This window comes from Ammospiza nelsoni, chromosome Z, assembly GCF_027579445.1.
Source record: "Ammospiza nelsoni isolate bAmmNel1 chromosome Z, bAmmNel1.pri, whole genome shotgun sequence".
Classification (NCBI taxonomy): Eukaryota; Metazoa; Chordata; class Aves; order Passeriformes; family Passerellidae; genus Ammospiza; species Ammospiza nelsoni.
The window spans coordinates 8,677,976-8,749,697 of NC_080669.1; the positions used below are offsets into that span (position 1 = coordinate 8,677,976).

General features: G+C 47.7%; 1 protein-coding gene across 1 annotated transcript; it reads right to left on the reverse strand.

Annotated features, from left to right (window-relative positions):
• Positions 1 to 20,410: 20,410 nt before the first annotated feature.
• Positions 20,411 to 28,787, reverse strand: LOC132087017 (serine/threonine-protein kinase PAK 1-like; the record flags this gene model as incomplete). The annotated part of the gene is made up of 6 exons (XM_059493042.1): positions 20,411 to 20,467; positions 22,207 to 22,260; positions 26,483 to 26,679; positions 27,080 to 27,179; positions 27,879 to 27,996; positions 28,681 to 28,787. Coding segments are annotated over 6 exons (633 nt in total), but the record flags the coding sequence as incomplete, so codon positions are not given.
• Positions 28,788 to 71,722: the final 42,935 nt, after the last annotated feature.

Genomic DNA, 71,722 nt, shown 5'->3' on the forward strand with positions numbered 1-71,722 from the left:
GCCAGCGGCTCACATCTGTGGCAGCAGGCAAAGAACTTAATGGCACAGCTTACTTGAAAAATTTTTTGACCAATCACACAAAGCAGAAGCATACTGACAGTAGTTCTATCCAACCACTATAAGCACACGTACCTTTTGTTAAAACAGTGCTTGCTTCTTTTGAATACAATACCTGCTTGTAAGCCTTAAAACACAATGCACTGAGCTCCATTATTAAGCTGAGAAGTTCCTAATATCTTGCTAGAGATACTTTTTTGAAGGCTAACGAGTTATTCTAGCCAAGCACTAACACACAGGCCATTTTGCTATTTCTCCTTACTTTTCTACTTCTATAACACTTGTGCTGACAAATCCTATGGCTGCTGCTTAGCTCCAACCGCTTTCTCTTAGCTCTGCCTTTTGTAGCTTTCCTAAAACCCCCTGATTTGAAGGATTCCCACAATTCCCCCTCTCAGTACAACTAAAAAGAAACCTTTGTATCCATGTCGTTTATTAACTACCTTGCATTTCATAGCTTTACTGCAGCATACCTGCTTATTACTTGCTTAAAGCATCCTTTTTGCTCGCATTAAGCATTGCTACACTCCAACACAGCAATTTTAATGCTGTGAAAGTCCAGTCAGTTCAAAGGGCAAAAGTCATGTCTGACAGCAATTACAAGTCATTGTTCCAAAAAAGGCTCGCCTGTTCCAAGGTCTTAATTCAAAACCTCCCTCCATGTCCATACCTTCATCCACCATCTGTGTGAGATTTCAAGAACTCTCTGTGAAACCATTCCCTACCTCTCTCTCTTGTGTGACAAAAACTTCTTTGATCATTTTGTCCATCATTTGTCACACACACCAATGTATGCAAGGTATTACTACTAGTACCACTACCAAAACACCCAATCCATAGAGACCTATTCTACAAAGTTCCCCTTAGCCAAGGTGCAAAGCTCCATCCTGGGAACAAATCATCTAACCATGACCCACCGTCTTCCTTTTTTGGAGCTGTCAAATCTTTCAGCTTTTGTATGCTTTTCTGCATGGATTCGGAGTGATCAGACAGGTTCATGCAACACAATCCTTCAAATTCCTCACAACCATGTCCATGTGCCAGTAAAAGAAAATCAATTGCTGCTCTGTTCTGTAAGGTTCTGTAATGTCTGACAACACTAACATCAGTCATCACGTCACTAATTGCAACGCAAGTAGCACTGTCTTCTTTCTCCAGCCAACACCCCAATCTCTATAATGGTCTCAATGCCTCACCTGAGGCAAGTGGATGCAGAAATAAATTTGATGTAACTCATTTAGCAGGGCCCTAGGTCTGAAATTGCTATTACACTTTTCTTTATAATGATGGGCAAATCTTTATTCTCTGTTTTCTCTTGATGGCTTTTTTAACGATAGGTGCTATCCCAGTGAGTTGTCTGATGCTAGATGGGCCACCTTTAATTTTTGAGGAATTCCTTGTCAGGCTTCATCTCCACAAATGAGCCAATATTCTGTTACTAATTGTCGTGGGGATTCATCTAGGTCATCTGCTTGTCAGCAGTTTCACCCTTAGGGGACACTGGGGTAGTACAATTGCACCACAAACTTGAGTATCTGTCCACAGGATGATGGGGAGTAACATTTAACTGTGGATCTCCCTGGTACTGAAAGGCAGCACAAATTTCCATTAGAAATGAACCAAGAATTCCAATTCTTGAGGTTGAGAAGGTGCTCTAAGCAGATCAGGGGCCCAATGATGCCAGCTGGTTATGGGATTGGTCTCGTTGGCAGCCTCACACCAATATTTGTCACGATTGGCTATTGGCCATTCCTTGGCTGGCACTGGCACACCGACCAAACAGGTCACCAAGGGTTTGTCTGGGCTCAAATTGGTCAAACATATGGTGTCTGAGCCTGCTGACTTGGCTAAAGCAAGGTAAACATTCATTTTTGGTTGATCTACAGGCATATATGCACTGCAAAAGCAAGCAACCAAAACCAACAAATGCCAGTATATCATTTGATCAAACTCCATGCTTCTGTTCAGCTGCTTTTTGGCAAAAGCTTCCCCATCTCTTTCAGCTCTCAAGCAAATCTTTTAGCACTTGTTCAGGGCACTAAACTGTCCCTCGGACCTTCAGTTTTTATAAATTTGGGTATCTTAGAATTCTTTTGAACAAAACGGACACCATGCTTTTGCTGAAAGAGCTCTATGATACAAACAATTTTCACAGTCTAAAGAGCAGCAATCAAACTCAAGATTTGTAGGTTTCACAGGTTGAACAGGGAATGTCTGGCATGAACTGTAGTTTCTCCGTGTGGCTCACGTCTGCGTGCTCATTTCCCTGCTGGTGGAATTGTCAGTGCGCTCTTGTGTATGAGACGGTTTCACGTCCTTCGCAGGGACCCACTTAGGTCTGGCACCTGTGCAAATAAATACAAGCATACCCTTTGCCCCAAATGATTAGTGCAAATGGTCCTTCAATTTGTCCAAACTCAAGGTTTCTAATCAAAACGGGAGCATTTTCTTTCAGTTTTGCCTGTGTGCTGTTTGAAAAGTGCCTAAAAATTGGAGGATTAGGTCCTACAAATGATCTATTCAAAAGATAAAGACATCTAAAGCTTTGCTCTACCTTATCAGAGCTGTTGCTTGGGCCACTCCCCCTTTTTTGACCATTTAAGGGTTTTAGAGTGTGGTGCATCCTTTCAACAACTGCCTGACATGTGTGGGAATAGGGAATTCCAAAAGTGTGGCAAACACTCCTGTCCATCAGAAATGTCGCCAATTTTTGAGCTCTGCATGTGGGGCCATTTGTCGGTTTTTGCCTCGTGGGGGATCAGTCTGGCGAGCTCTGGACCCCAGTGACACTGACAAGGACAAAGCCAAAGACGAGAGGCGCTCTTTCGCCTCAGGACCAAATCGCACAGCTTTAATGGAGAAAAACTCCAGGAGAGAGAGGGAGCATCCAGGAGAGGAACGAGGATGTCCAGGAGAGGAAAGAGAGTGTCCACCTTCTGGCAGGAGATTTGTAACCCTGGAGGAGGGGGGGTGGTATAAAGTACTACCATAGGTCAACATACGTAAATCACCACACTGTAGTTTTCTGCATAAATTGCTGCACTTGTTGCAAACAAAATTCTAAAATCTCCCCAAACACAACCATTCAGTCCCAAATGATCACAATGAGGGAGAAAAACCACTCAACCCCCCTGTATACCAGGCACCAGATGTCACAGGGAGTACCAACCCCTGCAATTACAAAGTCCACACACAAAAGCTCACCGGGAAAGGAGTCTCTCTTTATGAGGCGACAGAGTGCTCGCTTTTCTCAACACAACACACACCATAAATCACAACATCATCCACCCACATCATAATCTCCTTCAAACATTCACCCATTGAAAACACAACCACAATTACATCACACAGGAAAATTTGCACCAATAAAACAGCATTTGCTCAATTCAAACCCAGAATTTCTAGCAGGTCCTTACTGACACAGCAAATCCTTTCTGCCGGCAGCCAGACCCAAACCCAAACTGTACAGGCGTACGTTGTGAGCAGGACATCTCTGTGTGACTTAGGAACAGCCCTTCCCCTGCATTCTCCTTACGGGTTACTTTATACAGAGTTAAACATTCCCTTTCTCCACAGTCCTAGCAGTCTTGTCTGTCCCCCACGAGGAACAGCCCAGAGCGGAGGTGCCTCCAGGAAAGGAATGTCCTGGCAGTGCCCAGAGACGTCCACAGCGCGGCTGTTCTTGCTGGAGCAGAGAAGCGTTCCTGCCACGGTCACCAAATGAGGTGTGGAATAGAACTCACCACAGTTGAAGTTAGAAGGTGGTGTGTTTATTACAGTGCCAGGCACAGGAGGAGTTGTCTCTTAAAGACATGTGTGAAGAATCACTGGCTCTCTACTCATCTGAGTACACATTCATATAATTCCCAAAAAACCTAACACATATTCATTAGGTAACACTGCGTACCCCCCTCTGTACTAAAATGTATTATAATTCAGTCCAAAGCTCCTTCACATTTCTGCAGTCTTTTACTTCAAATGGGCTGGTGGGTTTTAAAGTGGGGAATGGTGTCCTTCTGATGAAGGCCAAGACGTCTTCCTCAAGTTGACCTCTTTACTTATGACCTGTTGGCAGGCTTTTGCACTTCTTGCCTATAGCTGTAGTTTCAAGGCCCAGGTGCAGGCTCTGGTCCTCTTCTTTGTCACAAAGAAATCTGCATCCCATCCTGCTTCTTTAAACATAGTAAAGACAGGCAAGGGATATATTACCCTAGCCTTAACTACTTTACCTGAAAAAAATTAACTATCCCTTATTATTTCTACTCTTCTTGCTATACTCTTTCCCCCTAACTAAATCTTGCTAAAATTTTAACTCTTCCAGTTCTTTCAAATCCTTGATTCATTGGCCTCGTCTCACACGCCAGCCATGTGTGAGCCAATGCCGTAACTGGGAAATTCCACTCCTGAGCAGGAGATATAGGGCCTGGTTCTGAGCTGGAAGGGTGAGAAGGATGAGATGCACACCATTTTCATCCAGGGGATATCCTGAAAGTGCACTGCCTACCTTCCTCTGCTGCCGAGCACCATGCTCCACCTCCTTCTCCTGCTCCACAGATTTTTAGGAATCCAGGGGTTGCTGTGCATTATTTGCTATTGCAACTAATAGAATGACTTTGCTTTGCAAGCCCCGTTTTGTCCTGGGTTCTTTTGTGCATGGGGCTCCTCTTGAACCTGTGACAAAAGCCAGCAGGGACCTACACGACACTCCTATACTTATGTCAGTAAATTCTGAGAAGTGCTTTAGGTATCAGAAAGTCAAAAGGTATCAATCAGTAAATCAAATAATTTGGGGGAATATTAAGCCTGTGAGTTTCAGAAAAGTATTGAAAATGTCTTAGATCCATGGATACACACTACTAAGTGAGATTGCTGGGTGTGCACGTATCAGGGAAGTGATTCCCCACACACCCAGTGCTGAGATCAAGTATTGCCTCTCTTCTAACCCTGAGCAGGCAGCAGGGATCAGGCCCTGCTTGGTAACGTTCATTTTGAAGACTTCTGTTCAGCAGGTAAGAAAGGTCCAAATGAAATCTTTTCCAGCTGTTTCCCTCTGGTTCACCTGTTTGAGGGTTAAGATTCTGTGCTGCAGGTGTCCTGGGTGTGTGCAGAGCAGAGCAGCCCCAGAAAGCCCTTGGCTTGCCCACCAGTTGTCATGCCTTGTTGCCAGGTGTGCCCAGCTTTGGCAGGAGAAAGAGCCCGCAGCGCAGTGGGCACCGTGCCCTGCCCAGCCGGGGCTCTCTGGCACAGAGCAGCAGCAGCGCCAGCACCGTTCAGCCCGCTCCTGCCTTGGCTTCCCCTGGCACACAGAAGCCTCTGGAAATCAGCACCGCCAGCAGCGTTCCCAGCTTGGAGCAGCTGCTGCTGGCGGGCAGATGCTGCCAGTTCAACTGCTTCCAAAGGGCAAGAAAGGCACAGATGTACATGCACCAGAGCCCTGGGCATGTCCAAGAAAGGGGCAAATAGGTGGGGAGATTTGTTAGGAAAGATTTCAGCTGTGATGCCAACAGTGCCTTCTCTCCTGGTTCTGTGTGTTCTAGATGAGTAATGCAATGGTTGGCTCTGACAATTAAGAAGTAGATGTTATGTGGATGTTCAAATGTGTAGTGATGATATTGTTATATATCCTCCCATTATCCTCTTTCCCCTCCCCTTTGTAATCGTCTTGGTAGTCAGGGCATTTGGGGAGGGCTGGCTTGTGACCAGCAGGCAGGGGGAAACAACACCTGACCTCCAGTCAAGGTACAAGAAAGTAATCTCCACCAATGGACAGCAGAGAAAGAGTTGACTGACAAAACTTCTGGAGGGGATAAGGGTATGAAAGGCTGAGCGTCCTTTTTGTAGATGATGACATGGCTGCTAGTCATGGAGACTCTCAATGTTGCATTTTTTCCTTATTCATTCCTTTGTTAATGTTCAATATACCTTTAAAATTTTACACATTTACAGCAGAGATCTCCTGTGTGGGCTGGCTTTCAGTGCAAGATCTAAATGGCTTCTCCTTTCTCTGCTTCTCTTTTGTTTCTATGAGTTTTGGAGATGTTTATAAAGCACTCGACACTGCCACAGGAGGAGAGGTAAATGTCAACAGCCCCTGCAGACTCTGCTGCTCTTGAGGGGCTTTCCCCACAGCTCCCCTCTGGTGTGAGCTGTGGCTGGAGTTTGGCTAGAGCCGTGCTGAAAAGGCACAAGAAGCACAGACTGGTGCCAGCCTGCAAAATACATTTGGCACTTTGTCCTCCTCAGCTGCCGGAAGGAAGGCACGCAGGGCAGCGCTTCCTTTCAGACAAGGACGCGCTCACTTGCTCTCCATTGCTAAAACAAAGGTGGTGCCTTAGAGCACCTCCCTGCTCTTTGGGGCTACAGCTTCAGAGTCCTGAATTCTCGATTCTGGCTGCCAGCAAATCCATCGGAAAGTTACTGGTAGTTCCTTAGCCACCTGCAGTGTTACCCTTGGGAACTGCACATAGGGAGAGATCTGCAAGTGCCCTAAAAGCCCTAAGCCCTGCCCATAGCCCAAGATGTATCCACCGAATATTAAGGCATGGATTACTTCTTCTGAATCCTAGAAAGAGCAGCAGAGATTGCGGTCAGAGGTTTGTGGGTGATAGCTGAGACACCACTGTTACCAAGTGGACAAGGCAAAATTTCAGTGGCTACACGTGTCCTGTAACTGGCTCCCAAGGCAGCAGAGAAATGGGCTGTTGGAATGTCAGTTCCTAATTACTGCAGTGCCTAATCACAAGGCAGTTTGGCACAGATCAGCTGTGCCATTGCAAAATCAATCGCTCCATGTCCACTGTTGTCCACTGCCACCAACTGCTCAAGGTGTCTTTCAAAGGCAGGGACCTATGTGAATCCTTGGATTTTCCTGAAAGGAAGAAACCCCAGGGACAGAAAACACCATTTCTACAGCACTGGCAGGGCAAAAATCCCAGCAAGATGAAGACATAACAATCAACAGATGCCTGGGACTCTGGGCCACATTTGCCTGGGATGGCCAGGTCCTGCACATGACAACTGGGGAACAGATGGTCCCATTGTTCTACTTTCTGGGTCTTCTAGCAACTAGAGGAATCCTCATGGAGCCTGTGAAGCACTCAGCTTGCAAAGTCATGGTTCATTGCTCTTGTTTTTTTTTTTTTTCCCTGTGGACAGCATCCATTTGTAACAACAGCAAAGCCAGCATTCATCCTGGCACCACTCATCAACTCAGTCCAGAAGAAGTAAGAGACAAGAACATATCATGTCAAGATGTTACCTCCATAGCCAATTTTGAGTAGAATTGTAGAGTCAGATTCTAGAGTAGGATTGTTGTAGAGTTTTGTAGGATATGGTTCTAGACTAGGATTAATTAAATAAAGTAATTAAAGTTTCTGAAATATCAACTCATTTGGAAGATGGTTTGAAAGATCCCCTTCTGACTCCCTCCGAAAACTCAACATTTCCTCCTCAGTTAGCAGTTGTTTTTCTATTGGTGCTAAGACACACTTATGGTTTCTTTTGAACGGTTCAAAAGTGGGGAAGGTTCTTCTTCATTCATCCTACCCATAGCACACTGCCTTTGGAATACCACCCACTAGCTGGTTTTGGCACAGCTGCGGTATTTCTAGTTGAGACAGAAAAGGCAGTGGCATTTGCAGGAAAAGCCAAAAGAGGAGTGGGGCAGCCCTGACATCCTGTGTGGATTCAAGCCTGCAGCTGTGACTCAAGAGCATTTGGGTTCCTGCCACTTGGATTTGGATCCCTAAATGCAATCTCTTTGGCTGCAGGAGAGACAGGAACCCAACATGACAGGTCATAGGCCAATTTCTAGCTGTCACTGCCTGCAGGAAAAGGCTCCATCCTGCAGGACTCCAGCACTCAGCATCCTCAGCCAGACACAGCAAGTGCTGGCAACTCAGAAACTTGCATTTGTAAACTAAAACAGAAAAAGAAGGGCAGAGAAAATAAGGAACGAAGATTTTAAAATTGCACTGTGCAGAAGAGACATACAAGCCACCAGTGTGAACACAGCAGGGAGATTCATCTTGGAGATGGATTAGAGTGGAACTCATTCACTGAATGTTTCTGGTGCACATGAGTGCAAAGACTGAGGAAAAAAGGAGAAAAGTTTAGTTTCTGAAAGCTATTTAGATTCCTGGAAGCATTGTCTAGAGACCTAAAAATCTAAAGCCTCAAAGAATCTGAACCTAAAACATCCCCACATGGATTGATCAGGTGTGATGGACACATCTCTGCTCTTTTCAGAGTCAATGAAATTGACAATGAGTGTCTGGAAATTAGGAATGCCTGCCCAGATTTTATCTCGGTTACTTTAAGAGCACCTTAATAAGGCATTTCAGGAACTGAACTCTAAAGTTCTTCACCCTGCTCTATTTACTTTACATTTGAAAAGAGGCTGGTAGAAGGAGAGATCTGGCTTTAATTTCTCCCCAAATCACCTGTTGCACTCTCAGGTTACAAGTAGATGTAAAATTCAGCTAATCACTCTCTCTATCCATGAATATTCCACTAGTGAACTGACATATAGAAACATCCTTTTTCCCTTGGTACCTTCCTAAATGGTGCCCTGATGAACAGGAGACTTGCATAAATCTCACATAAAATCACCAAAATTGCTGAAATTAACACTCAATTCCACAATAAAAGCTTCTGGGAAAAGCCTTGACAGGATCACTGAAGAAAGTCAAACCTGGGAGAGAAACGTGCATTTTAGTGCTGATCAAGGGGAAAGAAAGAGAAATGCTGTAAAAATTCCAAGTGGAAGGTGAGGAGAAAGACAGGCAGCACAGGAAGCACAAGGCCCCGTCAGATGACCTGTGGAAGGTAACTTTGTGCCCCAGCTCTGTTAGAGGACGTTGCCTGTCATTGGTGCAAGCAGCTGGAGACATAAATACTGATTGATTTGGGAGCCACAGTCTTGGTAAATGCAGAGGTGGTTCAGTAAGGTGACATGAGGGAGTTCCCTCAGAGCAACTGGGATGCCTGAAAGAAGTGAACAGCTCACCACAGCCCGGCCCGCTCGGCTGCTTTTCCTTCTGACCCTCCTGGGGAGGCTCTGACATTTCCTCTTCCCTGATGGAAGTGCAGCTGCTGCCAAGGGAAACGTCCCCATACTCACTCAGTGTTCCCTTTGCTTGCCGGATGCCCCATCTGCTGTCGCTGTCCAGGAGAGCTGCTCTGCACGGGAGGAGGAGCCCGAGGGAGAGGCTTTGAAGATGGGGCAGCTGGGATCCCTCTGCTTGGAGCTCTGTTTAAAGATACACGGACTTGCATGTGAACAGGGATTATTATATGGATTTGTACATAAGTAGCCAGCTATTTGTTCAGGCCTATTTCTGTACATATGGTATCAGATTTATGAATGTACTGTGTATCTGTGTACGTATAGGTACCTGTATACATACAGGTTTTCAGTCACATCTTTGTGTGTATATGTATCAAGTTTCTTATGTGTATTGTAATAACTGTGTTTAGATTTCCGTATGTATACGGTTGTGTAGGTATCTATTTCTATTGATGTATTGATGTAGTTTTGGTCTTTTTAAATAGCTATATTGGTATTTGTTTTGGTATATATGTATTTTTATATTTTTTTAGATGTGCATTGATGTATTTCTATATATATTATATTTACATATATATCCAGATATATTGCTGTATATTTGTATTGATGCAGTTGTACAGATATTTAGGTTGGTACTGCTGTTTGTCTATTTATAGATAGGTTTGTTTTATGTATCTGCTTCTTGAATGTAATAGGTAACATTTAATCTGTATTCACATCTGTATATTGTAGTGGTTATTTATGTATTCAGTTCTATTTAAATGTGTCTGGAGTGGTATAGTGGTGGAATTCTATTTGTAGAGTACTTGGTATTACAGGCAAATAGTGATATTTTCGTATTTGTATATGGGCTGTATGTTTGCCATAACATGCAATAAATTAAGTTGTTAATTTTCCCTTGATCTCTGTGTATAATGAGTGTTTTTAGAGGTTTGCAATAAATTAGTTTTTGTTACCAGAAGTTGTTATTTGTATGTTTTTAAATAGTGTGTTGTAACAAATACATAAATTACTTTTTAAAAATTTAACAAAGATCTGTATAGTTCTGTTTTGTCAGCGCTGGTGTAAGAAATGGTCAGCGCTGGTAAGAAATGCCATTTGTCAAGTGAGATGGATGTGTTGTAATTTGTGCTACCCAAAGCCATGGGCAGATGTAAATGCTGGAGGATTTTGGCCATGCAAATCTCCAGCCATGCCCGGCACGTGCCCCACCTGCACTCAGGCTGGGCAAGGGAAGCGCAGATTTGGGCTGGCAGCAGAGCCCCACGTGTGCTCAGAACTCGCTGCAAAGGCCTGCTGGCTGAGAAAAAGATCAGGGATACATTTCATAGATTCTATTTATTACAGTACATATATTAAAATATATATTATGTGGTGTATTGTAGAAATCCTTTAAATCAGAGGGTTTTGGGAAAGCTGCTCATCAGTGAGGAGGATTTCTAGGCTAGAGGAATATAAAAATAAAAAGAAGGCCATGGACAGTGCCATTGCCAAAGGCCCAGGCTGTTAAACGGAGGAATGGATCGTCCCCTTCGCCGCCTGTAGCTGATACCCCTGTCAGTAATAAGTAGCAACTCCGGGGGCAACGAGATGGGAAACCATCTCTCTAAACCAGAATGGGATGTCGTTTAATAGCTTGAGGCAATTTTACAGGGTCAAGGACATTCGGACATGTCAAAACGTGAACTAAAAGATAATTATTCTGGGTAGAAGTGAATACTCAAAATACAGACTTGAAGTCTGATTTTACCTTTGATATCTGGGACCAGATAAAGTAGAAAATTCACAATCTAGTCTCTCTCAAAAAGGAAGAGTCTTTGGTCAAACTTATGCCTGTCTCCAGAGCTTTAATGGAGAGCTTTGTTCAGAATGATTGTAACAGAGACTTTCTCAAACATCAGAACAGAACACCTGGCTCTGAGACTTTAATTCTGAGTGGTGCTGGACCTTCATCCTTCTCTGGGGGGATCTCAGATTTTGTTCACGGTGTCCTGGCATGTCCAGGGTTTCTCCAGGCAGTGTGGACAGCACCCCGAAGCCTGGAAAAGGGGAATGAGATCAGCTTCCAGCTTTGGTCATGTTCTCTGCTTTTTCCAGGATTCCCTGAGTCACTGACGCTGCAACCAGGAATCATTGTCCCAACTCCTCCGGGAAATCATCCACCCCCAGAATTCCCAGAGAGTGTTTGGGATTTTTCTTGCATTCCAAGAGATTGAGTGGTCATGGGACATGTTGTAGGTAGGCTGGGAATCAAATTGGTCCAGGAGATTAATGTTTGGGGAGGCTTTGCAAAAAAGGAGCTGCTGTTTCTGTGCTCTGCTGCTCTTCTGAAAAAGATGCGGCCAGATCTTATTCTGAAGTTGTGCAGGTGGGGTCAGCCAAGGGGGGGCCTGGACCCGCTCTGCCTGGCCGAGGGGCTGCAGGGTCGCTCCTGTCACTGTTTGCCCTTCCCAGGAAGTCACCCCCTCGGATCGGGCTCAGGCTGGCAGTTGGCTTTGGAGTTCCGAGGACTCTTTTCATACAGATTCCTCTGCCAAAACTTTCCGGGATTTTCACCACTTTTGGCTCCCAAGCCTCCGGTTACAGCGGGTGGTGGGGCTTTGGATTTGGCTCTGCCTGCAGGGGAGCGGGCAGGGGAGAGGACAGAGGTGGCGGGGGGCAGCCAGGGCTTGAGCAGGGCAGGGATGGCTCTGCCCAGAGAGGTGGATGGGGTGGAGGTGGGAGAGCTCAGGAAAGTTGCTGTGGAGGCAGAGACAGTTCATTCAGAAGCCTTGAAGCCTGTCTCATTGGCTGCTGGGGTCATGGGGAAAAGCATGCTGAGATTGCTCTTGGACCTGAGAGTTTTCCAGCTGTATGCCTGCGGGCAGGGATACAGTGTGGAACCTCTCACATTCCATTGGAAAGCATCACAAATACAAAGTCAGGGTCTGCAGCTGGAGAGCAGCCCAATTTGTATGAATCTAAAAAGATCCAATTTAGTGAATCCAGATGTGAGTTAGCAGGCTCTGGCTTTCTTCCTGTCACCAAGAACTTGGAGCTCTCCTCCCCAGCCCTTCCTAGCAGGGTTCCCAGGAAAGTTGCTGCGGCAACACTACTGCCAAGTGACGCCGCCCGGGGGCGATTTACAGACTTCAAACAAGACAGGGCTGCTATGGAAAGTGCCTAGAGCTGTTTATTTTTCAGCATCAGTCTAATTACATGATTATGATAATGGGAAGATGCTAGTAGCTCACAATCCAGGCAGCAGGTCAAAAATTATAGGGTTACAACTTACTATATAATCTTCTTAACAAATCACACAAAGCAAAACATATTGACACTAGTTCTATCCAATCACCATAAGCGCACGTAGCTTTGGTTAAAACAATGCTTGCTTATTTCAAATACAGTACCTGTTTGTAAGCCTTAAAACACAATGCACAGAGCTCCACTATTAAACGTCAACCTTCCTAATATCTTGCTAGATAAACTTTGTGCAGCTTAGAGAGCTATTCAGACAAGCATTAATACACAGGCTTATTGTTCTATTTGCCCTTGCTTTTTCTACAGTTTAAATAATTTTTTCTGCTGACCTATCTCATGACTGTTGCTTTAGATCTACTCACAATTCTGCTGTGTCTGAGGCCTGCCTTTTGCAGCTTTCCCAAAACCCTCTAATTTTATGGATTCCCTCAATTCCCCCTCTCTCTTCACCCAAAAAGAAACCTTACCAATTGTGTCATTTATTACTTGCGTTTTGTGGCCTTACTATAATATTTTTGTTTCTTATCTGCCTAAAGCATGTTTTTGTTGGCACTAAGCATTAAATTGCTGTATTACAACACAGCAATTTAATGCTGTGAAGGTCCAGTCAGTGGAAAGGCCATAAATTATGCCTGACAATAGTTACAAGTCATTGTTCAAAAATCTCTTGTTGATTCCAGGGTCTTAACTCAAAATCTTCCTCCATTTCTATACCTTCATCCACCATCTCCGTGACATTTTGAGCACTGTCTGTGCATACATTTCCTACCTCTCTCTCTTGTGCGATAAAAATTTCTTGGACAGTTTTGTTCATCTCTCGTTGCACACACTGAAGGATGCAAGGTATTACTATTAATATCACTACCAAAACACCCAATACACTGAGACCGATTTTGCAAAGTTCCCTTAGCCAAGGTGCAAAGCTCCATTCTTAGGACAAATTATCTGACCAGGACCCACCATCTTCTTTAATTTCAGTTTTTGTGTGCTTTTGAGGATGGATTCAGAGTGATCAGACAGGTTCATGCAACACAATCCTTCAAATTCCTCACAACCTTGTCCTTGTGCCAGTTAAAAAAAATCAATTGCTGCTCTATTTGAAAGGGTAGAATGTCTAACACTATTAACATCGGTCAACATGTCACTGATTGCTGTGGATGTGCCATTAGTTTGTTTACTCAGCCAATATCCAAACCTATCTAATTGTTTCAATGCCATTGCTGAAGCCAGCTAGGGTAAAAACAAACCTTGGAACTTGGAGCTTTTTGGCAGGGTTCATGGAACAGCTGATTGCTGTGACAACACTACCTGTTCTTCTGGATCAGATACAGGAGAGATGAAAAGGAAAAAAAACACGGTCTAAATCGACAGTAGACCTTCCATTGCAACTACCTAAGTGGTCTTACATATTATTCAAATATTATTCAAAATTTAGAAAAAAATTTGGATTCAAATAAACACTTCCTTGCCTTACCTGTAAGATATGGTCATAACAATGTAAATGCACAATACATAATTCCTTCTCACCACAAGATCAAAGAACTTATAGGAAGAATGCAAAAAAAACTATTATAACTTTACCTGATCAGCCTCCAAGTGTAACAGAGATGCTAACAGCTTGCAGTAAGCTCATCTCTTCAAAATATCTTGCTAATGTGCAAGTCAGTGCTTTTGGAAAGCTGATTGCAGATTCTTAAGAAAAGTTAGGAATCCAATGGGAGATAATTTGGGAAAGGCTTTGGGAGAAAATTTGGGACAAAATATGGAAAAGCTTGAAAAGGCCCTTGAAGCACAAAGAAACATTTTCTAAAAATCTGTTGGTACTGTACAGTTGGACTCTGATAAAAAGGCTTGTGGCTTTGCTTGTGGTAAAGCAGGACACATGAAAAGAGATTGTCCTACAACAACAATCAAACCTAAACCACATTCTATTTGCCCTCAGTGTAGGAAAGGGAAGCATCTTGCTAAGTACTGTCGTTCTCAATTGGACATCGATGGCAAAGCTTTGTCGTTAAACTGGAATAAGAGCACGGATTATCACCGCACCTGGACACAAGCAGCGACCTCCTTACAGTCAAGTACCCAGTCAAATGGCATTGGTACCTCAGTCATTTATCCCTCAGTCAACCATCCCTCAAATGGTCCCAGGTCAATACCCTCACGTACAAGGTTTGAATTGGCCCCCTCAAAAATTGATACACCTTTGAAATAATTTCTGGTATGAAAGTATTTCTACTGGAATTATCAGGTTTTTTCAGCAAAGACAAGAGCTTTTGATTCTAGGCAGAGCTAGCACCAAAATTTTCAGACTTGCAGTCCTTCCAGCGGTTGTTTCAATAGATTTTAACAATAAACCAATATATTTAAATCTTGCATGTAACGTTCCTATAGCGACTCCACCAAAAACACCTATAGGTATTGCATTTCTTCTACCCATGAGTACAGCCAAGCAAAACAACTTTCCAGAGAATTCAATGCTGTCTGTGCCATTTGGAAGCTAAGGTCCTGAGGTCTTTTGGATGCAATTTTTGGACCGCAAGCAAGCAAAATTGACTTGCTGCCGGACTCACTGTAGTAAAGCAATTTACATTACAGGCATGCCGGATACTGGTGCAGATGTCACTGTAATCTTTCACATGTTTTGTCCCAGAGATTGCAATTTTAGGAGGAAAGATGCAACTTTGTTCTGTCATTTTTCAATCAGACCCTTCTGAGAGAGATCCTTTGTTGATAATAGAATGGGGTTTTCTTCCCTCAAGGTTTCCAAAGACTATTTTCACAGTCTTAGAGAGGATAACACAAATTCTGATTAAGGCCAGGACAAGGTTATTAAGTTTAGCAGGTGAAGAATTTGCAGTTCTCTATTTACCACTGAAAAAAACTATCTTGATTGGGCAATGCAATATTCTGTAAATTCTGATGATTTGCAACAAGAATCATTTAATTTTGCAGATATTGCTTCTCTTCATTACCCGGCTCACAAATTATTGCAGCAAAATTGAGTTTTAGAGAGAAACCTTTGTTAAGTAAAGAACCTTTAAACACAATAACTCTCTTCACTGATGGAATCTGGCAGAGGTCACAAATCAGTCATTACTTGGTTGAACCAAACCAAGTTCCCAACTAAAACTTGGAAATCAGATATTCAAATAGTAGAGCGATCTCCTCAGATTGTTGAGCTTGCTGCTGTGGTTCAGGCTTCTCAGTTCTTCCCACAACCTTTTAATTTATTCACACATTCTGCGTTTGTTGCTAATGTGGTTAAAAGAATAGTAGGATCAGTTCTAAAGAATCCTAGTAACGACACCTGATATCATTGGCTTTCACGGCTTTTTACAACTTTACAATAACCAGCTAATCCACAGTTTGCTTCTCACATCAGGGCTCATTCTTCGCTTCCTAGATTTTTAGTGGAACGAAACACGAGAGTGGACAAACTGACAGTGCTTATTTCCAACACTTTGCCAAACATTTTGGAACAAGCAAAACTGAGTCAGGCCTTTTTTCACCAAAATGCACAAGCACTTGTGCAAATGTTTCAAATTTCCAAAAGTCAAGCTAAAGCTATCATTAGTACTTGCCCTGTCAGCTTGTGCAGCCTCCTGTTTCTAGAAAGAGTTGTTCAACCCACGGGGTTTGCAAAGCCTGCACTTATGGCAAATGGATGTCACTAAATAAATAGCCTTCCTTTGGTAAATTTACCAATACTCATATTTCAGTGGACACATTCTCTGGTGGAGTTTTTGCTTCTCTTCACACAGGGGAAGCAGGTAATCATGCCTGTCAACATTTTTAGCAGAGTTTTTGCTTCACTGGGTGTGCCCCAAGAAGAAAAAAACTGACAATGATCCTGCATATATATCTCAAAAATTGGCCACATTTTTAAAGATTGGGGTGTTCGTCATATCCTTGGTATTCCACATTCTGCCACAACCAAGCATTTGCTGAGAGGACACATCAGACATTAAAACGCAGTCTTGATCAAGAGAGGGGGGAGTCGAGGTCACACCACAGATGAGGTTAAACAAAGATTTCCATGTTTTACTTTCTTCAACAGCTCTGTTGCAGAACCTGATCCACCGATTTCTAGGCATTTTTACAATAACACACAGGCAAAAGTGAAAGAAAATCCCTCTGTTTTAATTAGATACCCTGGGACAGGACCAATTGAAGGTCCTTTCTGATTAATCACTTTGGACAAAGGGTTTGCTTCTGTCTCTACAGGTGCAGGAATTAAGTGGGTCCCAGCAAAAAACGTCAAACCATATCGCACCTTTTGCCTTCTGGATCAAGGCAGGCGACCTGGTTCTAAGGATCAGCACGGCGGCCCACTCTCCAGGGCCACTCAGGCCAATGACACACGCAGACACCAATATGGTGGACGGTCAAAAGGTGTTTATTACTTCTTCTCATGGGGCCTTATAGTCTAAGGGGTCTCTACGTCAAAAGGGGGTTTGTCCTTCTTATCTATGGTTAGTAGGGAATGGAAAAGTACTGGGTAAGGAATGGAAAGTTACTGGCAGTACTGTTAGGGGGGCCACATTCCTAGGGTAATCTCTTATCTTAGAGGAACAAAGTGTTCTGGCTTTCCGTGACATCGCGTGATCTTCCGCAGCGCCTTTTTCCTATCTACCACACCCACCCCAGGACACTCGACGAGTTCAAGACCGTAGAAGCAAGTACACAGGTGTGAGCCAAACAGAGGGATCATGGGTCACACCTGACGTTCCTTGTGCATCGGTGGAACCTGCAAACTCTGATTTTATGTGGTTTATAAATGTGTCACTTTTTGGTTTCATAGAGCTCTAGTGGAGAAAGCGTAGGTTTTGTTTGGTTCATTTTTATTAAAGGTCAAAAGTCATGTTTTTGAATTGAGAAGGATATGGGAGGAGCTTAAGCCAACAATTAACTTATAAAAAGGATGCTGCAAAATCAAATGTTACTACGATGTCAGTACTGATTGCTTCTTCTAGTGCAGAGTTTTAGTCAATTTGTAGTGTTGATTTGTCTGTGGAACAACCAAAACCAAATGTCTGGGTAACCTTAGCCAAGGCAGCAGGCTCGGATACCATGTGTTTGTCTAATTTGGAACAGAAAAGCCTTTCTCAACCTGACTAGTCAGTGTGCCAGTAAAGAATTTGCCCTTGGTCAAAAAGCAATTCAATAGTAAGCCTGGTGAAATTGACAATGGCAGGAGCTCTGTATAGGATTGTAACATTTGGGAAAAAGAACTTCCCAAAGCAGTACCTGCACCCCAAGAATTAGAAATCCTTGGTCCTTTAACAATGGATTTTTGCCTTACATTTACAGTTAATGATTAGTGAGAAAGTGATCCTCCAAAGCACAATGTTACTCTCCATTGTTTTGCATACAGAAACTCAAGGTTTTGGTGTAATTATTAAGAATGTTGAGAGTTGCTTTCTAAAGCTGACCAATGTCCACGACAGTTACCAAAAGGATGTTGGTTCACCTGTGTAGATAGGCCCTGGCAGGGCATCCCATGAAGGTGGCCCATGTAGCAATGGGATGCTCACTGTAATTGCGCCTACTGCCAAAGCGGTCATTAAGAAGAAACAAAGGGGAACAAGATCTGCTCGTCATTATTGTGAAAACTGTAGAAGTGATTTCACGCCTTGGAAGGCTGCAAAAAGGGTTTCCGCAGGTTTGTTTTTACCCCGGCTGCCTTCAGCAATGGCATTGAAACAATTAGATCGGGTTGCATATTGGCTGAGTAAACAAACTAATGGCACATCCACTGCAATCAGTGACATGTTGACCGATGTTAATAGTGTTAGACATGCTGCCCTTCCAAATAGAGCAGCAATTGATTTTCTTTTACTGGCACAAGGACATGGTTGTGAGGAATTTGAAGGATTGTGTTGTATGAACCCGTCTGATCACTCTGAATCCCTCCAGAAAAGCATAGAAAAGCTGAAAGATTTGACAGCTCCAATTAAAGAAGATGGTGGCTCTTGGTTAGATGATTTGTTCCAAGGATGGAGGTTTGCACCTTGGCTAAGGGGACCTTGTAGAATAGGTCTCCATATGTTGGGTGTTTTGGCAGTGATACTGGTAGTAATACCTTGCATATGTCGGTGTGTGTGACAAATGATGGACAAAACAATCTAAGAAGTTTTTATCACACAAGAGAGAGAGGCAGGAAATGGATTCACACAGAATTCCCAAAATCTCACACAGATGGTGGATGAAGGTATGGACATGGAGGAAGGTTTTGAATTAAGACCTTAGAACAGGCGAGACTTTTTTGGAACAATCACTTGTAATTGCTATCAGACATGACTTTTGTCCTTTGAACTGACTGGACTTTCACAGCATTAAAATTGCTGTCTTGGAATATAGCAAGGCTGAATGCGAGCAAGAAGGATGCTTTATGCAAGTAACAAGCAGGTATACTACAGTGAAGCTATGAAATGCAAGGTAGTTAATAAACGACACGGTTACAAAGGCTTCTATTTAGCCAAACCGTGAGGGGGAATTGTGGGAATATGTGAAATCAGAGGGTTCTGGGACAGCTGCAAAAGGCAGACCTCAGAGAAAGCAGAACTTTGGTTAGAGCTAAGCGGTAGATTTGTCAGCAGAAAATTTATATAAGTAGTAGAAAAGTAAGGACAAATAGAACAATGGTTTGTGTCTATTACTGTAGAATGCAGGACATTCATATGTCTGAGATGTAACACAAAACAGAACTCCCTTTGGTCATCAGCAAACAGCTTCGTTTATTGCCTTCAGCACCCACAGTCCATTTAGCCCAGTCAAAACTCCCAGGCTGAGACATCTCATTGGTCTATCTCTGTGCCCCCAGACTCTGAACCAATGCAATGTCTGTATCTTAGGAGAGCTCCCATTGCCTGGGAACTTCTGTCAGTCAGTCCAGAGGCTGCTCCGTGGAGCTGAATTGGGCTCCTCATTCTAATTTGATTGATACTGACCCACCAGTGTATTAACGCTTGGCTGGAATGACTCCCTAAGCTACAGAAAAGTATCCCTAGCAAGATATTAGGAACTTCTAAGCTTAATAATTGTTATATTTGCCCAATTATCCCATCAAAAAAACCAAAAAACCAAACAATATTTAGGTAGCAGTAATTTTAATTGAATAGTTTAGAAAATATATAAATAAGGGATAATTTGGTTCAAATAATAGCACATAAGGAAAAGATACCGCGAGGTACGGAGGGCAGAGTTCTTGACCCTTGCCACTTCACGTACAAGCTTGCCAAGTGAAAATCACCCCTTGTATGCCATATGTCAATACCATCTCCTCCTATTTTCGGTTCGTCACTTTTCTGTCTCCGCCTTCCTCACCACCTTTACCACGCATGCGCCACCACTCGGTTTGGTGGTCGCACAAGTCTTTGGGGGCCATCACTGACGAAGGCCCTGTAGTCTTCTTTGTTGTCCTTTAATTCACCTTTGGGTTACACATGCGCATCAAGCCAGCACGTAGCCAGTACAGCCAATGTAAGCCAAGACTAACGTATCACTCCATCTACATATCAAGGCAATAAATCCCTTATAATTAGGATTTGTTGGGACCGAACCAGGTTCTTGTTCATTTTTAGCAACTGTATCTTCAGCTTCTTTCCTGTGGTCCTTGAGAACAGCTGCTGGGAAGGGGGGTGGAGCCCCTCCTCTCCCTCTCTTCTTTGGCATTACAACTTTTTAACTATTTATTATTCTCAAATATTAATTACTGTATCAGTATCAATTACTCTTTCAAATTTTATCAGCATGAATGATACCTATTTACCACAATAATGGAGCTCTGTGCATTGTGTTTTAAGGCTCAAAAGCAGGTACAGTGTTTGAAATAAGCAAGCAGTGTTTTAACAAAAGCTACGTGTGCTTATAGTGGTTGCACAGAACTACTGTCAATATGCTCTTGCTTTGTGTGAGTGGTCAAAAAACTTTTCAAGTAAGTTGATTGCCTGCTGCCAGGGATGTAAGCTGCTGGCATCTTCCCACTGTAACAACCATGTAACAAGACTGATGCTGGAAAACAAACAGCTCCAGGAGCGTTCCTCAGCAGTCCCGTCCCTTTCGTGATTCGTACAGAGACCCGCGGCCAGCAATACTCAGCTGAGGACCAGAAGAGACCGGAATAGCCCGGGCAGTCCAGCTTTAGTGCAAGGCATCCGGCAGCCTTGAGGGTACAAAGCGAGCACAGGTCGCAGCTCCTCGTGTCCGGAGCGAGCCCGGAGCAGCTCTCACAGGCCGCAGCCCCTCCCAGGCCCAGCTCCGGGCGCAGCCGGGGCCGCTCCGACTGTGCGGGGCCGCTGCCGGGGCGCTGTCGCGGCTCCTCCCGCGGGGCGGAGCTGACGCGGCCCCGGCGGCCCCGGCCCGGCCCCGCTGCGCTCCGAGCGCGGCCCCGGAGCGGCCCGGCCGAGGCGGCGAGGGACGGGCGGCGAGGGGCCGGGGGCATGGGGCGCTCCGGGAACGGGCGGACATCCCGGCAGAGGGGAGAGAGACCTGGCAGAGGGAGGAGTGAGCGGGAGAGGGGAGAGATGCTGGGAGGAAGGAGAAAATCCCAGGAGAGGGGGTCGAGCCCGGGAGTAGGGGAGATCACGGGACAGGGGGGATGAGGTCCCTGGGAAAGGGTGGGTAGCCTTCCAAGACAGTAGAGAGCCCTGGGAGAGGGGGGAGATCCTGGAAGAGGGAGGACTAATCGGGAGAAGGGGAGATCCAGGGAGACAAATAAAACCACTGGCTACAGCTAGGGAAAGGAGGGAGCTTGTGACAAGGGGTAGCTTAGGACTGGGGAAAACCCGAGAGAGGAGGGAGAACCCAGGAGACAGAGGACAACCTGTGAAGGGGGGGAGATCCGGAGTAGAGTGGACAGGGCCTGGGAAAGACGTAGGAGAAGAAAGCCCAGGGCGGGGGTCCAGGAGCGGAGGCTCCTGCAAGTGGACTGGGAACCCGGAGAGCCCGGAATCACGGAGTCCTGCAGCCAGGCCGAGAACGGGCGCGGGTCAGTGCGGTTCGGGAGAGTGCGGCTGCGGGGCTGGCTCCGGAGGCGGAGGCGCGTGGAAAGCGCTGCTCGGCAGCCCCGGCGGCGCTGAGAGCACAGCCCTGCCCGGGGAGGCAGCGCCACGGGCGCCGCTCGGCTTCCCAGCCAGGCCACGGCACCGCTCGGCTTCGCCGCCGGATCCGCGGCAGCTCGGAGCATCGCTCCCTGCCCGGGCCCGAGGCTCACCTGCGCCAGGTGCACCAGAGCATCGCCTCTGCCTGGACAACCCACAGCGAGCAGTGCCCGGCAGGGACTGCAGATCCCCTTTGGTGGCAGAGAAAAAAGAGCAAGGAATCTTCCATGGGAGAACATAGGCAATAGGATGAGGTGTCAGTGTCCAGTGTGTTCAGATGCACTCACAAGGATACTATTGCTCTTGGCTCAGAACATGGAAAAGAAGTGGGCAGACACAAATCAGAAGCTGGTTGCAATATCCAGGGATCAGTTATCAGAAGAAAATGCTACGCAACTGCTGGAATGCTTAATGGATGACTAATTACCCCTTGCCAAGTAATCTGGACTTTTTAGGGGCAGCATACTTATCTCTCAAAAATTACTCTAGAGATCTTCTTAAGAAAATTTTGAAGAAAGGCTCATACACCCACATTTCTACGCAGTTGCTGTGGGTTTGATAAATGAAATCTGCTTTAATGTCTTGATTTTCCTAAAGATTTGTGGGGGTTGTTTTTAACACAGGCATGCATGCATGCTAAATTTGAGAATCTAAGGTAAGGTCTTTTTATAGGGGATATGGAAGAGACAGGTCTTCAGCCAGCAATATGTCAGTGAGAGACAGCTGAGCGATGATTACTGAGAAGAAGAACAGCCCTGCAATAGAGGTGTGAGCTGCATTGAACAGCGCTTGCTGTGGGCCAGAGAGCACAAAGCAGGCTGGCCTGGTGGGCCTGAATATTCCTGCCAAACACTCTGCATCTCACCCCTTTGCTCGGGCTCAGTGCAGAACTGCAGGATTGCGGGCGCTTCCTCCCAGAGCTGCGTGAGGCGCTGGCTCCTGCAGATGTGCCCTGCCAAGCTGTCCCTGCCTCACGCTGGCCTCGCTTCCCCTGGCACAAGAGCCATGCCTGAAGGAGGCTGCCCTGTGCTCCAGCCTGCCGAGCAGCCCGGCTCCCTGCCCTGGTGCCCAGAGTGCTGCACACACTGCTGACCTTTGCCAGGAGTTGCAGGGCAGCCGGCAGAAGAGGAGGAATCCTCAGGCAGCCCAGCAACCCTCGGCTGCCCTTGATCTTTCTCTGCTCCTGGGCACACTCCAGATGGCCAATGCGTCCAGGGTGGGCTGTGCCCAGCACGGCTGCGCTTCCCCTCGGCAGCAGCCAGCTGCCACCTGGGCTCTGAGAGCGGAGGATTCGCCCACTGCCGGGAACAGGCACCCAGGGCCCGGCTGCTGCCTCTTGCAGCTCCAAGGGCCTCCTTCCAGCCTGCCTCTGCCGGGGCTCAGCCTGCTCCGGCCTGTGCCGGGGCTCTGCTGGGGCTCCACCCCAGCCAAGGCTGGGCCCGCTCTCACCTCACAGGCGCTGACAGCTCTGCACCACAGGAGACCTTCCCGAGCACCCTCTCTGATCTTTCTGCTTTCTCACTTGAGCAAGGCTCTCCTCCAGCCAAAGAGATTATTGCATTTTGGGATACAAATCCAAGTTGCAGGAGCCCCAATGTTCTCCAGTCACAGCTGAAGGCCTGCATCTGCACAGGGTGTTTGGCTGCCTCATTCTTCTTTTGGTTTTGACTTCAAATGCCATTGCCCTTTCTGCCTCAAATAGAAATACCAAAGCTGGCCAAAAACAGACCAGTGGGCCAGATTCCAAAGGCAGTGTGGTCTGGAGAGGATGAATGAAGAACATCCTTCTTCCCCACTTTCACACCATGTCAAAGACATTGTGTCACTTTCCCCCTTTAAGAAACAACAGACAATTCAGAAGAAATTCTTGAGCGTATTCGCAGAGTGAGAAGGAAGGGAATCTTCAAGGTGACTTGTGGTTTCAGAAACTGTATTCATTTCCAATCCTACTCTGCACTCCTATTAGACAATCCTACTCTAACCCTAACCTTAACCTTAACCCTAATCCTAATCCTAATCCTAATCCTAATCCTAATCCTAATCCTAATCCTAATCCTAACCTACAACCCTACTCTAAAGTGGTTGACGAATAAATGGTCCTGATGTGATTGTCACATTCTTGTCTCCCTCCTCTTCTTCACTGAAACAATCAGCGGCACCAGGCTGGACGCAGGCTCAGCAAATGTTACAAATGGATGCTGCCCAAAGGGAAAAAAAAACAAATCAACAAATCAACAACATGACTTTACAAGCTCAGTGCTTCATAGGATTCCTCTGTCTTATAGAAGGATGCAGGAAGAGGACCAATGGGACCATCTAGACCTCCATCTTTATGCGCCAGACTTAGCCATCACGGGCAAATGTGGCCCAGAATCCCACTCATCCATTTATCCAGGTGTCTTCATCTTGCTAGGATTTTTGCCCTGCCAGTGCTCTAGAAATGGTGCTTTCTGTCCTTGGAGTTTCTTCTTTTCAGGTATCTCTAAAGCCTCACACTGGTCCCTCTCTTTGAAAGACAGGCACTGTGCTGATTCCCACAGGGAGACAGAGCAGTGGCTACCTTTCCATGCCCTGCCTCTCGTGTGCTGGATGGCACCTTCCTTCCCAGCAGGGCCAGCCCAGTGGCACTGGGCCCTGCAGTTCCCTCTCTGCCACACAACCTGGCACTAACTCTGGCACAGTTCCTGTCTGCTTGAGCGTGCCAGGCAGCAGATGGGGCTGGTACAAGTCCTTCCCAGCTGTCCCGTGGCAGAAACCTCTAAGGGTGGGCTGGGGGGCACAAACCAGGGCCCCCGGGAGGCTCACAGTGAGCACCCCAGGACCCCTCCTGGCAACAGCCAAATCTCTGACCCCTAGGCTGGGACTGGCTTCCTTGGGTTCCTGCACCACCATTTCATGTCTCTGTACCCTGCATTGCTCTACTTCAATTCTTTTGCCATTAGATAAAACTGAGCACCCCACCAAATGACAAAAGAGGGCGACCAAAACAGCCAGAGGAGCTCTCTGACTCAGGAAATGCAGAGAGAGGTGGAGTTACTCAGTTTTGTGAAGAACAGGCCCCAGGGAGACTTTATTGCCACTTTCCAAGACTTCAGAGTGGCTTTGAAGAAAGTGAGGGACATATTTTTTAACAGGGCCAGTTACAATAGGATGTGGGTGAATATTTTTAAACACAAACAGGATCTAATCAGAACTTGTTTACTCGGAGCATGGTGTGACTCTGGCACTGGTTGCCCGCTAGAGCTTTTAGGAGCCCCATCCCTGCTGCCATTCCGGCTCCAGTGGGAAAGGGCTCTGAGAAACCTGATCTCTTTGAAGATGTCCCTGCTCATTGCAGGATACTTTCACCAGAGGACCTTTACAGGGCCCTGGCAGCCCAGCCCAGTCTAGGATTCCTCATCATTTTCATTTGAAGAGCACCAAGAATGGAGGTGAGGAGGAAGGGGGCTCATCTGATGCCTTGGACTTGAGTGGAGGAGGAGCCCATGCCTCAGAACCTGTTTCACCTGCAGCCCCTTCCCATTTTACCTGCAGGAGCTCCCTGGCAGACCAGCGCTGCTCCTCGTCTGTCTGCAGGCAGCAGCTCAGGAAGTCATGCAGGCAAGGCGAGAATCGGTTGGGCTGCTGCAGCCGTGGGGTCCCTACTGTGGCTATCAGTTGTGTAGCCTGGAGAAAAAGGAGACACCAGGCTCCACTTGCTGCTTTCACATCTCTAAGTGCTCTCCCACCTCCCTTTGTTTAACCTCTGTTCTTCAGTGGCAGTTTCTGCCCTGGCAGAGACCCAGAGATCATTTTCCTTTACCAACCAGAAAACCCAAACCCGATGCAGCCACAGCTTTTCCACCATCCCACAGATCTTGCCTTGGCAGCTGATTTCATTGACTGTGCTAGTTAATGGGAACTACATCAGAAAACGCACATTTGCTTCCATAAGGATTCACACCAGCTTGAGAGGCTTTTTGGAAGAGGGACTGTGCTATACAAACTAATTTCAAGGGTTAGTACATGAAAGGCATGTCTGCAGTGCTTGTTGGTCCTTTAAGCGCACGTGCCCAAGAACAAAACTCATCATACCTTTTGTGCTTTTTTTGAAAACAATGGTAATTGGAAGGAAAGAAAGGGAATCCATCAATTAATCCCCAGGTAAGGAAATAAACATTTACAATCTCATCTTCAACAGAGACACATTTAGATGCCTGCACAAATGTATTGGGATGAAAATTGCTGCTTGGGCACAAACGAGCCACCTGCAGCTCTGTCTCTCAGCAGTCTGAAAATTGCAGCTTCCCATTTTGCAGCAAAAGAAAAATTGTCATGGTCAGAAGAAGGAGAGGTGCCATCCCTATGGCCACCCTCTGCTCATTTGGCTACTCAAGTCAATGCATTAATGATAGGCCCATGCCAGAAAGGGCCTGGAAAGAAATGGGAGGTTTTGGCAGGCTCTCCACATCACCAGGCTCTGGCTTGGTGACACAGAGAATGTGCCTTTGGCTAGGAGAGAAACACAGTGACTGAGTGTTTCAGCAGCACTGTACAGGAAGCAGAAGAGACTCAGTGGCCTTTACACTCTCATGCCCAGGTTTCAGGCATGTTTCCCAGTGAGAAGAAACTGTACAGGGAGTTAGGTTCATCTCTAAAGACCACAGTTTTAGAAACTTTGTTGGGTTTGTGTTGCCTTCCTTCATTTCTGGAAAGATAACAGCAGTTGTCAGATGCTTCTTTTCTGCTATTAAGGCCATCTCCACAGCCAAAGGACTGGAACCACTTAAAAGCCAAAGGAAAGTGTTGCCTGAGAAGAGAGTTTGTTTGGAGTTTGTTTGCATGTGGTAAGGCTTGAGTTCCCCCACTGCTGAAACCAAAACTACAGCAGATGCTGATGTGTTGCAGGCACATTTTTAGGAGGGGACCTTGGTGGAAGTAGTTCAGGCAGATGGCAATGGGCTTTTGCCCAATGGCACGCAGGACAAGGGACAGGTGAGAAAGACAGTGGGATCAGTGAGTATTTGCTCCTTACCGTGATGGGACTTTGGTTCCAGTAGGGAGGTTCTTGTTCGATCATTTCAATCCCCACGATTCCAAAAGACCATATGTCCACTTTGGGACCATATGGTTGACTTGTCAGCACTTCTGGCGCCAGCCACCAAGGAGTCCCGACTACCGAGCACCGTCTGCTCTGCTCAGGGCTGAGCTGAGTAGAGAGGCCAAAATCACCTGAGGAGAAAGCAAAACCTGTTTCTATTTGAATTCTGTGCAATTAGGAAAGCAAGCCAAAGAATTGCCCAGTAGAAGTTGGAAAATGTGCTGTTGAATCTCCTGGCATTGGCGACTTTTAAACTCCCCCCATTTTTTACACTGTCGCCAGTAGTGTCTTTTGTTCTTTGGAAGCTTTAGACTTGTAACTCCCTCCCTCTGGAAGGGACACACACAGAGCAAGGCCACTCTTGACTGCTTGTTCCTTGTCCTACCTCTGTGCACGTTGCAACTGTGCCCTCAGCTCACAGTGGGTGTCCCTGCGCTGCCACCAGCACCATTTTTGAGGAGCTGGCTGTCACTCCAAGCAGCCCCACACCCACATCCCTGGAATGCTGCTCCTGACCAAGAATACACTGACCCAGCTTGACAGAACCATCGGTTCTGAGAAGGATGTTGTCACTCTTCACATCTCGATGGATCACATGGTTTGAGTGAAGAAAATGCAGTCCTTGCAGGCACTGAGAGAGAAAACAGAAAGAGGAGGGCAAAAATGAGTGATGTGATTTCATCCCACAAGAAAGGCAACAAAGAATCTAAAAGATTCCCTCTGCAGGGGAATGGGCAGTAATGGCAGAACACAGTGCCACTGAGAGGAAGAGCTTGCTGCTCCAGCACTTGAAGAGCAGGACCTTTCTGAGGAAAGGCATGTCAGCTTCTGAAAGAGCAACAGCACCTGCTGTTATAAACTGTGCCCTACAAACCAGCCAAGATGACTGCTGCTGCAGTGCATGTGCTCAGAAGCAAAGAGCCTTTTGGCTGCACTCCTGTCCTTGTATGCTGAGGCCTGAGAGAAACGAGTCTCTCTCTTTTTTCTTTGCTGATCATTTCAAATCCTGCCACCAGCACCTTTGCTTTCACAGGCAAGGAATGCAGTGAAGACAGACTCCAGGCAAACATTTAGAGAGGCAAGGTGGAGAACAGCAAATACAAATACATGAGCCCGAGCGAGAATACAACAGCAGGAGAGAAGAGTACTGGCACTGAGTACAGGGAGTGCAGGAGCACTGGCAGGCCTTTCACTTGAGATGCTTTTTCTTGCCCATAGCACACCAGCAACACAGAACCAAAGCTTGGCACAGGAAATCACTGCAGGTCTGAGCCCCTGTTTCCCAGACAATCCTGCCCAAGCCCTTGAAAACACAGATGGGATTGCTGACCTCCCGACTGATTGCTGCTGCCTCATCTTCATACAGAGCGGTCGTGCTGAGGATATCGTTCAGGGTGCCTCCGTCCATGTACTCCAGCACCAGCCAGAGTTCCTCACCCACAAGGTAGCTGAAAGAAGGAAAGAAGGCCGTGGAGATGAGCATGCATGGCTACGTTGATTTTTGCCTCCAGGTTTCTTACTTCCAAATGCCTTTGTGACAAGGACAGAATCATAGCAATAGATATTCCCTCTTGGCTGTGCATTGTTTGCAATCTTTGCAGTCTCAAGGAGAAAAGCACAGCTGTGAAAAAGGAGATGTCTTAGATGGCTAGTGAGTGAAAAATGCAGTTTAGAAACAGCCCAGGTAAAAAACCAGCCCAGTTTAGAAACAGCCCAGGTCAGGCATGGTGTTTCTGGAAATAAGCACCTAGTCTTCCTGGCATGCCCAGCAATGGCAAAGAGTGGCAACAATCCAAGGGAAATCCATTTTAGGACGGTTCATCAGCACTTCAGAAACTTGAAAAAATCAATCCCAAAAATATGTGGAGGCAGTAAACTTCGAGGCTGATGACTAAGGAAGATACAGCTGATCCAGATTTTGAATAATTTTGGAATAATTTTCAAACTAGGTGTGCCAGGGAAGACTCATGCAGAAGGGATGCACTCTCTTCTCATCCATTGGAGATGAGTAGAGAGATATGAATAAATAAAAATTGACAGCTCTACTATCTGCCACTGACCAAAGTGGGTTTTTAACCTCTTATGTTTGCTGTATGTAAATGCACACATGGGATAAGACCAGAACCACTCACCTGTCTAAAAAATTCACAACATTGGGACTCCTGTACCTCTTCATGATTTGGATTTCATTAATGCTTCGTTCCATCCTTCTCGGTCCTTGAAGATTTATTTTCTTTATGGCCACCTAAAATGACATTGAAAATCAGTAACTTGAGCAGTTGGTGGCAGGAGACAACAACGCACATGAAGCGAGTGATTTTGCAATGATACAGCTGAGCTGTGCCAAACTGCCTTGTGATTAGGCACTGCAGTAATTAGGAAATGACATTCCAACAGCCCATTTCTCTGCTCCCTTGGGAGCCAGTTACAGAACATGTGGGGCCGCTGACATTTTGCCTTGTCCACTTGGTAACAGTTGTGTCTCAACTATCACCCACAAACCTCTGACCACACTCTCTGCTGCTCTTTCTAGGATTCAGAAGAAGTAATCCATGCCTTAATATTCGGTGGATACATCTTGGGCAATGGGCAGGGCTTAGGGCTTTTAGGGCACTTGCAGATCTCTCCCTATGTGCAATTGCCAAGGGTAACACTGCAGGTGGCTAAGGAACTACCAGTAACTTTCCGATGGATTTGCTGGCAGCCAGAATCGAGAATTCAGGACTCCGAAGCTGTAGCCCCAAAGAGCAGGGAGGTGCTCTAAGGCACCACCTTTGTTTTAGCAATGGAGAGCGAGTGAGCGCGTCCTTGTCTGAAAGGAAGCGCTGCCCTGCGTGCCTTCCTTCCGGCAGCTGAGGAGGACAAAGTGCCAAATGTATTTTGCAGACTGGCACCAGTCCGTGCTTCTTGTGCTTTTTCAGCACGGCTCTAGCCAAACTCCAGCCACAGCTCACACCAGAGGGGAGCTGTGGGGAAAGCCCCTCAAGAGCAGCAGAGTCTGCAGGGGCTGTTGACATTTACCTCTCCTCCTGTGGCAGTGTCGAGTGCTTTAAAAACATCTCCAAAACTCCTAGAAACAAAAGAGAAGCAGAGAAAGGAGAAGCCATTTAGATCTTGCACTGAAAGCCAGCCCACACAGGAGATCTCTGCTGTAAATGCCTAAAAGCTGCAGGACTCTGGAAGCATGGAGATGTTCTGGACAATGCCTTCTGAGCACAATTAGAAATTCTGATCAGCATTGACAATCTAAGCCCAGTGCCTGAACACATTTGCAGCTTGTCTGACTTCACGCTTGATACCTATTCCACCAGCAAAACACCTGATGCATAGTTTTGTAAAATTAGCATTGCTTGGACTCACCCACTGCCAATACTTTCCAGTTCAATGTATTTGATGATAGGATTTTCCGTCTTCACCATTCTGCCTGAGGGAAACAAAATGCAAGATGTTCACTTTAAAGCAGAGATCCCACCTTCTCAGAGATACAAATGGCAGCCCCACTGTCTGGGGCTCTGAGCCCTCCCTTTGTTAGCCAGCTCTGAGGTGGCTAACAACAACAGGAACAGGAACTGGAACAACAAGAAAAGAACAGCACGACCACAGCACAGGTCTGGCTGGCACAGAGACTGATTTCTTGCATCCTTTGAAGTGAGAGACCTCTTGGCAGCAGACACACAGGGAAGCACAGGGAGATAGATTCAGACTACACTGAGACCAGAAGAGAATACATACCAAAGCAAGTAAGTTTGTCCTCTAGAAACATTGAGGAGAGCTGGAACTAAGAGTGCCTTTGTTTTGTTGGGAATAAACACTGCGAGATTTAGAAAAGGTTTCCCACTTGCTAAGATTAAATGCACCTGCACATCCCGAATCAATTCCTCTGAACAGATGTCAAGTTCAGAACAGGAGGAATATTGCCAAGTGTTCCCATCTTTTCCACCTTGCAGCAGTTTGCCAATAGAATGCCTTCGCAGTTGTAAACCAGAGCAGCTCAAGCCAGAACCAATCGTGACGGGGCTTTCAGCATCAGGACCCTCACCCTTTATGAGCAGGCTGAGCTCAAAGACGCCCTTGCCCGTGCCCCGCGTGAAGAACCACGCCGCTTCTCTTCACCCTGACAGCGCGGATCAGTCGCTCCCATTGCACTCGCACTCTCGGCACCGCACACCTCCCCATCTTCCCAACTCGGCATGGCGGGCACGGGCACAGAGGGACAGCAGTGCTCCTCAGGCACCCCTGTGACACAGAGAGCTGCCCAGAGGAGATGCTAACCCTCTTGTGAGTCCAGGCCATGCAAGGCAGAAGCCGGCCCAGAGAAGGGGCTGCTGCCTCAGGCAGCTCCGCGCCGCAGCAGCCGGGCAGCAGCGGGACCCTCCCAGCTAAGGAAGGCTCCAGCCTCTGCAGTCCCTGCAGCCCTCAGGGCCGGGGCAGCGAGCACAACCAGGCTGGCAAAGGCCAAGCATGAGCACTGACAGGCACTGATGGGAAGAAGCCAGAGTGAGCCTGAGCCCTGTACAAGCTGTTGCCCCCATTCAGGACACAACAGGATGGGCTTTGAGATCAGCCCCACCGAGGTGTGGATCAGTGCCCTTTTTGTCCCAACAGGTGATGGTAGACACAGAATCCCCTGGGCTCTCTTCTCAACTCTACCAGGTCTTATCTGAGAGCACAGCACTGGCAGCTGTTACAGGCAAGAAGCAGATTCATTGGGTTGTGCTGCAGAATCACAAAGGGCTTGATTTGTTCTTCTAGAGACTGATCTCAGCAGGGCTTCTACCAGTGGCTAGAACTCAAGCAGTCACAGCCTTCTGCTGATGCAGGAACAATTCCTGCTTCTGCCTTTGGTAGAGAGGGAAGCCCAGGCAAACTCCAGCCAGCCTAAGCTGCCCTCTGAGGCAGCAGGAACACCCAGAGCTCTCTCTTGCTGCCTTGGAGCAATGCCAGCACTTCTGTGACCCTGAAGTGAGGAGAGCCCTTTGGTACAGCTGTGCTGACATGTGCACACAATACACTGTCCCTCAGATAAGAAAGACAGCAGACGTACTGTGTTGCTCCAGGGAGTCACCCGCCATCTCCTGTTGCAGAGCAGCAGCTGGGTCAGCATGGGAGGTGAACCAAGTGCTCAGGCTCCACGTCTTTGGCTGGGGAGCAAAGGCTCCTTGGGGCGGCATTGCTGCAACAGCTTCAGTGTCAGAGTTGGTGTAGATCTGAGAGAAGAAATGAGTTGATGTCAGGAAGGTGTGGCAGAGATTGCCCTGAAATGCAAGAGAGATTGCTATTTGAAATGCAAGCCCTTAGGAAGCTGCTGTCTGCCACATGCAGAGCTCTTCAACTGGATTGCTTTGGATGTCCACTTGTGAAACCAAATGGTCAAAACCAAAGACTGATTTTACTCAAGTTCATAGCCACTTTCTTGTTCTAAAGGATGACTGCAGCAACGACCGCTCCACTTCCTCTCAAAGACTCCTTTCCCCCTCCTAGGTCTGCAGATACATTTGCAGCTCCTCATTCTAATGTTCTACCTCCTGCCATGAAATTCTCTTTTACTGCACCTTCCTCGGAACGTGCTTATCCTGCAGCATCTCTGGATGGTACTGTTCCTGGGCCTCATGCCAGCCTCGGGGCTCTTGGTTGCCCGTCACTTGCTGGAACTCGCTGCAGGCTGCCAGGTAGGATGGCGAACCTTCCACCTCAAGTCAAACAGAACAAAGCAGTCAGAGACTACAGCTTGTCCCCGTCAGCCAGGAGTCATCGACTGGGAAGAAGTAAAGGACAGGAGCAGATTCACAAGGGTTACAGACAGCTTGTAGCCTGTATTCCAAATCTATGTGAGTGACCGTGTTCACCTGCAAAAACACCTCAAGAAACAAGGTCACCCGGAAGAAGCCAGCAGGAGTTCATTGGGATGACTGCTGGCTAAATGGCCAAGGGAGTAATGCCACTGTCTAGAGCATCAGCTGCGATTCAGCAGAGCAGGAAGTGTCCTTGAGAGCAGCTCTGACAGAGGCCTCATCAGGATGGCACTCAGAGGCAACACCCCACCCCCCTGCTGCTCTGCACTGCAAAGGCAAGGAGGGCAGAAACCACCCCTTGGGTGACTGCAGTGCCTATTGCTATTTCACTTGCTTTTCTAAATCCTTTTACTCCTGAAGGAGGCGATTAATTTTCTCTTTGATGATTTCAATTTTTTCGTCTGGCCTCTTCTTCCTTGCCTTGATCCTAGCCTCAGTTTCCTGCAGTTGTGCCGGCACCTGTTTGTCCATGTTCTGTAAACAACAACGGAAAGGACTCTCTTTCATGAGTGGAGCGGCTGCCATTCTTTCATTCACCTGTTCTTGTTGACTGTCCCTCTGCATAGGGACATTCTTCTCCGCTTGGATGTCTTCATTCCTTCTCTTCACTGCCATGTCACTCTGAGATTCAGGCAGCTCTACTTGTGGTTCTACCTTGATGTTCTGTGCACACAAAAGCAGAGCAAGTGACTGGAAGCTGTCATCAGGCTCAGCTTTTCCCTCTTTTTGCCTCAAAATCACATGGATTCAGCCACTTCTTTCTGCTTCCCTACCCACATCTGCTTCCACTGTAACCCTCCTGTCCCAGGGCTGATCTCTGCAGATTCCAAGGCTCTGTGCTTCCAGTGCCTGTGGGATTCCTGGCCTCCTCAGTCCCAAGAGCTGTGGTTTATGCCCTTCTTCCTGCCCTTCCCTCTGTGCCCTGGCCAGTCAGGCTTACCTGGCCTTTCTCCTGTGGCTCTTCCACCTGCTGCCCAAGCTGCTCTTCCTGCTGTCGGGCTGGGAACAGCTGTCCCTGAGTCTGGCATGGCATCTCTGATGAAGCAGTCTGCTCCTGCTCTCTCTCAAGAAGCACCTGCACAGAAAGCGAGAGAAGATGGGTTTCAGCTTCCCATATGACCTTTGTGGGCCAAGACTCCAAGACTGCTGGGCTCACACGTTCCCAAAGCACTGTGCTGCTGCTCTGCTGGGTCATTCTCTGTTTGAGGGGAGGCACAGATTCCAAAGTGACCCTGGCTCTACAATCAGGGGCCAACTGGGACTGAAGCTGCAAGAGCCTCTCAGGCAGCTGACAGGGAAGTTGGGGCATTTCTCAAGGGTCTGGGGAGGGCCTCCCTCTGCTTCTACCATGTCCTGTTTGTCTCTCCTGAAGGGATGCGTTTAGGTGAGCATTGCATCTTCCACTGCTTTGGAGCAGAGCCAGGAAGATTCAAATAGATAGATAGATAGACAGATCTCACTTTTATAATCTCTCTTTACTGTACTGTGTGATTTACATTCTTTGAATGGAGAGAGATATAATTCTCTCTCCTAGGCTTTTTTTTAAGGAAGTGTAGTGAGAAACTTAGAGAAGAAGAGAAAACAAATATTATCTCTACTTGCTGTTCTTGTTGTTTAGTCCATGAAGAATGTGTTATAGCGATTGTTTACTGTAAGTGATTTGTTATTGCATTTTAGTGACAGTTGTTTGGATTGATTAGCTAATTAGATAAAAGACTGTGCGGAGACAGTCACTAGTTTTGCTTTAGTATCTTTTTAGTATAGTATTTCCATAGTATAGTTTTAACATAGTACTAGTGTAATATAACATAGCTTAATAAAGATTTTGTTTAAACTTTTAAACCACAGAGTCAAAGCACATTTTTCGCCACGTGGGGGTCACCCGGGATCAATAATGTTCTTTCTGTCACACATCATCACTTGGTAGCAGTGCCCCAATCAGAAGCCATCCTGAACTTGCTCTCCTGTTGCTTCAGTAACCCACACTCTTGGGGTCTCTGGAGCATGTGGGTCCTTATGGAATGCAATCAGACCCAGAGCACTGCACAGGGAACAGCACTCTTTGTGCATCTGTGCTCGGGCAAGTTCTTCTCTTGCACTTGACCACACTGATGGTGCTAAAGTGGCTGGAATCAGAAATGCAGCCCAGCCCCTCCCACCTTCTCTAATCTCTGAGGGCCAGCTGGAATGCAAGCGCATTGATTTCCTGATCAAGTCCCAAACACAAAACACACTGATTCCCTGGGCTGCCGAAAAACACGGGAGCCGTTAACTTGAAAATGATAAGCAAGCCCTACTGGCTGGTCGGGCACCAGAACAGCTTGTTCTGCACAAACATCCCTGCCCCAAACTATGTGTTCCTGTGCATAAATACTGCATTATCCAGAACTGCCTCTTTGCAAACTAAAATTCTAGCAGAATTTCTGCCAGTGCTGTAAAAGGGCAGGAAAGATTGAGACAAAGCTCCCTTGCTCCCTGGAGAAGGAGAAATTGCACAAGGGTTTTCTTTCTATCAAACCAACAAATAAACAAAATAAGAAAGTGTTGCTCACACCAGTGTCTAAAGAACTTGGATGCAGTGAGGGGATGTCTGGAATGGAAACAGCCCTTGTGCTGAGCTTTGGATCTATGGATCTAAGGCAGCAATCTATGGAAGTCCACCTGAAGGTGCCTAATGAGCCCCCCCCATTGTCCAGGCTAAAGCTCCCTCGGCACCTCCTCCCTGGCCTTGTGCTGCACCCCCTTGCCCAGCTCCCCTGTCCTTCTGTGCACACGCTGCAGCCCCTCCATGACTTTCTGCTCCCCAGGGCCCACAAGTGCACACAGCACTCCAGCTGTGGCCGCAGCACTGCCCAGCACAGGGCCACGTTCACTGCCCTGCTCCTGCTGCCCCACTGCTGCTGGCACAGCCACCAAGCCCTTGGCCTTCTTGGCCCCCTGGCCACACGCTGCCGCATCTTCAGCTGCTCAAGGCCGCCAGCCTGCCATCCTTCTTGCCCACGCAGCTCGCTAGCCACAAAGGTGCCTATTTCACTTCAGAAACAGCAGGCACCATTGCAAGATGGCCTTCCTGTTCTACTACCTCCTGTTCCAAGTAGATATCAGCCACTGCCCCTTCTCACCAGCGAGGGCTCCTTGCTGAGCTCCACGTGGCCTCTGAGCTCTGGGTGCAGCCTGTCGCCGCACTCGCTCAGCAGGTGCCTGGACACAACCGACAGGGCACTGGCACTGTGCTTGTTCAAGTGCAGACCCTGCAGGGCCATGACAGCCTCTGGCCTGCCCTCAGCCACTGCCCTGACAGAGTCTGCTGCACGTTCCGGGGAGGCTGAAGTGACATCAGCCTCTGCCTGCAGCTCAGCCGTGCCCTTGGTTGTTGCGGCGCTGGTGTTTCTGCGCCCAAGGCCCAGGAACCTCCGCAGTATCTGCAACAGAAGGAAGGGCAGGAAGAAAGGGACGTTCCGTGGCCTGCTCCAAGAGCGGTGCTGGGCCAAACAGTGCCAGCAGGCCCAGCCCAGGTGTGGATGGCCGCAGGTACCTGCGCTGGTCTGTGGAAGCAGCCGTGAGTGGGGTCCTGCTCCAGTGTCCCATCCTTGCCCGCATCTGGCAAAGAGCGAGTGCAACCAGAGCTGAGGGGCTGCGGGAAAGGCCGGAGAACACGGCACAGCCCTGCACGGCCCAGGCAGGGACAGCCCCCGATAGAGCATGGCCAGCAGGGGCAGCCCCAGCCCCTCTTGCGTCCTGTCAGTGGGCACATCCATAGGGGCGGGGATGGGATGGGGCTAGGCCGGCCGCAGGCACCAGTCCTGCGGCCCAGCTCTGCCACTCACCGTCCTGCACTGGCTGCAACTTCTCCGGCTCTGCAGGCTGCTGCGCTGGGGAGGCTGCAGGCCCTTTCTTTTTCTTCCCCCGAAGCACCCTGAAGAGCCTGAGCACTCGGCCTGCCATCCTGCTTTCTGGCCTCTAGGACACCTTTGAGACAGATGCCTGGGAAATGCTCGGAGGTAGCAAGTCCCGCAGTCTGGCTGCAAGGCCAGCTGCAGGAAAAACACCTCGGAATCGCTGTGGGTCAGTGACGAAAGAGCCGGCTGTGTGGGGCTCCTCACAGCACAGCTCAGGCACGTCCTGTCCTGTCTAGTGCACCGAGCACTGTGGCGTTGCTTCGTCACCGCCAGCAGCCACTTCACCACGTGTCACAAAGGGCCCTGTTCCATTCCGTTCCATGGTAACCATGCTGCGCCATGTCAGCAAGGGCCCTTGGACACGCTGCCAAGTGGGCTGCACCAACCCTGCCCCAAATGCCTCTGATTGGAACAAATCCATTGCCCCAAGTGTCTAAGACATCCTGGGACACACCAAGCCCAGCCAAGTGCTCAGGGGAGGACTCTCCACAGTGCCAGGCCAGCACAGCCCAGCTCCCTGGTGGCTCTGGAGCAGAGCAGCTTCCAGCAAGCACGGGGCAAACACATCTTGCCAAGAGGTAAAACTCACCAGATAGGGGAGGTGGCATGAATGTGTGCATCAGGCCTTTGAATTCACAGCTCCCCAAGAGAGCTTTGGGGCACTCGGCTGGACAAACAGGATCCGGCTCAGACCTGTGCTCAAAGGTGGGCAACAAACCCTGCCACAGGTGCTTGGCTTGGTCTCTGGATGCTTAGGCAGATGCCTAAGCTGCTCTTCACATCCTTCCCCTGCCTCTCAGCCAAGTGCAAGAACTGAAGGAAACACAGGAAGTCAAATGGAGACACTTGCACCTGTCTCTTTGGGGGCTCCTGGGGAAGCAGTTTCCTTGGCAATCAAGCCCCTCTCTTCCAAGGGCACTTCCCCAAATGTGTACATTTTCTGGGCAACACCAACCCACCATTAAGTGCGGGGTGCGGAGGTTCATGGGCATCACACCATAACCAATATGATCCAGTGAAGAAAAATTTATTGTTCCTAAAAAGACTATCTATAATAAATCTCTACTGTCCACACGTCTCTAGCTAATACATGATTGGTTAATCCTAGCTGTTCACACATCTAAAATAGAATGCTGCTTGGATTATCTAAGTTTTCACGCATCTTGCTGGGGTTGTATGGCCCACCCATGGCTCACTTTCTCAAGCTTGCTGACAAACTTGCTGAGTCCTGATGACTCTTTTTCTTTCATCTTCTTCAAGGATATATTGACCCCACTGAACGTGTTCAGTGTCCATTATTACAAGCAGGCTGGATTGTGCATCAGCTGAATACGGCCGTTGTCTTGCAAAAATTCCTCCACCTGCAAAATATCTTCAACAGTTCCCCGTTTTTGTTTTTGCAGAAGCCAGACTGATTTAAAAGCACGGTCAATTTCCTTTTGCACACACCATAGTAAGCAAGGCACTATTAGCAGAACTGATAAAAGAATGAAATACAAAGCCTATAATATATAAAATTATTTATTCATTACATAGGCAAGAATACCTAATACCAAAGCATACTAAGTCCTTGAGCCAGCCTCTTATTCCCCAGGATTTTAGCCACTCATCAAAAAAAAGAATTCTGAACAACTGTCAGCTGTATCATGTTCTCCTTAAGCAATGACACTTGCTTGTCCATAGATTCAGAGTGCTCAGAGAGATTCATGCAACACATCCCTTCAAAATCTTCACACCCATCTCTCTGTGCTAGCAACAAAAACACTATTGCAGCTCTATCCTGTAATACAGCATGGTGTATGCTACCTACATCAGTGGTAAGCTCATTCAGTATGGCAGATGTAATGTTAATTTATTTGTTTGTCCAACAAGCCAATCGTTTGAATTGTGTAAGGGCCTGTGATGAAGCTACTCTTGGTGAAAAAAGTGATGCCAGTAGAACCAAAGGCGTATTCTACAATTCTACATTATCCTTACAGTCTCAGCCTAATAGATGCACAGTACGTTTTGAACATTGGAATTTGCGCCTGATGTCAAGCATCTGTTGAATGCTAGGGGCAAACAGTGTCAGTTTCCCAAAATAGCACAGTCCTCCTCATGCTTTCTCAGGAGTCTCAGGCTAAGCTTTATCTCCACAAATGAGAAAAACTCCAGGAGGTGACATCCTTGCAGATTTTGGTTTTAGGGAAACAACCATGTCCAATTGGCTCAGTATGCCATGGTATTGTAATACCAGGAAGAAACAGGAGATATCCAAGTGCCGTCATCGCCGAGTCTTCCTGATTTCTCCATAATCAGCTCTTTAACCCGGTGGTACTCATAGAACAAACAGTAATTTCCTGGCACTGATCCCAAAATATCCAATTCCTGTGGTCACTGACTTGTAGTATTTAAACCTTGAACGATTGTAAATGCCTGAATTCCTAACGGATTTCTAGTGATGCTTTGTTTTTCACACCAAATTTCTGTGATCATCCCATTTTGATTAGTGCACCAATTTGAACAGGCCTTACTTAAGCTGCCATAAATTTGAGCTCTGGTCTAATTTCCCAATTCTTCCATTGAGTCTGAAGGAATGCCAATTAAACAGGTGCCAAATGGATCCGAAGGTGGAGCTAGTGATAGGCAGAGAGATTCTTGCCTTGTTCTGTTAGCCTATGTAACCCTCATGTTAGCTCGCTGCTCTATTTTGTATACACCCTGCGTTTCCTTAATCACTCCGCTAAGCAACATTGTTAATATTTTCCAGACTGGTGCCATTGTCGCCCTTGTGGTCCATCACGCCTGCGCTTTGCCCAAACTGCTTTAGATGTGTTTGTGGTATTGCTATTCTTACTCTACATTCTGTAGCTATTATGTTGCTCTCTAGCACAATTTGATTTACTACAGCAATTAAAGCAAGTTTAAACTGCTATTGCAGTAACAATCTTTGCTTATATATTTCTATCAAAGATACATCTTAGAGAAAACTCTGATATCTTCTTGAGTTATGCCTTAAAAATTTAGCTAATGCCATTCTCGGGGTACTAGTGTTAAGTGTGTAAGAGCAGTTATTGCATATTAGGTTGATAGGCTGAAATTTTTGCTTTTCCCTCGGACCACTGCTCAATTATGTTCTTGACAAACTCGTTGCCAAGTTTTTTAGTTACACTTGATACAATGAACTTTAAGCCATGGCTTACATGCACAACTATGCAGATATCAAGCATTTTCTATCTGATTTACAACTTGTGAGGGAAGTGAAGGTCCACGTGGCTGGAATCCAACAAACGCCTTTATCTGTAAGTAAGCCCATAGAACTTCTTCCTCTTCATTTGACCGTAGCTGGTCCTTGCCACACCCCTGTCCTGGACTTGTGAACATGACCTGAATGCCGTCAGGCAATTCCTCCCTTGGATTATCTGTGAGGGCATGATGCACAAGAATAGGTGCATCTTCCCTATCTCCTGTTGTTCTGAGCTAATTAAGCACAAAATTGGCTTTAGCTGTTTTTTCCTCAGGGGATAACCCTGGAGTTCCCACTTTTTGTTTTTGCAGCATGTCCTTGAACATCTGATGGGCACGCTCAATAATTGCCTGTCCAGTAGGATTGTGAGAAATACCAGTGTCACGTCAAATACCCCAAAATTACAGAAAATTGAATCTTAAGGAACACGAAGCAGGACTATTGTCAGTCTTAATTGCTAAGGGGATACCTAATATAGGAAAGCAATTGTACAATTGTTTCTCAACATGACGTCTCACCGGTTAAGAGAGTACCCTATAAAACACAAGCATAGGTATCAATGCAAACATGTACAAATTTTTCCTGACCAAATTCTTCTACATGAGTTACATCCATTTGCCATAACCGCAAGGGCTGAGTACCCCTAGGGCTAACACCATGCCTAAACCAATGCCATCTCGTTGACCGGGCAGGACAGGATCACGCAATACTAGAAGCATCAGTAAAGGGAATAGCAAATTGTTTACCCAACATTTCTGCAGATTGATGAAGAAATGCATGGGAAGTTTTGGTCTGTCAGCCTGTGCCACTTCCCTGTCACCTCAGTGCCACCGTGGCCCTCGGCTGCCCCACAGCCCTCAGCCCCAGCAGCAGCTCAGGGTCAGCGTCCCTTCGGCACCACCGCCCCCTCAGCCCCCTCAGCCCCCTCTGTCTCACCGTCCTTCAGCAGCTCCTCAGGGGACAGTGCCTGGGGCCAGCGGCAGCTCCCACCGCTCCAGGGACAGCCGGGGCTGGAAGTGCTGCTCCGCCCGCACCGGCCGCCAGCTCGGACCCAGCACAGGGACAGGGGACACAGGGGGCACAGGGGCAAAAGCAAGAGGTGAAAAAAGGCAGCCGAGGGGGGAAAGAGGTAAAAATGCAGCCTAGGCTTACACAGCTCAATCTATGCATCTAAACTTCCACATACCTCTAACTAAATGACTCAGCATATTTCTAGATCTATATCTAAGCATCTAAATTTAAGCATCTAAATGTAGGTGTCTAAATGTAGGCATGTAAATGTAACTCTAATAACTGTATAAATGTAGATCTCAAAATCTAGAAATGTAACTAATTCTATCCCATCTAGAACAATAGAGATCAATTTAACTATATAGATGTATATATATGCACATATAAACACACCTCTGTAAATCTATAAATGCAACTATATGGATATAGAAAGAGAATTGTAGAAATCTATAAATCTATGTGTACACTAAGGGATTCCACCCGTCTGATGCTCACAGGCTCTGCCTCTGGTCCTTCTTCCCATGCAGGGCAGCCCTCCTGGCAAGGCAGATTAGCTGGAAGTCTGGGAAGCAAAGGGAACATTGGGTCAATATTGGCCTCTCTGCATCATTTGTCCTCTTGGAAGTAACTGTCCTTCTATCAAAGTCTGTAAAAGATGAGCCGAAAGGCAAAATCTCACTGGCAATTTGAAGCCTGCTCTTCAAAGAGCCAGACTCCTTCCAAGAGTTTGTAACTTCTGAAGTTTTGAAGTACCCCAATACACTGAAAGCCCTCAGTGTACTGGGATACTTTCGCAGGGCCAAGGCACCCATGAGAGCTTGAAACACAGACAGACCCAGCTGCCACAAAGAAGCCCAGCCTGGTTCTTTCTCTGTGCTGACAGAGACACCTCAGTCCTCACTGAAATGCCTGAAGCTGAAGGTGCTGGGAGCTGAGTTATCAACTAGCACCATTCCCTGCCATCTACAACCTGCTCTCTGCAGTGAGCCACAGCTCCTCCAAAACAACCGCCAGCTCTGGGATGAACAGCTCCGTGACAAATGACCAGGTATTTTTGGCTTAGGCATTTATGTATTAGCTTATGGGCATTGTTAGTGATTATAAGTATTTAGAAATAGCATCAGTTAGAACTCTTGTAGCTGCTTGTAATATAATAGAATTTATCAGCATTGTGTTGCTCATAGAAACAGTAGCATAATGAATATAATATCTATGCATCACTTATGGAAACAATTGTGTGATGAATGTATTGTGTTATAGACCCTAGCAAAACTTAATGGGAAAAAAGGCTTGTGTGTAACTAAAGTCAGTGTAAGGCTGTCCACTGACCAACCTGTCCAAGTGATAAAATAACCGTGACACAAACCAGAGCACCAGAGGACAATTAGAGAATACCATGTGAAATTTAGGGAGAACCTACTAAAGCCTTATCAGAGGGTGTGAAACATCAGGAGACACAAGCAGAAATAATACATGTTGACCTGATGCAAAGGATGTCATGCAGTAAAACTGAGTGTGAAGCAATCAAGCTAAGGAGTTCCCAAAACATCAGAAAATTCCCAAGAATGCTTGAAAAATTCATGAAACACATGAATATACTTGCCTCTCAGCAATGTAACACCATAAAGCTAACACTGTCACTTAGCACCAGGTGTTGTTTGGGTGTTAGCCCCGAGCACCACAGTGCTGCAAATATTGTCTTTTTTTATCCAATTGGTATTATACATTTTATAATTCTAAGCAGTGAATTCTGTTTCTCACAGCTGTGAAGGAAAGAGCTCCCTAACAGGACTTCAGGCAGCACCAGCTTTGCTCAAGGATGCAGACCCAAAGTGTTCTCTCTCTCCTTTAGTTCTCACTAACTTTAAGGGGTGATTTCAGATTTTCCTTGAGCTCCTGGATCTGTGACTAATGATTTCCTTGCCTCAGAGCTTCTGCTGCTTGTATTTTTAATGTATCTCACTACAGCTATCGGCAGACTGGCACTACATGGATTTAATGCTTGGAGACAAAAAGCTCAGACTTCTACACTGACCTTTTGCTGGGCTTTTCCTCTCTTGCTTCAAGAGTCACTCAGGGTTGCCTCCAGAGCACTGACATCCTGCAGCAAACTTATCCACGGACATCAGCACAAAACTGGGACACCTGGCTTGGTGACACAACTGCCACAAGGTCAGGTTTATTCCCTGCTCTCTTGCCCCAGCAGAGGACTCAGTGTCAGAGCCTCTGGAGAAGCGTGGAGGGCAGGGCTCAGGCAGGTTGTGCCCGTGCAGGATTTGAACTCAAGGCACCAGGAAGCACCAAGCCTGCAGACAGGAACTCAACCCTTCTCATCTCCCTCCCTGCCAGAGGCAGGCTCAGAGCAGCCATCTCACCCCTCTCGAAACCAGTGGGGGCTCTGTCCCTACCAAGCTCCTCGGGCTCCTGGGAATTGTTCCTGCGGCTCTCGGTGCCAGGCAAAGCTCCCTCTGCTGCAGCTCTGCCCACAGGCTCCTCTCCTGAAGACTCAGGGGCAACAATAATATTGCCCTTGAAAGAGAAACAGAAAGGAAGAAACCCTTCTCACCACTTACACAAAACACCTGGTCCAACAACTCCATGGCTCACACACTTAATCCCTTCTTCCTAACAACAACTCTGGGACCCAAAGCCCTTCAACAGTCAGAAAAATTGACTTCTCAAACACAGTCCAAAAGCTGTCAGAGCTGACAGTGTTGAACATGGGGGTGACACTGAACACATGGAATGGCTGCTAAGCAGGAGTCCTGCCAGCTCCTGGCAAAGGGATGTGCTCCTTCCTCCACAGCCCTGAGCACAGAAGTCTCATCCAGGCCGCAGCACACAACTCTTCGCACAGAGATGCCCAAGAGCAAGGGGAAAGAGCTCTGCAACATGGACAGCAAGACTGGCCAGTTTGCCCAGCTGAGGATTCCCCAGATGGAAACTGGACTGCAGGCAGCAGCTTACTGAGAGGACAAGAAAGCTGCAGCTGCAGCCCAGCCCCAGCCACGGCTCTGGGAGCGCCCACACGCATGGCAGGGCTCACACAGCAGCAGCAGCAGCCCAGCCCTTGCTTTGCCTTGGCCTTCCCACCCAAAAGAGGCACAGCCCACATCTGCTGCTGCAACAGATGCACCGCTGGCATGCCCCTCCCTGCACGGGACACTGGGCCTTCAGTGTCACTTCTCCAAACACTCTTCTCTTCTTTCCCATCAAACAAAGCCTCTTAGAACCTACAAAGCTTCCACTTCCTCGCCACAAATGCTCCTGCATCAGGGGTTCTTCCCAGGAAAAGGAGCACCCAAACTTGGCCAACACAGGCTAACACCTTTCCATCCTTACTCATGGATGACATTTTCATTCCCTCATCTTTAGGAAGTCATGCTTTACTAGGCAAATACTTCCTTGTCCATTCACAGCTGAACTCAAGAAGCTTTTCCTTCTCAGCCATGCAACAACATTCACAAGTTCTCAGTCCAGCCCCTTTCTTCCCTGCCCAATGCAGTTGCCCAAGCAGAGGGAGAAAACATCTCCTCCAGTGTCTCAAACACCGTGTCCAGATCCAGCAGTGGCAATTCCTCTTTCCCAGGAGTATTCCACAGCCAGCTGTGGCTGTCCATGCTGCAGAACCTACACTGGTGGCTTGAGTGCTGGGGGCTGAAGTGTCTGGCCTGGCTGCAAGAATCCAAACACATTGGTCAGGCTCCAAAATGTGTCTTTGGGATGCAGAGCTCTAGTCCTGCCTTGGATCAAACATCACAGGAAGCACACAGCAACCTCCGTTCCAGAAATGTATTCAAACTTCCCAGGGGATTGAAGGAGTGAGTTCTTCCTCTTAAAAATATTTATCCAAATTGACAAGTACATAGATTAAAGCATGAACTGGAAATCTGATATAGACACACACAGAGACACACACACACCCCAACACCCTAGAATCACAGCTTTGTGCATCTTCCCAGCAGCTTTGGGATTTGGCTACATTTGGTTTCTCATCACAAAAGACCACAGAAAATGGATTCACCCAAGAAGAGCCCAGATCTGTAGACATGCATGCTAAACTTGTACTGTGAGTTTATTCTATAAACAGCCTTGAGGGTGAGGTCATATTCTTCAGCTGCAGCTGTTGTTGGGCACACCGAGCTCATTTCAATGGCACGGCTTGATTTGCAGGGCAGACAGTCTTAAACATCTGCAATGTCCTATCAGAGTCCCAGTTTGGCTTCATTCAAAGAAAGAGGAGAGTGCACCTAACACTGACCACTTGTTAGGCAATATCTTTCATCGTGCCCTTGTACCCCTTCAGAGAGTCTGTCTATAAAATGTCCAGAACACCCTCCAAATCTGCAGCGAGGACAGGAAAATGAGGCAGAGAATCTGTCTGTTTTCAAGGTCCCCCTTCCTAGGCAACTTGACACTTTCTACCTGCTTCTCACTTGAGATCTACCCATGATAGAGCACTGCAGGAAAACACTTGAAAGGGTCATTAACCAGGAGCTGCTTGGAAAGCAAGGGCAGAAGCTCTTTCCCTCCCTGATGGGCTGCGGGCTGGCAAGTGCTGCTCTGAAGATGTGCAGCTGCTCCTCTCTGGAGAGGCCAGGGAAGGGTTGTGATGGTCTATGGGTACCAGAGGAACGATGAGCTCAGGTTGGCATTTAAGCTCCATGGGAACAAGCAGAATGAAGAGCTCACAGTGGAGATGAAATTTGCCTGTTCCTGGCTCCTCTGATGAAACGCCAAGAAGTCCAGATGAAGCAAACACCTTCTCCCAAGAAGCTAGGAAAACCTCAGAATCATGAGCACCTGCACTTCACCTGGAATGGCGTGGAGGCAGCTCTAAATGCTCGGGTGAGGCAGCACTGAGGTCGTGGTATGAGAGCACTGTGTAGCAGTGAGGGAAGGAAAAGGGAAGCAAAGGGAAGGCTGGGTCACTATTGGTCTTTGGGTGTGCTTCCCCTGGCAGCAGCTGTGCTTCTTTCAGGGAAAACAAAAGCTCCCTGAATTGTTAAAACTGAAAATCACCGACAAAGACTCTCTAACTAGTCAAAGTTAGAAAGTGCTATGTTCATTATGCTGGCGGCCGGCACAGGGGAGAGTCATTCCCGAAATACGTGACCGCTGGCCAGGCTCGGCTCGGCACGGCACAGCACAGCACAGCACATCACAGCAGGTTCCAGCAGGACAGGGAAAGGCAAGGCAGGCAGGGAAGGGCAGGGCAGGGCACTGGGAGCAGTGACAGGCTCTGTCTACATGCTGCATCCCATGCCTGGATAACCATCGGGGACAGAGAGGAAGGACATTGCTCTGGCTTGGCTGCAGAAAGGGTGAAAAGAGGGTGTTTTAAAACATTAATTAGGACTCCTTTTTGCAGACTAGCTGGCTTCATCTCAGCATGTCCTCCTGTCTTTGGCAGAGTTGGCGCATTTCTCGTGATTTGGAGTCAGCTACAGCAGCAGGAAGGGGCAGCAATTTTGTCAGCATGGATATCAAAGCCAAAGTGCTGCCCAATGGATGGATGTTGCTTTCTCCAAAGCATTTCTGGCCTAGACTTGTAGCAAACTCACACTGGTGTCTTCCCAAACAGCATTGCCCTTTTCTTTCCTCATGAATCACCTTTTCCTTTTCTTCCCCCCATCTGGGGAGAGCTCCAATGCAAATGCCTCCTGCAACCAACTCCTGTCACTGTAGACTGACAAAGGAGATCTTGCAATGGAGAGAGATTCCCTAGAGCTGCTGTAGGGAGCTGAAGGTGGAAGCTTTGTCCCTTAGTCTTGTTGGGGAGCTGCTTGTGCTCTGGGGGACAGACACTGATAGTGGAGCCCTGGAAAATGTAAAAGATTGAATCTGAAAATTTTAGGCTTTGTGTTTTCCCAGATCAACTGCGCCTGCATAAGCAGTAAGAAAAATTATATAATTGTTAGATGTGATGATTGTTTAGTAATTAAATATAATTATTATATAGTCATGAGAAGAATCATGAAAAATTATATTGGAAATTTAGGGAGGGCTATGCTTGGCTGAAGTCTATGTATACAATAGAACAATAGAAGTGTAATAATTAACATGGAAGTTATGTAACGATAGAACATAAAAGCATGATCATCTCAAATATATGGTTGGAGTCAGATTTGAATTGAATACTCCTGAAACCCAGAGGTCTTAATAAAAGCACCTGCATATAATCGCTTATGGGATTATGTGTTTCTTAAGGCTAACAACACCAATGATGTTTATCCAAGCCTTGCAGTTCATTCCTGAGCTTCTTGACACACCACAGAGACTTTGGGGTTTTCGTACTGGCAAATAAATTTCAGTCTGGGCACTTTGAAATGCTTCAATTATCCTTTTTTTCGCTTTTCTGCAGAAATATTGTCATCATCTATTCCTTCCAGAGGATCTTTTCCTGCTTTTTGGAGAGCTTCTTTATATGCCCTCCCAGATCAGGCTAATTCCCAGGGCTCCTTCCCAAAGTGAGGTGTAGCCCATGGCCTCCACTCTTCAGCTGGAACAGAAGGAAGCACAGAGTTTACTGTTGTGGGAGAGGAGCTTCTCGTTCCTGCCTGCTTTCCCTTTGGGACAGGTTGGTGTGTTCTCATTTGATAAAGGCAGGTTTAAACTCTGAAGCAGTTGTGTTTCAATCTGCTCCCTTCTCCAGCTCTTCTGTGGGTATCCTTGGACAAAAGGCCTCTTGGTGGGAGCTCCCTGTGGCAGCTTAAGGAAGGAGGTTGATATTTCAGGGTTGTGACTGCTGAAAGCAGCTGGTTTTTGGAGGTGTCCAGAATTGGGAGCGGCTTCTTTTCTCACTTGCCTGCAGAAAAGGAAGTTGCAAAGTGGGAATTTCATTTGTGGAGATGGCCGCCAGGGGTGTTTGCCAAGAGATGGGCTGGCAGAGAGGCAGGTCTCGTGCTAAACTGGCTGTATGTTTGTTTTGATATTGGGGAGGGTCAGAGATGCAGACACAGACACCATCTGAAGGAACAGTGTAATTTTCTGTAATGCAAAAGAGCAAAAAAGAGTCAGGAAAGAATAAGCTAAGCAAAGCACCTCAGCATTATTACAAAAGGGTGCCTCTGGTTATTAAGGAAGATACATCACCAGGTACCACAATGCTTTCCCCTTCATCCAGAGCTGCACATCAGCTGGGGGAAGCTGTCCCAGCCAAGCCCTGCAGAGCCACGGCCGGGAACCGGGAAATGCTGCGGTGCCTCCACCTTTGCCGGCCACGAGGCTCCCGAGTGCGCTGTGAGAGTAGCCCGGCTCCGACAGTTCTGGACGAGCAATGTGCCAGAGCTTCTGCTGGGGCACAGCTGGTTTCATTCTCCTCTTGGTTTTCTCCCCGAGCCTGCCCAGGGCTCAAGGAAGAACCAAGACCAGGTGTGGCCTTGTCCGTTTTCCTCATGCAGAAAGATGCAGACATGCTTCACCAGTGAATGGAGGCAACAATATTTTTGACAGTAATACTTGGTTAAGGAGCAGATACATAGAACATTGGGTTGGAAAGATCATCTAGAGAGCAGCTTTGGCTCGGGTCCTGTTGTGGAGGCTTCAGTCAGGGTCTGTTGTTCAGGCCTTAGTCCTTTGGTATTTTGCAGTGCACATCAATGCTGTGAAGAGCTGGAAACAAACAAGTCTGTCTTTAGCACATTTGAGACAGGGAACAGGATTACCCTGCAAGGCCAGGCTAGGGCCAAGAGCAGAAGGCCAGCACCCTGCTTTTGCCCACAGGCAGCCCTGCAGAGCAAGCAGCCACTCCTGCCCAGGGCTGAGGTGCCCGAAGCTGCCTCCCCGCTGTGCAGCTCTGCAGAGCCCGCGGGGCGCAGGGTCCTGGGCAGCCAGGGCAGCCCGGCTGCCTTGGAGCACAAGGAGGGGCCCAGAGAGAAGCTGCTGCCCTTTGCTTTGGAACTGTTCCTCAGAGTCTTGTCATTAATCCACAGTGTCTGATCTGTTTTCTTTTCCTCTCCCAAATTTAACAGAGCTTTTTGAGAAAATTGACTGAAGTAGCTTCTGCTGCTGGTGGTGGTGCTTTTGTCTGCAGGTGAGGGCAGGTGATTTGAACCAAGGACGGAGTCCATTGCTAACACCCCAGCTTTGCCAAGTCAAGAAAACCATTCACAATTGGACTGCCAGTGCTGTGCAATTTTCCTAGTTTTTGGAAAGCTCCCACCTTAAGAAATTCAAGAGATTATCCTTCATGAGGATACCAGCAGTACCATGATGCCAGTGTTTTCTACCCCGTTTTCTGTGTCTTTGGCACTTTTAAGATGTCCTCAGTGCCCAGCAGGAATGAAATGACCTGTGATCATGTGATTTGAGAGCTCTGTGTTGTTCGTTGCCACATGAGTGTTCATGACAAGCTGGACACACCAGCCGTGGCTCTGTTGAGTTAAATTCATCCCAATTTTGTGCAAACAGCAGCCCTGAGATGCTGAGAAGAGCAAGTGCAGTGGGTGGGTGTGCATGCACACGCCCGGGGGCTGACTGCTGTGTGGGCAGAAGGTTTTGCACTGTTGTAATTCTTCGCTCTCCCAAGCTGGAGGAAGAAATCAAATCTTTATTAAATTAAAATATATAAATCTATATGAAATGAAAAAGTATCAAAATTAATGAAACAATACCTATTAATTTATCATGGATGTAATTTAACATCTATACACTATTGCCGGCCGGGGGTCCCTGTACAAATCACGAACGGGACGGGACTGCTGAGGAACGCGCCTCGAGCTGTTTGTTTTCCAGCATCAGTCTCATTACTTGGGTCTGACTATGGGAAGATGCCAGCGGCTCACATCTGTGGCAGCAGGCAAAGAACTTAATGGCACAGCTTACTTGAAAAATTTTTTGACCAATCACACAAAGCAGAAGCATACTGACAGTAGTTCTATCCAACCACTATAAGCACACGTACCTTTTGTTAAAACAGTGCTTGCTTCTTTTGAATACAATACCTGCTTGTAAGCCTTAAAACACAATGCACTGAGCTCCATTATTAAGCTGAGAAGTTCCTAATATCTTGCTAGAGATACTTTTTTGAAGGCTAACGAGTTATTCTAGGCAAGCACTAACACACAGGCCATTTTGCTATTTCTCCTTACTTTTCCACTTCTATAACTCTTGTGCTGACAAATCCTATGGCTGCTGCTTGTGGAATCTCAGCACCTCAGGATGGAGGTGCAGAGTGGCCGAGACCACCCTTGGGGGGCTCGGGAGTCCTGGAATGTTGCCACAAGTGTCTGGTGGCAGGGCTTTGATCCTACACAGGAGACGACACCTGGATGAGGACTGGGAGGAATTCACTGGGTGAATGGTGAAGGGATAAGTTAATTAGAGTGTAAAACACAGGGTTTAGGATTTTGGTACAGGGGGGTCTAAAGAAGTAAGATGGAGGAATTGGGGCGTGTCCTGTCCTTCTTCTTCTTCTTCTTAGCCTCCATCTTCTGTGGTGATGGTGGCACTTTGGGATTGGTTATTACTAGAAGTGCACCGGTTAATAAGGGTAGAAGGTATTGGGGAAAAATGATAAATATTGTACACGTAACTTCGGGTATAAAGATAAGTGACCGCCCGGGGGCTTGCGGAGTGTGCCCATGGCTGACTTGCTGTGCAGACCTCTGTCGGGCTGAAAGAAAATCTTTTAGATAAACAATTAATAAACACCAAGACCGAGACAAGATCAGAAGTCTCTCCTCGTCCTTTGAAGCGCCGGGCTCTTCAAGGCCATCCCTGGGCCTTTCCAGGCCACCTAGACAGCAGCAGAAAACTTACAAGCCTAAACAGCAGAGAAACCGAGCAAGTGGCATCCCTGAGCTATCTCCGGTCATAAATCAGCAAAAAGAAAGACATGAAAATCTAGAGCTGCTTAGCTCCAACCGCTTTCTCTGAGCTCTGCCTTTTGTAGCTTTCCCAAAACCCCCTGATTTGAAGGATTCCCACAATTCCCCCTCTCAGTACAACTAAAAAGAAACCTTTGTATCCATGTCGTTTATTAACTACCTTGCATTTCATAGCTTTACTGCAGCATACCTGCTTATTACTTGCTTAAAGCATCCTTTTTGCTCGCATTAAGCATTGCTACACTCCAACACAGCAATTTTAATGCTTTAAAAGTCCAGTCAGTTCAAAGGGCAAAAGTCATGTCTGATAGCAATTACAAGTCATTGTTCCAAAAAAGTCTCGCCTGTTCCAAGGTCTTAATTCAAAACCTCCCTCCATGTCCATACCTTCATCCACCATCTGTGTGAGATTTCAAGAACTCTCTGTGAAACCATTCCCTACCTCTCTCTCTTGTGTGACAAAAACTTCTTTGATCATTTTGTCCATCATTTGCCACACACACCAATGTATGCAAGGTATTACCACTAGTACCACTACCAAAACACCCAATCCATAGAGACCTATTCTACAAAGTTCCCCTTAGCCAAGGTGCAAAGCTCCATCCTTAGAACAAATCATCTAACCATGACCCACTGTCTTCTTTTTTTGGAGCTGTCAAATCTTTCAGCTTTTGTATGCTTTTCTGCATGGATTCGGAGTGATCAGACAGGTTCATGCAACACAATCCTTCAAATTCCTCACAACCATGTCCATGTGCCAGTAAAAGAAAATCAATTGCTGCTCTGTTCTGTAAGGTTGCATGTCTGACAACACTAACATCAGTCATCACGTCACTAATTGCAATGCAAGTAGCACTGTCTTCTTTCTCCAGCCAACACCCCAATCTCTATAATGGTCTCAATGCCTCACCCGAGGCAAGTGGATGCAGAAATAAATTTGATGTAACTCATTTAGCAGGGCCCTAGGTCTGAAATTGCTATTACACTTTTCTTTATAATGATGGGCAAATCTTTATTCTGTTTTCTCTTGATGGCTTTTTTAACGATAGGTGCTATCCCAGTGAGTTGTCTGATGCTAGATGGGCCACCCTTAATTTTTGAGGAATTCCCTGTCAGGCTTCATCTCCACAAATGAGTCAATATTCTGTTACTAACTGTTGTGGGGATTCATCTAGGTCATCTGCTTGTCAGCAGTTTCACCCTTAGGGGACACTGGGGTAGTACAATTGCACCACAAACTTGAGTATCTGTCCACAGGATGATGGGGAGTAACATTTAACTGTGGATCTCCCTGGTACTGAAAGGCAGCACAAATTTCCATTAGAAATGAACCAAGAATTCCAATTCTTGAGGTTTAGAAGGTGCTCTAAGCAGATCAGGGGCCCAATGATGCTAGCTGGTTATGGGATTGGTCTCGTTGGCAGCCTCACACCAGTATTTGTCACGATTGGCTATTGGCCATTCCTTGGCTGGCACTGGCACACCGACCAAACAGGTCACCAAGGGTTTGTCTGGGCTCAAATTGGTCAAACATATGGTGTCTGAGCCTGCTGACTTGGCTAAAGCAAGGTAAACATTCATTTTTGGTTGATCTACAGGCATATATGCACTGCAAAAGCAAGCAACCAAAACCAACAAATGCCAGTATATCATTTGATCAAACTCCATGCTTCTGTTCAGCTGCTTCCCCATCTCTTTCAGCTCTCAAGCAAATCTTTTAGCACTTGTTCAGGGCACTAAACTGTCCCTCGGACCTTCAGTTTTTATAAATTTGGGTATCTTAGAATTCTTTTGAACAAAACGGACACCATGCTTTTGCTGAAAGAGCTCTATGATACAAACAATTTTCACAGTCTAAAGAGCAGCAATCAAACTCAAGATTTGTAGGTTTCACAGGTTGAACAGGGAATGTCTGGCATGAACTGTAGTTTCTCCGTGTGGCTCACGTCTGCATGCTCATTTCCCTGCTGGTGGAATTGTCGGTGCGCTCTTGTGTATGAGACGGTTTCACGTTCTTCGCGGGGACCCACTTAGGTCTGGCACCTGTGCAAATAAATACAAGCATACCCTTTGCCCCAAGTGATTAGTGCAAATGGTCCTTCAATTTGTCCTAACTGAAGGTTTCTAATCAAAACGGGAGCATTTTCTTTCAGTTTTGCCTGTGTGCTGTTTGAAAAGTGCCTAAAATTGGAGGATTAGGTCCTACAAATGATCTATTCAAAAGATAAAGACATCTAAAGCTTTGCTCTACCTTATCAGAGCTGTTGCTTGGGCCACTCCCCCTTTTTTGACCATTTAAGGGTTTTAGAGTGTGGTGCATCCTTTCAACAACTGCCTGACATGTGTGGGAATAGGGAATTCCAAAAGTGTGGCAAACACTCCTGTCCATCAGAAATGTCACCAATTTTTGAGCTCTGCATGTGGGGCCATTTGTCGGTTTTTGCCTCGTGGGGGATCAGTTTGGCGAGCTCTGGACCCCAGTGACACTGACAAGGACAAAGCAAAAGACGAGAGGCGCTCTTTCGCCTCAGGACCAAATCGCACAGCTTTAATGGAGAAAAACTCCAGGAGAGAGAGGGAGCATCCAGGAGAGGAACGAGGATGTCCAGGAGAGGAAAGAGAGTGTCCACCTTCTGGCAGGAGATTTGTAACCCTGGAGGAGGGGGGGTGGTATAAAGGAACTACCATAGGTCAACATACGTAAATCACCACACTGTAGTTTTCTGCATAAATTGCTGCACTTGTTGCAAACAAAATTCTAAAATCTCCCCAAACACAACCATTCAGTCCCAAATGATCACAATGAGGGAGAAAAACCACTCAACCCCCCTGTATACCAGGCACCAGATGTCACAGGGAGTACCAACCCCTGCAATTACAAAGTCCACACACAAAAGCTCACCGGGAAAGGAGTATCTCTTTATGAGGCGACAGAGTGCTCGCTTTTCTCAACACAACTCACCATCTACCACATCAGCATCCACCCACATCATCTTCCTCAACACACACCCACTGAAAACACAACCACAATTACAACACACAGGAAAAATTGCAGCAATAAAACAGCATTTGCTCAATTCACCCCCAGAATTTCTAGCAGGTCCTTATTGACACAGCAAATCCTTTCTGCCGGTAGCAAGACCCAAACCCAAACTGTACAGGCGTACGCTGTGCGCAGGACATCTCTGTGTGACTTAGGAACAGCCCTTCCCCTGTGTTCACCTTACGGGTTACTTTATACAGGGTTATATATATACTTTCTCCACAGTCCCAGCAGTCTTGTCTGTCCCCCACGAGGAACAGCCCAGAGCAGAGGTGCCTCCAGGAAAGGAATGTCCTGGCAGTGCCCAGAGATGTCCACAGCGCGGTTGTTCTTGCTGGAGCAGAGAAGCGTTCCTGCTGCGGTCACCAAATGAAGTGTGGAATAGAACTCACCACAGTTGAAGTTAGAAGGTGGTGTGTTTATTACAGCGCCAGGCACAGGAGGAGTTGTCTCCTAAAGACATGTGTGAAGAATCACTGGCTCTCTACTCATCTAAAAAGAGTACACATTCATATAATTCCCAAAAAACCTAACACGTATTCATTAGGTAACACTGTGTGCCCCCCTCTGTATTAAAATGTATTATAATTGAGTCCAAAGTTCTTTCACATTTCTGCAGTCTTTCAGTTTAAATGGGCTGGTGGGTTTTAAACTGGGGAATGGTGTCCTTCTGATGAAGGCCAAGACGTCTTCCTCAAGTTGACCTCTTTACTTATGACCTGATGGCAGGCTTTTGCACTTCTTAGCTATAGCTGAAGTTTCGGGGCCCAGGTGCAGGCTCTGGTCCTCTTCTTTGTCACAAAGAAATCCGCATCCCATCCTGCTTCTTTAAACATAGTAAAGACAGTGATAGCAAGTGATATATTACCCTAGCCTTAACTACCTTACCTGCAAAACATTAACTATTCCTCATTATTTCTACTCTTCCTGTTATACTCTTTCCCCCTAACTAAATCTTGCTAAAATTTTAACACTTCCAGTTCTTTTAAATCCTTGATTTATTGGCCTCATATCACATGCCAGCCATGTGTGAGCCGATACTGTAACTGGGATATTCCACTCCTGAGCAGGAGGTATAAAGCCTGGTTCTGAGCTGGAATGGTGAGAAGGATGAAATGCACATGGTTTTGATCCAGGGGATGTCCTGGAAGTGCACAGCCTACCTGCCACTGCTGCAGAGAACCACGCTCCACCTCCTGCTGCTGCACAGATTTTTAGGAACCCAGGGGTTGCTGTGTATTATTTGCTACCACAACTAATAGAATCAATTTGCTTTGGAAGTTCAGTTTTGTCCTGGGTCATTTTGGGCATGGGTCTCCTCCTGAACCTGTGACAAACACTGGAATGGACCTGCAGGACACTCCTATTCTCATGTCAGTAAATTCTGAGAAGTGATTTAGGTATCAATAAGTCAATAAGTATCAGTCAGTAAATCAAATAATTTGGGGGAATATTTAGCCTGTGAGTTTCAGAAAAGTAAGGAGAATGTCTTGGATCCATGGATACACACTACTAAGTGAGATTGCTGGGTGTGCACATATCAGGGAAGTGATTCCCCACACACCCAGTGCTGAGATCAAGTATTGCCTCTCTTCTAACCCTGAGCTGGCAGCAGGGATCAGGCCCTGCTTGGCAACATTTATTTTGAAGACTTCTGTTCAGCAGGTAAAAATGGACCAAATGAAAACTTTTCCAGCTGTTTCCCTTTGGTTCACCTGTTTGAGGGTTAAGATTCTGTGCTGCAGGTGTCCTGGGTGTGTGCAGAGCAGAGCAGCCCCAGAAAGCCCTTGGCTTGCCCACCAGTTGTCATGCCTTGTTGCCAGGTGTGCCCAGCTCTGGCAGGAGAAAGAGCCCGCAGCGCAGTGGGCACCGTGCCCTGCCCAGCCGGGGCTCTCTGGCACAGAGCAGCAGCAGCGCCAGCACCGTTCAGCCCGCTCCTGCCTTGGCTTCCCCTGGCACACAGAAGCCTCTGGAAATCAGCCCCGCCAGCAGCGTTCCCAGCTTGGAGCAGCTGCTGCTGGTGGGCAGATGCTGCCAGTTCCACTGCTTCCAAAGGGCAAGAAAGGCACAGATGTACATGCACCAGAGCCCTGGGCATGTCCAAGAAAGGGGCAAATAGGTGGGGAGATTTGTTAGGAAAGATTTCAGCTGTGATGCCAACAGTGCCTTCTCTCCTGGTTCAGTGTGTTTTAGATGAGTAGTGCCATGGTTGGCGCTGTCAGTTAAGAAGTAGATGTTATGTGGATGTTCAAATGTGTAGTGATGATATTGTAATATATCCTCCCACCCTCTTTCTCCTCCCCTTTGTAATCGCCTTGGTAGTCAGGGCATTTGGGGAGGGCTGGCTTGTGACCAGCAGGCAGGGGGAAACAACACCTGACCTCCAGTCAAGGTGCAAGAAAGTAATCTCCACCAATGGACAGCAGAGAAAGAGCTGACTGACAAAACTTCTGGAGGAGGTAAGGGTATAAAAGGCAGAGCATCCTTTTTGTAGATGAGCACATGGCTGCTAGTCACAGAGACTCCCAATGCTGTAAGTTTTCTTATTCAGTTCTTTGTTAAGCTTTGATAAACCTTTAAATTTTGAAAGTTAGAGTAATTTCTTAAATGTGCAATGCTTGGGCCATTTTCTTGGTCTAGTTTCCTTTGCTTGTGTCCCATCTGAGTGCTCAGTTGGGGCACAGGCTGTAGGTGCTTGGGGCACTCCTGGAGTTCCTCTTGGATGCCCTGAACAACAGGGTTTGGTCCATGAGGGGAATTTGTGCTGCTCTGTGACAGAGGAGAACTTCCCAGGCTCTTTTGTGTTTGATGTAGGGAAGGTTGGGTATTGCTTGGCATAAACTCACAGACCAACATGGAGCGTTTGCTTTGTCATGTCCGGGCATGGTTGTCACATTGACATAGTGACATCAGAACATTGCCTTGGTGCACAGAAGGCCTGAGTGTCAGAGCAGCCCAAGGCCTTGCTCTGATCAGGAGAATCTTCCTGGTCAATGCATCTCTCTGTAGGCACCTGCCCACTGACAAGAGTTTTGTAGCTTTTAGAAAAGTTGCAGAAATGCCAATAATGAACCATCTGGCCACTACAGCTTTTGCTGCATATCGCATTACATATTCCATTTATTACTTTACGAATTTTGCCCATAAGTAGAGGTTTCCCTTCTGCTTAGGTTAGGGTGTATCCTAACCTGGCTTTCGTAGGTCTTCCTACTCTTCATTAGTGACTGAGTGCCTGATTTTGAAACAGAAAGAGCTTTAGGATGCCATTGCTTTGGTTAAGCTTCTGTCGAGTCCTTAATCTAAAAAGGAACTGAACAGTAGCCACAGGGGCAGCATTTGCAAGGGAACCTGCAGGGGTTCTGTTCCCTCCACGGGAGAGTCTGTGGCAGCAGTCTCTGTCATTTCCTCAGTTTGCTGGGACAAGCAAGACACCTTTGAAAATGTAGACTGGCAGACCTTCTTGGAAGGCCTTCTTAAAAGTCTGCAATTTGCCCCAGAATTCAGGGAAAGCTTCTTTCTTTCAACGGTTTCTCTTGAAAGGATCTGACTGTCTAACTTGACCCTTTACTGAGTACAAAAATTGTGATCTTCCCAATGCAATGAAATTCAAATTCCAAAGCAGTGAGTGTCTGCTATTGAACCCTGGAGCTGCTGCTCTGCTGTTTCACAAAGAACTGCCAGAGCTCAGGGGGATTTTGGGGAAGCTTTTCTGGGCAAGCATTTCCAGCAAGTTAACGAGAACTGGTGCATGCAACTGATTTTTTAAAAAACGTACCAGAAGGAGACGATTTCAGAAGCTGTTAATGTGTTTAGTAGAACAGGAGCATTGAGAGTTAAAGAAAAATCTGCATTTTCTTGGTCATGTTTGTAGTCATTTACTGGCAAAACAGGCCAAAGTGTAGGCAAAACCAAGGATATTGACCTGATCTCTTTCTGGCTGTGTGAATGAAATGTGTCTCCTGGAGGGATGTTATGAAATGGGAAATCATCTCTGTTTGGGTTGACTTCTTCTGTGGGATTCAGCAGCCCAGGCAGTTTTCTCACAGCATCTGATTCATTTTCCCTGCCCACTACAGGTCACCTGAGGCGTGTATTCAGCGGAACTGATCCTGAGGTGAGTGAGAAAGGAACATTTCATGCTCCTGGTGTTTAAGCATTGTAGAGGAAGCTGTGAGCTTGGCCAGTGGCAGTAGAATATAGAGGGCGAGCTAGGAAAGCTGACAGAAAATCCATTTTCATGCAAAAAAAAAATCAAAGGAAGAAATGGTAATTTATTAATTTCCATGCCAGAGCTTTGAAGAACTACAAATCCAGTTTTGCAGAGAGAACGCTGTTTCCTACAGCAATATAGGGTGGAATATTTCCCTAAGGGCATGGTTGCCACGTTGTCTTAACTTGCATTTAACTAAGAGCAAATTCCTATATAGCTGAATTACACCATTGAAGTTAAGTCAGAGTACCATAGAATTCTATTCCTACCAAAACTTTTAATATCTACATAAAAGATGTGGTTGCAGAAAAGGAAGAAGCTCTTGAAATGGTGGATGCTGCAACTGAAGCTGCAACCTTTGTGGCTGAGGAGCTGCGTGGCCAAAAGGACACAGGGCTGGCGGTTTTGAGCAGCTGAAGATGTGGCAGCGTGTGGCCAGGGGGCCAAGAAGGCCAAGGGCATGGTGGCTGTGCCAGCAGCAGTGGGGCAGCAGGAGCAGGGCAGTGAGCGTGGCCCTGTGCTGGGCAGCGCTGCGGCCACAGCTGGAGTGCTGTGTGCACTTGTGGGCCCTGGGGAGCAGAAAGTCATGGAGGGGCTGCAGCGTGTGCACAGAAGGACAGGGCAGCTGGGCAAGGGGGTGCAGCACAAGGCCAGGGAGGAGGTGCCAAGGGAGCTTTAGCCTCGACAGTGGGAGGCTCTTGAGGCACCTTCAGCATCTCTGCAATGCATTGAAATATTTATCTACTTTTGGACTGGACTTCCTCTCCCTTTTTTGTTGTTATTTTTTGCTTTACTTGGAGCAGAAGACCCAATTCATTTTCTCTTTTTCCCAACGCAGGTTCTTTTTGAAATTATTTCCTGCCCTTACACAGCACTGGGAATGGTTCTGCTTGAAGTTTTTATTCCAAGGTGTCACTTCTGGGGAACGCAGTATTTTTGCATGAAAACACATCATTCTGTTCAGGGACTTTGGTACAGAAGGAGCTGTTGTGTTTCTAGGCCAGCCACTATGGCCTTACAGATCACCTTAAAATTAGCAGTGCCCGTGCCCTTCTGCAGCCCAGGCAATCAGTGTGTGTTGTGTTTGGGAATTGAGCAGGAGATCAATGCTTTGCATTCCAGCTGCTCCTCAGCAATCACAGGAGCTGGGAGGGGCTGGGCTGCAGTTTGGATTCCAGGCACTTTAGCACCATCAGTGTGGTCCTGTCCAAGAGAAGAACTCGGCCGAGCACAGAGGCACAAAGAGTGCAGTTCCCAGTGCAGTGCTCTGGGTCTGATTGCATTCCATAAGGATCTACACGCTCCACATTCTCCAAGAGTGTGGTTCATTGAGCAACAGGAAAGCAATCTCAGGATTGCTGCTGATCATGGCAATGGCCACCAAGTGTTGATGTGGGGCAGCAACAGAGAGAACAATAAAGACAGATCATAGTAGGGACATCTATCTCTCTATCTTTCTATCTATCTATCTATCTATCTATCTATCTATCTATCTATGTAACATTTACATAATTGAATCTTCCTGGCTCTGGTCCAAAGCAGTTGGAGGTGCAAAGCTCACGTAAAGCAGCATCCCTCTCAGGAGAGGATTAGAGACATGTTCCCTCGACCAGTTCTGAGCAGGAAGAGATGTTTCCCCCTCTGTGGTATTTCCCACAGAGTTGTTTCCATCCTCCAGCCTCTTGTGCCCTGAAGTCCCCAGTTAATTCTTTAAATTTCCACCTCTCCTAGAGAGGTGGAACAATTCCATGTTTAGGTGGTGTTTGGTGACTCTGCTCATATGTACCATGCATTACATGACGCATGGTTTCCTTCACTGGCATCCCCAGGGCTGTGTAAGTGCATTTGTTCATGGGGCCTTAGGGGAGCCTCTGTTTCTGCTGCTCAGAATCCTCAGTTGACAAAAGAGGAAGAAGAAACACCTTGGTCCTCCTCCATTGTGGTGGCCATAGAGGCTCTGTGACCTCCATCAGAAATCTTTACATGCATCCTCATCTCCTGAATGACCAGGTTTTCTAACAAGAGTGTGGATGTCAGAAAGGCAGGAATGCTGGTGCAGGCCTGAAGAGAACTCCAGAAGTTTCACTCACAAGGAGTGAGCTCACCCAGGAAGCCACCTGCAAAGCCAGGATGGAGCTGTGGGACAGGGCAGGGTGTCAGTCACTACTGAAAGACAAACAGGACATGGCACAAGCAGAGGGAGGCCCTCACCACACCCTTGAGAAATGCCACACCTTCCCTGTCAGCTGCCTGAGAGGCTCTTGCAGCTTCAGTCCCAGATGGCCCCTGATTGTAGGGCCAGGGTCACTTTGGAATCTGTGCCTCCCCTCAAACAGAGAATGACCCAGCAGAGCAGCAGCATAGTGCTTTGGGAACGTGTGAGCCCAGCAGTCTTTGAGTCTTGGCCCACAAAGGTCATATGGGAAGCTGAAACCCATCTTCTCTTGCTTTCTGTGCAGGTGCTTCTAGAGAGAGAGCAGGAGCAGACTGCTTCATCAGAGATGCCATGCCAGACTCAGGGAGAGCTGTTCCCAGCCCGAGAGCAGGAAGAGCAGCTCGGGCAGCAGGTGGAGAAAGGAGAAAGGCCAGGTAAGCCTGACTGGCCAGGGCACAGAGGGAAGGGCAGGAAGAAGGGCATAAACCACAGCTCTTGGGACTGAGGAGGCCAGGAATCCCACAGGCACTGGAAGCACAGAGCCTTGGAATCTGCAGAGATCAGCCCTGGGACAGGAGGTTTGCAATGGAGGCAGAGGTGGGGAGGGAAGCAGAAAGAAGGAGCTGAATCAATGTGATTCTGAGGCTGCAAGAGGAAAAACGCTGAGCCTGGTGGCAGCTCCCAGTCACTTGCTCTGCATTTGTGTGCACAGAACATCAAGGCAGAGCCACAAGCAGAGCTGCCTGAAGCTCAGAGTGCCATCATGGCACTGAAGAAGAGGAACAAGGAAGACATGGGAAGAATTCAAGAGGAGAATCTCCATCAGCAGAGGGGCGATCAACACAACCAGGTGAGTGAAAGAATGGCAGCCACTCCACTCAAAAGGCGTCCTCTTCCTCCTTGGTTACAGAACATCAAGGAATACCTGCAGGCACAGCTGCAGAAAACTGATGCCAGGATCAAGGCTCTGGAGAAGAGGCTTGAGGAAGACATGAAAATCATCAGAGAGAAAGCTATCTGCCTCCCTCAGGCTCTAGAAAACCAAGTGAATGAAAGAGGGATGCAGTCACTGCAGTCACCAAACTGGTGGTTTCTACCCTCCTTTCCTTTCCAGTGCAAAGCAGCAGGGAGTGGGGCCATGCCTCTGAGTGCCATCCTGCTCTAGTGTGTATCACAGTCACTCTGAGGAACATTTCCTGGTGTGCTGAATCTCAACTGCTGCCTTGGACAGTGAAACTTGTCCTTTGGCCTTTGGGCCAGCAGTCATCCAAATTGATTTCTGCTGGCCTGTTCCTGCTCCTCTTGTTTCTGGAGGTGTTTTCACAGTGGAACGTGGTGATCCAGATGGAAGACTGAAAGAAGCTGTCTGTATCCCCTGTCAATCTGTTCTTTCCCTTTCCTCACAGTCAATGACTCCTGGCTGACAGGGACAAGCTGTAGTGTCTGACTGCTTTGTTCTGTTTCACTTGAGCTGCAAGTGCTGACTTCTCACCGGGCAGCCTGTGAAGACTTCCAGCGAATGTCTGGCAATGAAGAACCCCAAGGTTGGCATGAGGCACAGGAACAGTGCCCACCAGAAATGTTCCAGGTCCAGCACATCATGGGCTCTGAACCTGCTGCCACAGCAGCGTCACCTCAAGGAAGCTCTCCGTTAAAACCTGGGAACTTGAGCTCGGGCAGTTTGCTCATCTCCCTGGAACAGCAGACTGAGGAGAAGTACCTGGAGATGCTAGGTACGTCTGGGCTGTTTCTTGTCTGAGGGACAGTGTGTTGTGTGCAGCTGCCAGCAGAGCTGTACCAAATGTTCCTTCTGAGTTTGGTGCCACAGGGCCATTTAGGACTCCCCAGAGGAAGCGCTGTGCTCCGAGGCAGCGAGAGAGCGCTCTGGCTGTTCCTGCTGCCTCTGAGGGCACCTCGGACTGGCTTGGGTTTGCCTGAGCTTCCCTCTCTGCTAAAGGCTGAAGCAGGGATTGTTCTTGCATCAGCAGAAGGATGTGACCTTGCAAATGATCTAGGCGAGTCCTGTGTGCTCGTGGCCAAACTGAACAGAATTTATAGCTTCCTAAATTCTTCTTCGACTCCTGACTTCCAACCAGTCATCAGAGAAAAATACCTTCACAGAAATGCACTGGCTTCGGACTTTTGTCTTTTTGGTTGGGGATTTTTCATTGTTTTTTTTTTTTTTTGTTTCTTTGTTTTGTTTTGGTTTGGGGTTTTTTTACTTTTTTGTGGGGGTTTGTGTTTGGTTTTCTTTTTGCATTTTTTTTTTCTGTTGTTTTGTGGGGTATTTTTGGTGGAGTTTGTTTTTCTCCATCCTGAAGGGAGCCCTTCTGCCTCACATGTCTTGCTGCTGTCATTTTTATGACTGGTCCTGGTACTACTACTACATTTGCAGTTTATTTTCATGAGAATGCTATATTTTGTCAATAAGAGAATGCTATCTTTTTGCCAATAAGAACTCCTTTGAAAGTACATCAGGTTACAGGACAAATAGAGAGCATGAGGTGTTTTTCATGTGCTCCAAAAGAAAAAAGCAGTATCTTTATAACAACTTTTATTTAATCTTCTAGTTTTGTGCATATCAAGATGTGTCCAAGAGACACATCCAAGTGGCGTGGTCAGATAAAACTGTACTGCAGGCGTTTCTCAGGAGAGAGCCTCCAGCCCAGCCATGGTATATTCCTCAGATCCATGGCGCTTTTCCATACCCGATTCCCACTCTTTCCCATGACTGTTAGAATCCTAGCCATTGGGCCAAGCCCTGTGTTGTAATGTGTTTTTAAGTTTCCCTGTTTGCTCCCCCATTTTGTGTATCTTCCCCTATGTTCCTGTAAATGGTTCTTCCCCTCACAGTTTTCCCGCCACTGTTCCCTTGCCCGTTGAGTTTCCATGGTTTCCCCCTCCCCCTTAGTTACTAAGCTCTTAGGTCATGTAACTTCTCCTCCCCCTTCTTATCCTTATAAGTCAAGTTTTCCTCCTCCCTGGGCCCAGTCAATCACCCCCACTCCTCCCTCTGTTCTAGAAGCTTCTTCTCTCTGGGGGTTGTGGTTGGCTGTGGTCCCGGGGCCCCTCCTCTACTTTGTATTTATTGGTTGTTCTTGTATGCCCATTAAGTTTTGTACCTCCCTTGTTCTTCTGTTATTGGCTAGCTGGGCGTCCCTCTTTTTTCCACCCCTCTTCTTTAAAACCTTGTTGCTCCCCCTGTTCGTGGCCATTTGCTGGTCGGTGCCCTCCTTGTGGTTGGTTCCGTCCATCTTCAATAAACCAACGTTTTCACCCCAGCAAGTGGTCGCCTCCTTTCCTCAACTCATCGGCGCGCTTCTATCCACGTCCGCAATCCAGCCCAGCCCGAGGCCAGGACGCTGAGGGGGGTTGGTCCTCAGATGCGCAGAGGCGTCGGCCGCCTCTCCTAAGCTAGCCGGACCTCAGGGCCACATACGTCCTCGCGCAGCGCTGCTCAGACTAGTCTCTAGGAAAACACAAAGTCCTTTGTGATTCTGCAGCACAACCCAATAAATCTGCCTCTTGCCCTTAACAGCTGCCAGTGCTCTCAGATAAGAAGTGGTGGGGCTGAGAGCAGAGCCCAGGGGATTCTGTGTCTACCATCTCCTGTTGGGACAAAAAGGGCACTGATCCGCACCTCGGTGTGGCTGATCTCAAGGCCCATCCTGTTGTGTCCTAAATGGGGGCAACAGCTTTTAAGGGCTCAGGCTGGCTGGGACTTCTTCCCATCAGCGCCGGTCAGTGCTCATGCTTGGCCTTTGCCAGCCTGGTTGTGGTCACTGCCCTGCCCCTGAGGGCTGCAGGGACTGCAGAGGCTGGAGCCTTCCTTAGCTGGGAGAGGGGCATCTTGGAGCTCAGCCTGCTCATAAACAGGTCAGGGTCCTGCTGCTGAAAGCCCCTTTAGGGATTGGTTATAGACTTGAGTTTCTCTGGTTTACAAATGGAAAAGAATTCTTTTGTCAAACTGCTGAAAGGTGGGGAAGATCTCCTCCTCTCCTGAAATGCATCTCCCCGTGCTTTGTTTCCTGTCAAGAGAACTCTTCAAAGGACTGTACTAAATCAGTCTCTGTACCAGCCATCTGCCCAGCAAAGTAGCCATGCATGTTCATCTCCACACCCTTGTTTCCTTCTTTCAGCTACTTTCGGGGGCAGGAACTCTGGCTGGTGCTGGAGTACATGGACGGAGGCACCCTGAACGATATCCTCAGCACGACCGCTCTGTATGAAGATGAGGCAGCAGCCATCAGTCGGGAGGTCAGCAATCCCATCTGTGTTTCCAAGGGCTTGGGCAGGATTGTCTGGGAAACAGGGGCTCAGACCTGCAGTGATTTCCTGTGCCAAGCTTTGGTTCTGTGCTGCTGGTGTGCTATGGGCAAGAAAAAGCATCTCAAGTGAAAGGCCTGCCAGTGCCCCTGCACTCCCTGTACTCGGTGCCAGTACTCTTCTCTCCTGCTGTTGTATTCTCACTCGGGCTCATGTATTTGTATTTGCTGTTCTCCACCTTGCCTCTCTAAATGTTTGCCTGGAGTCTGTCTTCACTGCATTCCTTGCCTGTGAAAGCAAAGGTGCTGGTGGCAGGATTTGAAATGATCAGCAAAGAAAAAAGAGAGAGACTCGTTTCTCTCAGGCCTCAGCATACAAGGACAGGAGTGCAGCCAAAAGGCTCTTTGCTTCTGAGCACATGCACTGCAGCAGCAGTCATCCTGGCTGGTTTGCAGGGCACAGTCTATAACAGCAGGTGCTGTTGCTCTTTCAGAAGCTGACATGCCTTTCCTCAGAAAGGTCCTGCTCTGCAAGTGTTGGAGCAGCAAGCTCTTCCTCTCAGTGGCACTGTGTTCTGCCATTACTGCCCATTCCCCTGCAGAGGGAATCTTTTAGATTCTTTGTTGCCTTTCTTGTGGGATGAAATCACATCACTCATTTTTGCCCTCCTCTTTCTGTTTCTTCTCACTGCCTGGAAGGACTGCATTTTCGTCATTCAAACCATGTGATCCATCGAGATGTGAAGAGTGACAACATCCTTCTCAGAACCGACGGTTCTGTCAAGCTGGGTCAGTGTATTCTTGGTCAGGAGCAGCATTCCAGGGATGTGGGTGTGGGGCTGCTTGGAGTGACAGCCAGCTCCTCAAAAATGGTGCTGGTGGCAGCGCAGGGACACCCACTGTGAGCTGAGGGCACAGTTGCAACGTGCACAGAGGTAGGACAAGGAACAAGCAGTCAAGAGTGGCCTTGCTCTGTCTGGGTCCCTTCCAGAGGGAGGGAGTTACAAGTCTAAAGCTTCCAAAGAACAAAAGACACCACGGAGAGAATGCAAAAAATGGGGGGATGTTTTAAGTCACCAATGCCAGGAAATTCAACAGCACATTTTCAAAGTTGTACTGTGGAACTCTTTTGCTTGCTTTCCTAATTGCACAGAATTCAAATAGAAACAGTGTTTTGCTTTCTCTTCAGCTGGTTTTGGCCTCTCTACTCAGCTCAGCCCTGAGCAGAGCAGACGGTGCTCGGTAGTCGGGACTCCTTGGTGGCTGGCGCCAGAAGTGCTGACAGGTCAACCATATGGTTCCAAAGTGGACATATGGTCTTTTGGAATCGTGGGGATTGAAATGATCGAACAAGAACCTCCCTACTGGAACCAAAGTCCCATCATGGTAAGGAGCAAATACTCACTGATCCCACTGTCTTTCTCACCTGTCCCTTGTCCTGCGTGCCATTGGACAAAAGCCCATTGCCATCTGCCTGAACTACTTCCACCAAGGTCCCCTCCTAAAAATGTGCCTGCAGCACATCAGCATCTGCTGTAGTTTTGGTTTCAGCAGTGGGGCAACTCAAGCCTTACCACATGCAAACAAACTCCAAACAAACTCTCTTCTCAGGCAACACTTTCTTTTGGCTTTTCAGTGGTTCCAGTTCTTTTTTCTGTGGAGATGGCCTTAATAGCGGGAAACAAGAATCTGAGAACTGCTGTTATCTTTCCAGAAATGAAGGTTTCTGGAAAGAAACCCAACAAGGTTTCTAAAACTGTGGTCTTTAGAGATGAACCTAACTCCCTGTGCAGTTTCTTCTCACTGGGAAACATGCCTGAAACCTGGGCATGAGGGTGTAAAGGCCACTGAGTCTCTTCTGCTTCTTGCGCAGTGTTGCTGAAACACTCAGTCACCGTGTTTCCTTCATAGCCCAAGCCACGTTGTCCATGTGACCAAGCCAGAGCCTGGTGATGCGGAGAGCCTGCCAAAACCTCCCATTGTTTCCTGGCTCTTTCTGGGATGCACCTACCATTAATGCATTGACTTGAGTAGCCAAATGAGCAGAGGGTGACCACAGGGATGGCACCTCTCCTTCTTCTGACCATGACAATTTTTCTTTTGCTGCAAAATGGGAAGCTGCAATTTTCAGTCTGCTGAGAGACAGAGCTGCAGGTGGCTCCTGTGTGCCCAAGCAGGTATTTTCAACCCTGTACATTTGTGCAGCCATCTTAATGTGTCTGTCTTGAAGCTGAGATTGTAAATGTTTATTTCCTTACCTGGGGATTAATTGATGGATTTCCTTTCCTTCCTTCCAATTACCATTGTTTTCAAGAACAGCAAAAAAACCTTGTTCAGTCTTGTGCTAGGGCACGTGCACTTAAAGAACCAAAAAGCACTGCAGACATGCCTTTCATGTACTAACCCTTGAAATTAGTTTGTATAGCAAAGTCCCTCTTCCAAAAAGCCTCTCAAGCTGGTGTGAACCCTCAGAGAAGCAAATGTGCTTTTCCCGATGTAGCTCCCACTAACTAGGTCAGTCAATCAAATCAGCTGCCAAGGCAAGATCTGTGGGATGGTGGAAAAGCTGTGGCTGCCATCAGGTTTGGGTTTTCTGGTTGGTAAAGGGAAATGATCTCTGGGTCTCTGCCAGGGCCGAAACTGCCACTGAAGAAAAGAGGTTAAACAAAGTGGGAGAGCACTTAGAGATGTGAAAGCAGCAAGTGGAGCCTGGTGTCTCCTTTTTCTCCAGGCTACACAACTGATAGCCACAGTAGGGACCCCACGGCTGCAGCAGCCCAACCGATTCTCGCCTTGCCTGCGTGACTTCCTGAGCTGCTGCCTGCAGACAGACGAGGAGCAGCGCTGGTCTGCCAGGGAGCTCCTGCAGGTAAAATGTGACGGGAATGCACCAGGGTTACTGCCAAGTTATGTGGCAGAGAGGGAACTGCAGGACCCGGTGCCACTGGCCTGGCCCTGCTGGGAAGGAAGGTGCATCCAGCACACGAGGGCCAGGGCATGGAAAGGCAGACACTGCTCTGTCTCCCTGTAAAAATCAGCACAGTGCTTTTCTTGCAAAGCAGGGACCTATGTGAGTCATTGGAGTTTCCTGAAAGGGAGAAACCCCAGGGACAGAAAGCACCATTTCTACAGCACTGGCAGGGCAAAAATCCCAGCAAGATGAAGACATCACAATCAACAGATGCCTGGGACTCTGGGCCACATTTGCCTGGGATGGCCAGGTCCTGCACATGACAATTGGGGAATAGATGGTCCCATTGTTCTACTTTCTGGGTCTTTCTAGCAATTAGAGGAATCCTCATCAAGCCTGTGAAGCACTGAGCTTGGAAAGTCATGTTTCACTGTTGTTTGTTGTTTTCTTTCCTTTTTTTTCCTGTGGACAGCATCCATTTGTAACAACAGCCAAGCCAGCATCCATCCTGGCACCACTCATCAACTCAGTCCAGAAGAAGTAAGAGACAAGAACATATCATGTCAAGATGTTACCTCCATAGCCAATTTTGAGTAGAATTGTAGAGTCAGATTCTAGAGTAGGATTGTTGTAGAGTTTTGTAGGATATGGTTCTAGACTAGGATTATTAAATAAAGTAATTAAAGGTTCTGAAATATCAACTCATTTGGAAGATGGTTCGAAAGATCCCTTTCTGACTCCCTCCGAAAACTAACATTTCCTCCTCAGTTAGCAGTTGTTTTTCTACTGGTGCTAAGACACACTTATGGTTTCTTTTGAATGGTTCAAAAGTGGGGAAGGTTCTTCTTCATTCATCCTACCCAGAGCACACTGCCTTTGGAATACCACCCACTAGCTGGTTTTGGCACAGCTGCGGTATTTCTAGTTGAGGCAGAAAAGGCAGTGGCATTTGCAAGAAAAGCCAAAAGAGGAGTGGGGCAGCCCTGACATCCTGTGTGGATTCAAGCCTGCAGCTGTGACTCAAGAGCATTTGGGTTCCTGCCACTTGGATTTGGATCCCTAAATGCAATCTCTTTGGCTGCAGGAGAGACAGGAACCCAACATGACAGGTCATAGGCCAATTTCCAGCTGTCACTGCCTGCAGGAAAAGGCCACGTCCTGCAGGACTCCAGCACTCAGCATCCTCAGCCAGACACAGCAAGTGCTGGCAACTCAGAAACTTGCACCTCTGCCTTGCACTAAAGACAGCACCAACCACAGCGGGCACTTACAGGTACAGAGTATTGTGGTGTGACCCCTCCATGGAGCTGGTGGACTCACCATCCCTGCAAGCCTTTGAAAAAACACTGAATGTGGTACTGGGTGCCGTACTTTAGTTGAGGAGTTAGGGGATGGCTTGGACTCGATCATCTTAAAAGCATCTGTCTTCCAAGCCACTGATTCTGTGATTCTGTCACTGAGGGAGCTTTTCCTGCAGCCCTGGAAAGGGCTGTGGGGGCCCTTGGCTGAGGATGGGGTGATCAGGGCTCATGGAAAAGAAGCAAAGGGCTCAAGGCGAAGGCCGAGAGAGCAGAGCTGCCCCACCGCGGCCCAGAGAGAGAGCCTCATGTCCTCCTCCTCAACCTGCGACCTCGGCGCTGCCCTTTGCGGCGCCGGCGGCTCCTCTCACTGCGGGGCTCTAGGCCGTGCTGGGGGGCCGGGCCCATCGTCTTCGGGAAGCGCCGGAGCCTCGGAGGAAAGCGGCTGCTGCTGTGGCCGGCAGGGGAGAGCTGCGGCTGCGGCCCCGGGCACGGCGAGCTGCCGCTATGGCCGGCGAGCTGCCGCGGCTCCTGCCTCTGCTCCGGCCTCTGCTCCTGCCCTGTGCGCACAGACACGGCCGAGGGCTGCACGGCAGCTCCGTGCCGCTCCGCAGCGGGCCCGGCCGGGCTGCTGCTCTCTGCGGCCTCTGCCCGCCGCTGCTGGCCCCGCCGCGCTCCCGCCTGCCTCTGCCGCGGCCCACACGGGAGGCAGCACATTGCGGCCGGCTCGGAAAAGCCCTGCCCGCAAAGCGCCCGCCACCGCCTCGGCCTCAGGGCACAGGCTGTCGGCGTCCTCGCAGCTGCGAGCCGGCCTGGGCCGCCCGCCGGCCACGGCCACAGTTCCCGCCCGTGTCTCCATGGCCGCGGCTGCTTGGCAGAACGGGCTGAGCGCAGCCAGCGCCAGCAGCAGCTCCTCACGGGCCCAGGCTCCTGGCACTCCGATCCGGCCTAACCCTGAATTCCAGCCCTGAGGGGCTTGGCGTCCCAATGCATCCCCTGGGGACAGCAGAGTCGGCCGCTGAGCTCAGCCCATGGTGACACCACCAAGTGACCCATGGAAAATTCACCAAATCCTCATCAGAGACAAGAAAAAACTCCCATGGTGCCTGACAGCCTGAAGCAACTGCCAATTACAGGTAATTCCATCCATGTGGTAGAAAAGCCTTTTGCATTAAAGCAGAAAAGAGTTATCTAAAAGGAGGCCAAGAACCAACAACAAATTTATTTGGACTCATGCTTCTTCTGTTAGAAAAACCAAGAAAACGCAAGCCTTGCTCTTCTGACACAGCTCTCTGTTCATGATGTGGCACAGCGAGTGCTGATGTGCAGGAGCTGATGCAAGGAACAGGGATGAAGATGCAGCAGGCACAGTCCCAACCTGACAGAGGAATGATCTCTGGCACTGGAACTGAAGGAGAAGAGTTTGCAGGCAGGAGAGAAAATGCCTCTCTGTTTCACCTCTTCTTTCACTGTTGCTAAGAATGCAGCCTGGAGCAAGCTGGGAACACCAGAGCATGGAGCCCTTTCCAGGCAGGGCTGCATCTGCTGAAGGAACAGAGGGAGCCCAGCAGAGATAAACACAAAGCAGCAGGGAACTGAGGAGCCCCTGTGGTGGCAGTGAGCATCCTCGGGCTCTGCTCACTGCTGGTGGCATTTTCTATTGAACCATCTCCATGGACTTCTACTGGGCTCTGTATTTTTAATTGTTATACCACTTGGGATTTTTGTTGTGGGTTTTGTTTTTTTCTTGTTGTTGTTTTTGTTTCCTGCACCTTTACTTCTCCAAATTTTCCTACCCTGTCAACAGCAGCCCCTGTTCAGAACTGGCTCTAAAATATCAGCAAAGCAGCTGGCAACAGCAATGGGTAAAATCCTGTGGCTCAGGAATACTTATGCCAGAGCCCTGCCTGTGCCTTATGCTTTGTCAAGATCTCCTTTTCTGGGCAAAAAATGGTGAGCAGTGGAGGTTTTTTGCCTAAGAGCTCCAGAAAAGCAAATGTTTTGCTGGGATTTCCACGATTGTACCCGTTAACTTCATTGCAGCAAAAGAGAAAGTAATGCCAGGGCAGCAGAGCAGCTGGGAGCTGGTCACTCCCTGCAAAGGGCTGGTGTAGGATGTGGGAACATCACGTTCCAGAACGGGCCAGAAGGGTAATTGTGCTTAAGGCGCTGCAGGTGAGGTTTGGGCTCACTCAGAGGGCAGCCAGGGCTGGTGAGCACTGGAAGATCCAGCTGCAGTCCCCATCCATGTCCCTTTCAGTGCTGGCTTTAGGGTGTCTGCAGCCTGGATCCAGAGCGCCCTGGGGGGCTCCTGTGGCTGCCTTTGCACCCAGGCTGAGGATGCCCAGGAGCTCCTGAGGCCGGCAGTGGGGACCAGGGCTGGGGCTTGTGGCCTGGCAGGTGTGGCTCTGGGGGCTGTGACATACCAAGGCGTGGGTCACTGTCACTGCCCTCCGGAGCCCTGGCTAGCTCTGTGATGTTCCAGGGACAGTGGCAGGAATAAGGAGCTGGTTAGGTTGGGATTTTGCCTGAGCCAGAACCTCTAGGTCAGCTGCCCAACAGTAGAGACCCCAGGAGGACCGAGTGAAGGAGGCAGAAACAACTCTTCTACGGTGTAAAGTGCAGCTAATTTATCAAGAGAGGCAGGGGAAAGGTTGGCAGGAAAACTCCCCCAAGGAGGAACAGAGGTTCAAAGAACCCCAAGTACCCTTCTGCTCGGGCATTTAAAATCTTTCAAAACGGGGGTGGACACCATATAGTAACCAATAAGCGACTCTCGGGGTGTGGATTTGAGAGCTACAACAAATCAGAACAAGGGGAGGAGGAAGAGTTGGGATAGGGATTGGATCTTGGGGTGAGGGACAGGGAACTTTCTGGAACAAAGGGTAGGCTTTGGGCTGATGGATGGGCCCAAGGGGCCGGGTTGTCTTGACAGACAGGGAAAAATCCGGTGAGGAGGGAGGGAATTGCTTGAGGGACACTTGGGTAGGAGGGCATAACACAGGGGAGAAACTAACTGCAAGAAGTCGGGGAACACTTGAACATACCGCAAGCTAACAGAACATTTGACTCGGAAACTAACGCACTGCAACACAGAAATTCAGGGTTTCAGCAGCCGAGAGGTGGCACTGTTAGAACCCACAGGAGCTGGTGAAAGCCATCTCTGTCCTTCAGGTTCCTGCTGTGTGGGAAGTTGCTGCGAGTTGTGGTGGCTGCACTCCCCCTTTGCTGGCAGGATGATCTGTACCAGGGGAGAGCAGAAAGCTGCCGTGGTGAGCAGAACATGCTCAGAACATTCCAGTTCAGAGAATGGCACTGCTCCTGAAGGGCAAAAAGCTTGAAAGCATAGAATTCTGTGCAGAACCGTTGCACAAATTTTCTCCTCTAGAACGTGCCCATTTTTGTATACTGTAGATGAATACCCTGGGTTTTATAGAATGCATGGTTTTTTTTCTTAAGGCTTTTGGGAGATCTTTCAAGTTTATTTCTATTTGCATTTTACATCCAGCAGGTATACAGATTTTTTTTTTTTTG